A 72,089-nucleotide genomic window follows, 5' to 3' on the forward strand; every position below is an offset into this window, starting at 1 on the left:
CTGAAATCAATATATAATGGGGTGAGATAAAATATCTCAGTGAGTTCCCTATCCTATGGATCCTCTCGGCTTTACAAGGTTCTAATCTATAAGTCTCAAGTCATAAAAGAAACTAGACCTTGAGTTCTCACACTAACATTATATGGAATCATACTTAGAGTTCAACAACTCAAACACAAGATTACTAATCGGAAACCAATACCAAGGGATCCCCATATTCCCGTCCCCTTCTACGTCTAGGAGGTGGCACGAGTCATGGATCCTTTGGAAAATCTTGACATACGAAATGGATTCAGACTCATGAGCCTTTCCCCATGAATCGTCACTTCACATGGCCCGTACAACATCACAAGTCTCTACCCGTAGGTTCCATTCATACACAAAAGCGGGAATCAAACCTGCCAAGATTATTTGTGCCTCTCTGCACAGTGCCTCTCTGCACGAAGAATGCCTGTTAGCATTCAAAAGAAAAAAATAAAGAAATAAAGAAAATACAACGGTTCCGATTAATACATCATACAATGGTGATCGCTTCCGCAAACCACTAGGCCTGTTAGCCTTTCCTCATAAGATTCTAACACGTATGTTCCATATAATGTCTCATCCTAGGTTTCTTTGTTAAGCTATGTAACACCCCATAATTTCAGTTTATTAATTTAATTTGGATTTAAATTAAATAATTGGAATTTTAGTATTTTTATTTGGAATTATTTGGAAAATGATGAATTATTGGCATTGGGCCTAGAGTGGTGGTTAGCAGAAGGGGGGTGTTAACTAAGCAAGCCCATTATAATATTTTATTTTATTTTTCATAAAATAAAGGAATTGGGAAAAGAGGAAGTGGAAGCACTAGTGACAGAGTCTGAGGAAAACAAGAACACGTGAAAGTGAGAAGAGCCAAAGGGGGAGAAGAACTTCGAAGATTCGACTCTAAGGTAAGGGGGGATTCTTCGGGTTAGTATTCCTTATGTGATTGTAGGCGGTAAGATTGATTATGATTATCGTGTAATTCAATCGTACGTGTCGGGTTGGGAATTTTGTTAGGTTTTGATAATCTAGTATGAATTGACATGATTCTGTTGATACTTGTGATATATGATGTTAATACATGTCAATAACTTGTTTGAAATGTGTAATTGTGTGGAAATCAATAATAATTGTGTGTATGTTCGTATGTACCTGAATTGGGAAGAATGGGATAGGGTAAATGCTGTCAAAATGATGAATTTTGCTGTGCAGGTACGTAGGAACCGGTTCCCATGTGGGACGAACCGGTTCCCCCTTGTAAAAACAGAGAAGTATGGATTCTGGGTAGCTGGGAACCGGTTCCCATGTAGGGACAACCCGGTTCCCCATAGTAAAAACCAGAGACGTGACTTTTGAAGCTGCCAGGAACCGGTTCCCACGTAGGGACAACCCGGGTTCTGCAGCATATTTTCTAAAAATGTTTTATCTTTAAAAACCCGTAACTTTTGATCCGTGTATCTGTTTTATGTGTCGTTTTGGGCGTTGCGAAGCTAATGAGATGCTTTATTTGATAAAGTGATGAAATGGGCAGTGGCCAACTTTATTTTAGTTCGATTTAATTGTTGATGAATTGAAATATGGTATGTGTATATGTGCTTATATATATGATTATTGATGCATGTATTTATGTTGGTGATGGGATTATGATATCCAACGAGTAATTTTGTTATATAACATGTCGTAGATGATACATGTTTTGTGATTATGCTGTTGGGTTGTTTGATAATTTATTACATTGTGTGCAATGATGATAAATGTAACGATGTATAATCGTGGTGATGATTGATGATTTATGAATGTTAATATGCTGTTAATATTAACATGTGGATTGTGGTGAATGTATGCGTGTGATATATTTGTATGAATGCTAGACTTATGCATGCTTATCGGTGATGAATTGGTGATGATAATGAAACGATGTGTTACATCGGATTGGTGATGTTGTAAGCATGTTATATGTTGCATTCATTGGCATACATTTTCGGTGATGGATCCCGGTGATGAAATGGATCAAATTGGTGGGCATAATTCCCATTGTGTGGAATTTGTGCTGGTTAAAACTGTATCTCGGTGATGAAATAGATCAGTTGGATGGGTGTATCCCATGTATTGGTACCACATGCATAGTGTCAGTTGAATCATATGCATTGGTTATAACATGATTGGATGAAATCCAGTGTTATGCCTTGGTGTGTTTATGTGATTGATGTATTGAGGAGTTATTGTTAATATAACTTGATCATTGATGAAATTGATGAGTTGTGGGCCGATGGCCAATATTGTTGAATTGATGCTTGCTTGTTGTAATGATTCCGATTATATGTATGATTGAGTGGATGATAATTACTATGAGATTTTATTGCTTATGACTGCATAATGCTTATTAATTCGAATGAAACTCACCCTTACTTTGATGATTTCAGATTAAGGATGTAGCGGCTTCTTGATTGGGTACGGATAGCTCGTAGGCTAGTCCATAGTTCGTGTCGAGTCATGCTCTGATTGTAACACTGGGGAACGCTAGTTTAGAGACGAATTACTCTGTTGGCTTTGTTGTTTTATAATTGTATTGTAGTAACTTGCATGGATGATGAATATGCAATGTTATGAGTTATAATCCGCTGTGTTGAACATGAATTTTGTTTATATTAAATGGTTCCTCATGTGGCATGACAAATGACTATGATATTTTATGTTAAAGAAATTGTGACATCCTTGTATTTCATGTTTACTGTGATTATTATTATATTTTCCGCGGGGGTTTAGAAGGGTGTTACAATAGTGGTATCAGAGCATAGTCGGTCGTTGTGACCAGAGTCTTGTTGTTAATTTTTCCTTTCGGTATGCGACATGTGTGTGAAACACTGTCGGTACTCAGTGTGTTCTAACTGTTTGCTTGCAGAAGTGGGATTGAAACTAGTGGGGGAGAAGTCATGCTTCTCGGATATGTCTCAGATGCAAGATATTAGAGTGATGCGTATGGCAGCAGTACAAGAGTGTGGAGTTATTGTTTTCTGAAGTGAAGGTGACATGGGCTGAAGACTGTGGTTGTTATTCAGTCGGAGTGTCTCGGAGTAGATGGTGGGTATTTCTGAGAAATGGAATTTCGAAGTTGTGATGCTTCAAGTGCTACGGATGGACTGTAATGTTGTTGTGTGAGTAGCCCTATGTGAAAGGTCGCTGTTGAAGCGGTGATTAAAGGAAGTATTGTCGTAGACCATGCAGTAGGATTACTAATACGTAATTGAGGTGCTGGTAGAGGTTATCGATGTTGTTGAGAACGCTTTAAACAGCGAGTAATGCGAAGAGACGAGTACGATCTCAAGGATAAGAAGGTTGATGATGGCGTATATGAATTTGGTTTCAGGATGTTGCAGAAATAGAACTTCAGCGATGAAATGTGTTGTTTAAGTTATAAGAAGTTTGGAAGCGAAGAGATGTGATAAGATGATGTCAATAATGAGATTAATTTGAAAAGGATGAGTTTTGGAGCAGAATTTCCGTAAGCAAATCGCAGGAAAATTGGTGAATCGTTATGAAATTTCGAAAATTCATAATTGGAGTTCTAGACATCCTATTTGAGTTCCGTTTGAAGCATCGGAAAGCTAACGAGATGAAATTTTTTATAAAAATGGTTGCAGCAGCTGTAACATATTTAATTGTGTCAGGATGATGTTAGAAAGAGGTGAAGTTATGGTTACACATGTCCTTAGAACTAGACTTGTTCGTTGGTACCGCACGAGACTTCAGCGTCAGAGTGGAACGGATTGAAAGAATAATGAGAAGGCTTGTTGTGAAGCAATTTTAGGAATAGGTGTTCCAATTGAGGAGTTCTGGAGATATCGTATAGAGTGTTGCAGCATGGCGTCGGTGTTGCATTTTTGGATAACAATTAGAAAATTCATGTCTTGAGCCCTGAGTGTCGGATTAATGTACCGTTTGCACCCACGAAGAGGAGAGATTATGTTCTACATTGTGGAAGAGTTATAAATACCATAGACTGGTCCTATGAGGAGATATGATGATGTCGGATAAGAAGCATGAACAAGTGTTGAATAGGAATGCCTATTACCGCGATTGTTCGGAACAAAGTCGAGTAGAATATGTCGTTGATGAATAAGATGATAAAGATGATTTAAGTATTAATGGATTTGAGTGATGAGGGAATCAGTAGAAGAAAAAAAATGACATAGACTTTGGATTGTGGTATATTGTGATGCGTCGTTGATGGGTTTGGATGGTGTATTGATGTAAAACCAGTAAGTAGTAACTTATGCGTCGGGACGATTGAAAGCGCAGGAAAGGAATTATCTGACTCATGATTTAGAATTGGCAGCCATGGTTTTGTTTTGATGTTGCAGTGACATTATTTGTATGGTTCGAGGTTGCCTCTAAAAATGTCGATGCTGATGGTGAAAGAGTTGGATTTAATTGAACAATTCAGAGAATTAAGTTTGGTATGTGAAGGTGCTCCTACTAATGTTGGATTGGGGATGCTGAGACTGACTAATGGTATTCTAGACGAGATTAGAGAAAGCCAGAAAGCTGATGTTGAGTTGATCGATAAGTCGACCTTGAATTACAAAGGTAAAGACAATGATTTCAGAATTGACGAGGATGGTGTAATGAGGTCTAGAAGTCGCGGTTGTGTTCCAGATGTTACCGAGTTGAGAAAGAATATTCTAGAAGAAGGACACCATAGAGAATTATTAGACTATGACAATGTTAATGAGTTGGGTGCAAACTCGGAAAAGACACTATTATGTAGTAACAACGGTTTATGCTTAAATATGATTGTCGGCTACCTATTGACAAATTGAGGACTTGATCACCCTTAATCTCTTGTTGATAATAGGCGGAATCATATAGATGGTATAAGGTTGCTTGTTACCTTAATGGTATAAGATGTGATGAATGCTGAGATGTGAGAATAACCACTCACCATATTGTGGGAACTTATGAGAAAGTGAATATGAAGGGGTGCAAAGCATTGGACGGTGACTTAAGACGAGTAATCGTAGTCGTACAGCGAAAGTATGATGTAGAGTGGTGTTATGAGTACTACTCGTGAGCAGTGAGGAATTAATATGTCGGAATCCTACATAAAGAATATGTGTTTATCTATAGGTTGGATTTGGAATCTCGTAGACATAAGGATGTCGTGCCAAAGGATTAGAACCCTTTTGAATAATTGCCGAGATGATGGATATCCTATTATGGTTGAATGTAGTTAATGAGTATGTGTTCGGAGAAGTTAAGACAACGAGTTGACACTATGTAATGCAATAATAATTTTGTATTGTTGTAAGGTGTTATGTAAATTTATGAATGTAATGAGGGATTATACTCTACGAAGGACGAAGTTGATTTGATTCTTAGTGGAGAGTGGGACTCAGTTGAGCTATCTTGTAAGCAATGGTATATTGAGGATGATGAGCTATGTAATTATAACTACTGATGTGTGCTTGTTCTGATAGTGGGAATGTTTTTAATAGATGAAGTAACTCGGGAATTTGCTCTGAGTAAGTGTAAGTATTACTTTATCACTCAATTGGAAGAGTGTAACTAAGGTTGGTACGTGGGTAAATGGAATCTATTACTACAGTGTTGATCAGTTGCGATCATACCATGGATTGTGTAATTGTATTATTCAATTGTTGAGCGTATTGTATGGATCGCACCTCGAAGTTTCATTGTTGTTAACCGTTGGAGTTATAGCGAGTGGTACACCTGGGGATGGTCAAATGCAACGTAAGAACTGAATTGAATGCATGAGATATGCTTGTGTTGGTTATGTCAGATGAATTTTGAGACTCGACCAAGAAGGTGTTAATGGAGAATGGGAGAGTCAAATGAAGTACTCTTATCTGGGACTTTTACTTGAAGTATGTTTTCGAGGACGAATACTCTTTTAGTGGGGGAGAGTTGTAACACCCCATAATTTCAGTTTATTAATTTAATTTGGATTTAAATTAAATAATTGGAATTTTAGTATTTTTATTTGGAATTATTTGGAAAATGATGAATTATTGGCATTGGGCCTAGAGTGGTGGTTAGCAGAAGGGGGGTGTTAACTAAGCAAGTCCATTATAATATTTTATTTTATTTTTCATAAAATAAAGGAATTGGGAAAAGAGGAAGTGGAAGCACTAGTGACAGAGTCTGAGGAAAACAAGAACACGTGAAAGTGAGAAGAGCCAAAGGGGGAGAAGAACTTCGAAGATTCGACTCTAAGGTAAGGGGGGATTCTTCGGGTTAGTATTCCTTATGTGATTGTAGGCGGTAAGATTGATTATAATTATCGTGTAATTCAATCGTACGTGTCGGGTTGGGAATTTTGTTAGGTTTTGATAATCTAGTATGAATTGACATGATTCTGTTGATACTTGTGATATATGATGTTAATACATGTCAATAACTTGTTTGAAATGTGTAATTGTGTGAAAATCAATGATAATTGTGTGTATGTTCGTATATACCTGAATTGGGAAGAATGGGATAGGGTAAATGCTGTCAAAATGATGAATTTTGCTGTGCAGGTACGTAGGAACCGGTTCCCATGTGGGACGAACCGGTTCCCCCTTGTAAAAACAGAGAAGTATGGATTCTGGGTAGCTGGGAACCGGTTCCCATGTAGGGACAACCCGGTTCCCCATAGTAAAAACCAGAGACGTGACTTTTGAAGCTGCCAGGAACCGGTTCCCACGTAGGGACAACCCGGGTTCTGCAGCATATTTTCTAAAAATGTTTTATCTTTAAAAACCCGTAACTTTTGATCCGTGTATCTGTTTTATGTGCCGTTTTGGGCGTTGCGAAGCTAATGAGATGCTTTATTTGATAAAGTGATGAAATGGGCAGTGGCCAACTTTATTTTAGTTCGATTTAATTGTTGATGAATTGAAATATGGTATGTGTATATGTGCTTATATATATGATTATTGATGCATGTATTTATGTTGGTGATGGGATTATGATATCCAACGAGTAATTTTGTTATATAACATGTCGTAGATGATACATGTTTTGTGATTATGCTGTTGGGTTGTTTGATAATTTATTACATTGTGTGCAATGATGATAAATGTAACGATGTATAATCGTGGTGATGATTGATGATTTATGAATGTTAATATGCTGTTAATATTAACATGTGGATTGTGGTGAATGTATGCGTGTGATATATTTGTATGAATGCTAGACTTATGCATGCTTATCGGTGATGAATTGGTGATGATAATGAAACGATGTGTTACATCGGATTGGTGATGTTGTAAGCATGTTATATGTTGCATTCATTGGCATACATTTTCGGTGATGGATCCCGGTGATGAAATGGATCAAATTGGTGGGCATAATTCCCATTGTGTGGAATTTGTGCTGGTTAAAACTGTATCTCGGTGATGAAATAGATCAGTTGGATGGGTGTATCCCATGTATTGGTACCACATGCATAGTGTCAGTTGAATCATATGCATTGGTTATAACATGATTGGATGAAATCCAGTGTTATGCCTTGGTGTGTTTATGTGATTGATGTATTGAGGAGTTATTGTTAATATAACTTGATCATTGATGAAATTGATGAGTTGTGGGCCGATGGCCAATATTGTTGAATTGATGCTTGCTTGTTGTAATGATTCCGATTATATGTATGATTGAGTGGATGATAATTACTATGAGATTTTATTGCTTATGACTGCATAATGCTTATTAATTCGAATGAAACTCACCCTTACTTTGATGATTTCAGATTAAGGATGTAGCGGCTTCTTGATTGGGTACGGATAGCTCGTAGGCTAGTCCATAGTTCGTGTCGAGTCATGCTCTGATTGTAACACTGGGGAACGCTAGTTTAGAGACGAATTACTCTGTTGGCTTTGTTGTTTTATAATTGTATTGTAGTAACTTGCATGGATGATGAATATGCAATGTTATGAGTTATAATCCGCTGTGTTGAACATGAATTTTGTTTATATTAAATGGTTCCTCATGTGGCATGACAAATGACTATGATATTTTATGTTAAAGAAATTGTGACATCCTTGTATTTCATGTTTACTGTGATTATTATTATATTTTCCGCGGGGGTTTAGAAGGGTGTTACAATAGTGGTATCAGAGCATAGTCGGTCGTTGTGACCAGAGTCTTGTTGTTAATTTTTCCTTTCGGTATGCGACATGTGTGTGAAACACTGTCGGTACTCAGTGTGTTCTAACTGTTTGCTTGCAGAAGTGGGATTGAAACTAGTGGGGGAGAAGTCATGCTTCTCGGATATGTCTCAGATGCAAGATATTAGAGTGATGCGTATGGCAGCAGTACAAGAGTGTGGAGTTATTGTTTTCTGAAGTGAAGGTGACATGGGCTGAAGACTGTGGTTGTTATTCAGTCGGAGTGTCTCGGAGTAGATGGTGGGTATTTCTGAGAAATGGAATTTCGAAGTTGTGATGCTTCAAGTGCTACGGATGGACTGTAATGTTGTTGTGTGAGTAGCCCTATGTGAAAGGTCGCTGTTGAAGCGGTGATTAAAGGAAGTATTGTCGTAGACCATGCAGTAGGATTACTAATACGTAATTGAGGTGCTGGTAGAGGTTATCGATGTTGTTGAGAACGCTTTAAACAGCGAGTAATGCGAAGAGACGAGTACGATCTCAAGGATAAGAAGGTTGATGATGGCGTATATGAATTTGGTTTCAGGATGTTGCAGAAATAGAACTTCAGCGATGAAATGTGTTGTTTAAGTTATAAGAAGTTTGGAAGCGAAGAGATGTGATAAGATGATGTCAATAATGAGATTAATTTGAAAAGGATGAGTTTTGGAGCAGAATTTCCGTAAGCAAATCGCAGGAAAATTGGTGAATCGTTATGAAATTTCGAAAATTCATAATTGGAGTTCTAGACATCCTATTTGAGTTCCGTTTGAAGCATCGGAAAGCTAACGAGATGAAATTTTTTATAAAAATGGTTGCAGCAGCTGTAACATATTTAATTGTGTCAGGATGATGTTAGAAAGAGGTGAAGTTATGGTTACACATGTCCTTAGAACTAGACTTGTTCGTTGGTACCGCACGAGACTTCAGCGTCAGAGTGGAACGGATTGAAAGAATAATGAGAAGGCTTGTTGTGAAGCAATTTTAGGAATAGGTGTTCCAATTGAGGAGTTCTGGAGATATCGTATAGAGTGTTGCAGCATGGCGTCGGTGTTGCATTTTTGGATAACAATTAGAAAATTCATGTCTTGAGCCCTGAGTGTCGGATTAATGTACCGTTTGCACCCACGAAGAGGAGAGATTATGTTCTACATTGTGGAAGAGTTATAAATACCATAGACTGGTCCTATGAGGAGATATGATGATGTCGGATAAAGAAGCATGAACAAGTGTTGAATAGGAATGCCTATTACCGCGATTGTTCGGAACAAAGTCGAGTAGAATATGTCGTTGATGAATAAGATGATAAAGATGATTTAAGTATTAATGGATTTGAGTGATGAGGGAATCAGTAGAAGAAAAAAAATGACATAGACTTTGGATTGTGGTATATTGTGATGCGTCGTTGATGGGTTTGGATGGTGTATTGATGTAAAACCAGTAAGTAGTAACTTATGCGTCGGGACGATTGAAAGCGCAGGAAAGGAATTATCTGACTCATGATTTAGAATTGGCAGCCATGGTTTTGTTTTGATGTTGCAGTGACATTATTTGTATGGTTCGAGGTTGCCTCTAAAAATGTCGATGCTGATGGTGAAAGAGTTGGATTTAATTGAACAATTCAGAGAATTAAGTTTGGTATGTGAAGGTGCTCCTACTAATGTTGGATTGGGGATGCTGAGACTGACTAATGGTATTCTAGACGAGATTAGAGAAAGCCAGAAAGCTGATGTTGAGTTGATCGATAAGTCGACCTTGAATTACAAAGGTAAAGACAATGATTTCAGAATTGACGAGGATGGTGTAATGAGGTCTAGAAGTCGCGGTTGTGTTCCAGATGTTACCGAGTTGAGAAAGAATATTCTAGAAGAAGGACACCATAGAGAATTATTAGACTATGACAATGTTAATGAGTTGGGTGCAAACTCGGAAAAGACACTATTATGTAGTAACAACGGTTTATGCTTAAATATGATTGTCGGCTACCTATTGACAAATTGAGGACTTGATCACCCTTAATCTCTTGTTGATAATAGGCGGAATCATATAGATGGTATAAGGTTGCTTGTTACCTTAATGGTATAAGATGTGATGAATGCTGAGATGTGAGAATAACCACTCACCATATTGTGGGAACTTATGAGAAAGTGAATATGAAGGGGTGCAAAGCATTGGACGGTGACTTAAGACGAGTAATCGTAGTCGTACAGCGAAAGTATGATGTAGAGTGGTGTTATGAGTACTACTCGTGAGCAGTGAGGAATTAATATGTCGGAATCCTACATAAAGAATATGTGTTTATCTATAGGTTGGATTTGGAATCTCGTAGACATAAGGATGTCGTGCCAAAGGATTAGAACCCTTTTGAATAATTGCCGAGATGATGGATATCCTATTATGGTTGAATGTAGTTAATGAGTATGTGTTCGGAGAAGTTAAGACAACGAGTTGACACTATGTAATGCAATAATAATTTTGTATTGTTGTAAGGTGTTATGTAAATTTATGAATGTAATGAGGGATTATACTCTACGAAGGACGAAGTTGATTTGATTCTTAGTGGAGAGTGGGACTCAGTTGAGCTATCTTGTAAGCAATGGTATATTGAGGATGATGAGCTATGTAATTATAACTACTGATGTGTGCTTGTTCTGATAGTGGGAATGTTTTTAATAGATGAAGTAACTCGGGAATTTGCTCTGAGTAAGTGTAAGTATTACTTTATCACTCAATTGGAAGAGTGTAACTAAGGTTGGTACGTGGGTAAATGGAATCTATTACTACAGTGTTGATCAGTTGCGATCATACCATGGATTGTGTAATTGTATTATTCAATTGTTGAGCGTATTGTATGGATCGCACCTCGAAGTTTCATTGTTGTTAACCGTTGGAGTTATAGCGAGTGGTACACCTGGGGATGGTCAAATGCAACGTAAGAACTGAATTGAATGCATGAGATATGCTTGTGTTGGTTATGTCAGATGAATTTTGAGACTCGACCAAGAAGGTGTTAATGGAGAATGGGAGAGTCAAATGAAGTACTCTTATCTGGGACTTTTACTTGAAGTATGTTTTCGAGGACGAATACTCTTTTAGTGGGGGAGAGTTGTAACACCCCATAATTTCAGTTTATTAATTTAATTTGGATTTAAATTAAATAATTGGAATTTTAGTATTTTTATTTGGAATTATTTGGAAAATGATGAATTATTGGCATTGGGCCTAGAGTGGTGGTTAGCAGAAGGGGGGTGTTAACTAAGCAAGTCCATTATAATATTTTATTTTATTTTTCATAAAATAAAGGAATTGGGAAAAGAGGAAGTGGAAGCACTAGTGATAGAGTCTGAGGAAAACAAGAACACGTGAAAGTGAGAAGAGCCAAAGGGGGAGAAGAACTTCGAAGATTCGACTCTAAGGTAAGGGGGGATTCTTCGGGTTAGTATTCCTTATGTGATTGTAGGCGGTAAGATTGATTATAATTATCGTGTAATTCAATCGTACGTGTCGGGTTGGGAATTTTGTTAGGTTTTGATAATCTAGTATGAATTGACATGATTCTGTTGATACTTGTGATATATGATGTTAATACATGTCAATAACTTGTTTGAAATGTGTAATTGTGTGAAAATCAATGATAATTGTGTGTATGTTCGTATGTACCTGAATTGGGAAGAATGGGATAGGGTAAATGCTGTCAAAATGATGAATTTTGCTGTGCAGGTACGTAGGAACCGGTTCCCATGTGGGACGAACCGGTTCCCCCTTGTAAAAACAGAGAAGTATGGATTCTGGGTAGCTGGGAACCGGTTCCCATGTAGGGACAACCCGGTTCCCCATAGTAAAAACCAGAGACGTGATTTTTGAAGCTGCCAGGAACCGGTTCCCACGTAGGGACAACCCGGGTTCTGCAGCATATTTTCTAAAAATGTTTTATCTTTAAAAACCCGTAACTTTTGATCCGTGTATCTGTTTTATGTGCCGTTTTGGGCGTTGCGAAGCTAATGAGATGCTTTATTTGATAAAGTGATGAAATGGGCAGTGGCCAACTTTATTTTAGTTCGATTTAATTGTTGATGAATTGAAATATGGTATGTGTATATGTGCTTATATATATGATTATTGATGCATGTATTTATGTTGGTGATGGGATTATGATATCCAACGAGTAATTTTGTTATATAACATGTCGTAGATGATACATGTTTTGTGATTATGCTGTTGGGTTGTTTGATAATTTATTACATTGTGTGCAATGATGATAAATGTAACGATGTATAATCGTGGTGATGATTGATGATTTATGAATGTTAATATGCTGTTAATATTAACATGTGGATTGTGGTGAATGTATGCGTGTGATATATTTGTATGAATGCTAGACTTATGCATGCTTATTGGTGATGAATTGGTGATGATAATGAAACGATGTGTTACATCGGATTGGTGATGTTGTAAGCATGTTATATGTTGCATTCATTGGCATACATTTTCGGTGATGGATCCCGGTGATGAAATGGATCAAATTGGTGGGCATAATTCCCATTGTGTGAAATTTGTGCTGGTTAAAACTGTATCTCGGTGATGAAATAGATCAGTTGGATGGGTGTATCCCATGTATTGGTACCACATGCATAGTGTCAGTTGAATCATATGCATTGGTTATAACATGATTGGATGAAATCCAGTGTTATGCCTTGTGTGTTTATGTGATTGATGTATTGAGGAGTTGTTGTTAATATAACTTGATCATTGATGAAATTGATAAGTTGTGGGCCGATGGCCAATATTGTTGAATTGATGCTTGCTTGTTGTAATGATTCCGATTATATGTATGATTGAGTGGATGATAATTACTATGAGATTTTATTGCTTATGACTGCATAATGCTTATTAATTCGAATGAAACTCACCCTTACTTTGATGATTTCAGATTAAGGATGTAGTGGCTTCTTGATTGGGTACGGATAGCTCGTAGGCTAGTCCATAGTTCGTGTCGAGTCATGCTCTGATTGTAACACTGGGGAACGCTAGTTTAGAGACGAATTACTCTGTTGGCTTTGTTGTTTTATAATTGTATTGTAGTAACTTGCATGGATGATGAATATGCAATGTTATGAGTTATAATCCGCTGTGTTGAACATGAATTTTGTTTATATTAAATGGTTCCTCGTGTGGCATGACAAATGACTATGATATTTTATGTTAAAGAAATTGTGACATCCTTGTATTTCATGTTTACTCTGATTATTATTATATTTTCCGCGGGGGTTTAGAAGGGTGTTACAAGCTACATAACCTAACAATTCCTAGTTTCCTCACTTAACCTTTATTTCATAACAATGAAGTTATTCAACTTCTCTGATATATATATATATATATATATATATATATATATATAACAAAGGTCTACCAATCCACCTGCAATAGAACTCAATCAACAATTATAGAGTACACAAGCATCATACCAAAAGCATAACGTTCTCATGGTTCCGAACGAAAACCAACCCAAGTAATCAAGCAAATTCCCGACTCTCGATTAAATAATTCTCCTTTTGTTCCCAAAACATACACTACTAGAAAGTACACGCTTCTAGCCTACTACTGCTTCGAACGGCGATTAAAACAGAGTTACGGTTCAAAAGTTACGATCGAAACAATTTCTCTCATTAAACTAATGAATTGGCTAAGATAGGTTCAGTTCGCGCCGCGCAGCAGCTAGGTCGCGCAGCGAACCCTCTGGCAGTAGCCAACCCTCATAATCTTCAACAATGTTCGCGCCGCTAACTGATGTTTGCGCCGCCAACCTCTGGCAGTGGCAAGTCTCTCAAGGATTCCCAATATGTTCGCGCCGCGAACCCCTGTACGCGCCGCGTACTGAAGGCAGAAACAAAACCCCTAAAAACCTGCATAGTTCGCGCCGCGCAGCCTCGTTCGCACCGCGAAGCGCGCGAGAACTGAGTTCTCAGCTCTGCTTCACACACAAAATCCATGGTTCAAAACCATCTAAAACCATCCTAACCTGTTCCAGATCATATTAAAGCATAGATACAACCTATATATGATATATTTATGGATTATAAGCACTTATTCATGAACATTGATGAATTTTGTTCAAAACCTAGATTTCTCTATGAAATCCCTAATATCCAAACTTATGATTTCTCATCCACAATCAAATCTATAAGTTTCTAACTAGAACCCACCTCGATTACGAGTCGCTGATGTCGAAGATGAGTTGAATCGGCCGCAGACAGATGGTCAGACGGAGAGAACGATTCAATCGTTAGAGGATTTGCTACGAGCTTGTGTATTAGAGAAAGGTGGTGCTTGGGATAGTTATTTACCTTTGGTTGAGTTTACCTACAACAATAGTTATCATTCGAGTATTGGTATGGCTCCGTTTGAAGCATTGTATGGTAGGAGATGTAGAACGCCGTTGTGTTGGTACGAATCTGGAGAAAATACGGTGGTTGGACTGGAGATTGTGCAACAAACTACAGAAAAGATCAAGATGATTCAGGAAAAGATGAGAGCTTCTCAGAGTCGTCAGAAGAGTTACCATGACAAAAGAAGGAAGGATATTGAATTTAAGGAAGGAGATCATGTATTCATGCGAGGTACTCCGATGACTGGTATTGGGAGAGCCTTGAAGTCGAAGAAGTTAACTCCGCGTTTCATTGGTCCATTTCAGATTACTAAGAAGATTGGGAAGGTTGCTTATAAGGTTGCTTTACCGCCTGCACTCGCTAATTTGCATGATGTGTTCCATGTATCCCAGTTGAGGAAATACATTGCGGATCCGTCTCATGAGATTCAAGTAGATGATATACAAGTGCGAGATAATCTGACTGTAGAAACGTTACCTATGAGGATTGAAGATCGTAAAGTGAAGCAGTTGCGAGGTAAAGATATAGCAACGGTGAAAGTGGTTTGGGGAGGACCAGCCGGTGGAAATGTCACATGGGAGTTAGAGAGCCAGATGAAGGACTCTTACCCGGAACTTTTCGTCTAAGGTATGTTTTCGAGGACGAAAACTCTTTTAGTGGGGGAGAGTTGTAACACCCATAATTTCAGTTTATTAATTTAATTTGGATTTAAATTAAAATAATTGGAATTTGAGAATTTAAATTGGATTTAATTGGAAAATGAGGGAGTGAGAGCTATTGGGCTTATGGTGTGGTGATAGTAAAAGAGGGGTGCTAATTAGTTAGGCCTTTTACTAAGTTGTGATATTTCATTTTATTTTATTTTTCATAAAATAAGAAAAAGGAACTATTTGGGGAGAAAAGAAGAACACGTGAAAAGAGCAAGAGAAGAGAAAGAGGCAAGAACGTGGAACCGGAAGGAGAGCATTCAAGAAATTCATCGAGGTAAGGGGGGACTCTTCCTTTTAGTATCTCTTATGTGATCTTAGGTAATAGGTAGATTGATGTATGGTTTGGTTCAATTAGATATTGGGATTGTTAGGTTAGAGTACTCTCATTTGGATTGAATTGATGATGATGGTGTGAACTATTTGGCTAATAATGATGTTTTATGGTGTATAATTGACTGTGTGATGATTATATGCCTGTATGGGATGTCTGGAATCGTTTTTGGGTAAAAAGGATGTGAAATCGCAGACCCGTAATTCTGCAAAATCGCCAGGTCGCACCGCGAACCTCTGTTTGCGCCGCGAACCGTTGGGCAGAAAACCAGGAAGTTGTGATACGCTCAGGTCGCGCCGCGTCCATGTGTTGGCGCCGCGAAGGCGTAACTTTTTCTCGTTCCGCGCCGCGAACCTGGTTGGCGCCGCGTGCTGTTAGTGACGGAACATTTCTTTAAAAATGCGTAACTTTCAAACTGTAGGTTCGTTTTTAGTGTCGTTTTGGGCGTTGTGCAAGTAATTAAATGTTTTATATGATGAATGATGAATGTAGGCAGTGGCCGACTTTATTTCTATAAAGCTTGATTTAATTACTTGATGAAAATTGACATTGTGTGCATATGAGATAGGTGTAACAATGTAATTGATGTGATGATGAATTGGTTGTAATTATTATTATGATTGTGATGAATGCATGACTATTTGAATGATGTTGAAAACATGTACATACTTATTCGGTGATGTGGTGATGATATGAGTTGTTCATCGTGATTCGGTGTGTTTTAAGTATGTTATATGTGTTTCATTCATTCATATGCATTGATGTTGGATCCCGGTGATGTTTGGATCGTTGGTGGACATATTTCCCATTGTGTGGAAATTGTGTCGGTGGGCCGTATCTCTATGAGGCGTAGATCGGTTAGGTGGATTGATTCCACGGTTTATTGGTACCACATGCATAGTGTCAGTTGTGTCATATGCATTCTGTCATAATATGATTGTATGGATTTCTGTAGTGTGTGTTGTAATCTATTATTGTGTGAATTAATAATGGATGTGAATCTGAATATGTATAATTGGGTGAACGATATATTATGACGCTTGTTGCTTATGAATTGCATAATATTTACTAATTGAGAATGAGACTTACCCTTACATGTTGTCATTTTCAGATTAAGGAGTAGCGGCATTAGTGCTTGGTGAGGATGACTCGTAGAGTTTATCCGTTTATGTTGGGTCGTGTCGGTCATGCTCTGATCTGTAACACTGGGGAACGATAGTTATAGAGTTTTTATGAAACTATCCATTTTATTTGGTGTTGAATTATGATTGCATTTGGTTGTATTTGATGACGTTTAGTATTCCGCTGTGATAAACATGATTATGTTTTGGTGAACCGTTTCCTAATGAAGCATGACTTTGACCTTAGTTGATTTAATTATTTCGAATAATTATGGCACCCTTGTGCATACGTTTTTACTCTGATTAATTATTAAAAATTGCCGCGGGGTTTAGAAGGGTGTTACACAAACAAGTCCTTTAACAAAACCTGCAAGGAAACAAAGGTTAGTAGCAAACACAAACAAGTCACACAAGTGCCCTTATGTTTAAAGGCTTGCGTGAAGTTTGTAGGTAAGTACCCTCCCCCACTGAAGTTAAGTTGGCTTAACCTGTCCTATATAAAGATCGGGTTCTAGGAAGCTCATATCATTGACCTTTCTCGAAGGCGCTTATCTCAGTTCGGCAATCGAATCACCAACCGAGAAGGTCCTGAAAGTCCAGTCCATATGAGTGTAGCTTCGAGTATCAACCAACTTCTGTCGGAACCAAAGCCAGCCATCTCGCTACTTTTTAATAGGCCAAAGTCAAGTTCAACTAAGGTTCTAAGGGCGAATTAGTGCTTAATGACACCACGCAGCAGCCAAGTGTTTCCTCGAGTCGGATCCCAAGGAACACCAGGACAAACCAATGTGTCACACTAACGATGGCCACCATATCAACCACATCAGTATACGCTGTGCAGTCTCCTTGGTCTCATGCCATTAACCTAAGGTACTCGGATCCGGGTTAGGATCTTTCACACAAATAAACCCAAACAGGCCCACAAATATAAAGCAAACAAATCAAACAATTTTAAAGTGAATTCTAAACTTTAAGGTAACCCCTCATTTTAATCGAAAGCATCCCCAGCAGAGTCGCGAGTTCTGTAATACGGTGAACTGACGTTATCGAAATGTCGCGGTTAAGCATGAGTCGCCACCGACTTTTATTTTATCCAAATATCAGAAAGGCTAAAAGAACAGGAAAAACCTTTTTTAAAAGAAACTGAGTACGGGGGGTAATTTATGCAAAGGGAAGGTGTAAGGCACCCTTTGCATCCATGGTTATCCATGGGCTCTTAATTGCTTAGCTCACTTTGTTTGTTCAGAAATGTAGAAGAAGTGAATACGGACTTTAGTTCGTAAATAAGCGTAGCCTTTTTGAAGGTTTATGAGAAATAATATGAAAATGTTTTTAGCCAGAGCAAGGCAATTAGGAGCAATTACCTTAATAATATAGAAAATAGGTTCTTTTAGCCTTTCAGGGTGAAAGGGTCCATCCATGCCATAAGAGGGCAGGAAGCCTTTCATTTGAAGGTTGAAGGGTCGTCGCAATATCGTTCGCCATAAGACTGTCCCTAGCCATAGAGAGACAGGTAGTCTAAGGGAATGATCAGAATAGCCTTTCGTAGGCAGCCAGAGGATACCTCAGCCTTTCGTAGGCAACTTCCGAGGGTCGAGATCATGTTTAGTGTATCGAAGGCAGCATCATTAGGGACCCATGATCTTAATCAAGGCAACATGGCTGAGGTATCCTCGTATTCGAGGGACATGGCTATTCTGCAAAAAAAAAGGCAACAAGGCAACAGGCAACAGGCAACAAGAGGGGTTACCAAAAAGGTGTGTGTGTGGCACAATCACGTGGTTAACTTCAATGACATTTATCTTGTAAAGTTTAGTGATTCTATGTTCAATTCATAAGTTATCATTCCCTAGAATTACTAACCACGCAGTTTTAAGTGCCTTTAAAAGGCCAACCAATACAAGCCAGGAACAGATACATAATAATAGGGGAGGGGAATAAGAAACCAGCGGGTTTGGCATAAGTAATAATTAGGCAGAAAAATAAGAGAGATAAGAGTTTTAGGGTTACTGTTTATTTGAGCTTTGGCGGTTGGCAAACCCTGAAAAGGTGGGAAAAATAGAAACCGAGAAAGGGTGAGTGTATTATCAATTCCTTTGGCAAATATGTTAACCCTAATCAGAAAATAAAAGAATAAAAGAAAAAAGAAAAAAAATATAGAAACTTAGCTTCGATTGAGAAGGTTGACGGTTAGAGGTTTACTCGAAGCATTGACTCTGATCATCTGAGAATTAACAGCAAAATAGTAGGAAGTGAGTGTATGGAAATTCTTTTAAATTAACAAGGCAGAATAAAAGAATGAAGGGAAAAATAATATTGTATTAAATATAAACGAAAAGAAAAAGAAATAATAAAGGAAATTTAATCGGGACTTAGTTTTGTGAAAGGCGTGGCGCGTAGTCGGAGAATTTTTTATGAACCCTGAAAATTAGACACAAACAAACAAGAAAAATGGTTAGTGCATTGACTGATCTAAACCCTAATTGATTAGAAACCCTAAAAGTTTCCAAGCCCTAACCCTGAACCTAAAAGGATTATTTAAGAAAACTTATTGTGACCCAAAAGGTTTATAAGGCTAAAAATGCGTTAATGGATAACACCTACCTAGTTTATAAATGCATCAAGGTTAACAAACCTAAATATTATTAATTCTCATTTAATTAACCAATTAAAAGTATATACAAGATAATAATTTTTATCGTTTAAAAACAATTAATTTTATGAGGAAAAATTGAGTGTTTCGATTAAAAATAAATAGTAAAAAAAATATGATAAAAGTAATTTGTTTAAAAAAATATATAAACTTTAATAAAGAGTAATAAAAAAGGGAATAAAAGAATTCATGTAATAAAATAAATAAATAAAAAAATTGAGAAAACTTAGCTATGATTGGGTGTGATGCGTTGATGAAAGTCCTTGGTGCACACTCGTTTTCTGGGCATCAGATCTGAAGAGCTGATGATCATATGGCTGAGCATGGAGGGTGCGTCGTTGTAATACCCCGTATTAATCAAATGCTCTAATGTATTAACTGACACTGAGGTTTTATCAATTGATACGATAGAGATACTTTTGGACATTAAGTTAGTAGTGTTAACTTAAAGATATTTTCTTATATCCTTTCCTTTTGTTTTCTTCTTCATTCTACACCAAAAAGAGAAAGATAGAGAGAAGAAGTAGAGAGAAGGAAGAGCAAGAGGAGAAAGAGGAAAAAGCTTGGATCTTCACCATTTCTCCGCCGAATCAACTCATCTTCGACATCAACGACTCTTAATCGAGGTGGGTTCTAGTTAGAAACTTATAGCTTTGATTGTGGATGAGAAATCATAAGTTTTGATTTAGGGATTTTGTATAGAGGAAATCTAGGTTTTTGGACAAGTTCATCAATGTTCATGAGCAAGGTGATTATAATCCATAAATAGATCATCTATAGTTTGTATCTATGCTTTAATCTGATCTGGAACAGGTTTAGATGGTTTAGATGGTTTTGAACCATGGACAGTTGTGAGTGAAGCAGAACTGAGAACTGAGTTCTCGCGCGCTTCGCGGCGCGAACGGGGCTGCGCGGCGCGAACTATGCAGGTTTTTAGGGGTTTTGCTTCTGCCTTCAGTACGCGGCGCGTACTGGGTGTCGCGGCGCGAACAGTTTGGAAATCTTTAGAGTTTTGCTACTGCCAAAGGTTGGCGGCGCGTAGATCAGTTAGCGGCGCGAACATTGTTGGAACTTATGATGGTTTGCTTCTGCCAGAGGGTTCGCGGCGCGACCTAGTTGTTGCGCGGCGCGAACTGAAGCTTCCTTAACCAAATTTTCTTAACTTAATGAAAATTGTTTCAAGCATAACTTTTGAACCGTAACTCTGTTTTAACCACCGTTCGAAGCAGTAATAGACTAGGAGTGTGTACTTGTAGTAGTGTAGATTTTGGAACCATGAGGACGTTATGCTCTTGGTATGATGCTTATGTACTCTATAATTGTTGTTTGAGTTCTATTGCAGGTGGATTTGGTAATACCTTGTTATATGTGTTTATATCGAGAGGGTTAAATAACTACATTGTTATGTGAATAAAGAATAAGTGAGGAACACTAGGAATTGTTAGGTTGTGTAGCTTAACAAAGAAACCTAGGATGAGACATTATATGGAACATACGTGTTGGAATCTTATGAGGAAAGGCTAACAGGCCTAGTGGTTTGCGGAAGCGATCACCATTGTTGATGTATTAATCGGAACCGTTGTATTTTTCTTTATTTCTTTATTTTTCCTTTGAATGCTAACAGGCATTCACCGTGCAGAGAGGCACAATAATCTTGGCAGGTTTGATTCCCGCTGTTGTGTACGAATGGAACCTACGGGTAGAGACTTGTGATGGTGTACGGGCCATGTGAAGTGACGATTCATGGGGAAAGGCTCATGAGTCCGAATCCATGTCGTATGTCAAGATTTTTCCAAAGGATCCATGACTCGTGCCACCTCCTAGACGTAGAAGGGGACGGGAATATGGGGATGCCTTGGTATTGGTTTCCGATTAGTAATCTTGTGTTGAGTTGTTGAACTCTAAGTATGATTCCATATAATGTTAGTGTGAGAACTCAAGGTCTAGTTCTTCATGACTTGAGACTTATAGGTTAGAACCTTGTAAAGCCGAGAGGATCCATAGGATAGGGAACTCACTGGGATTTTATATCTCACCCCATTATATATTGATTTCAGGTACTACAGGTTCCGCGAAGGGTAAGGAGAAAGAAGTTTGATTTCCTTATTCCTTGTGCTTATTTTGGATATGGCGAAGCTTCCGTTGTGGAGTTCTTTTGAGATCATTGTTTGATCTAGTTCTTAGTATTTTATTTTGAACATCTTGTATGTATTATGCCATTGTGTAGAACTTTTGTATTTGGGCATTAATATGTATAATGTGTTGTCTAGGAACTTATTGGTATTTCAGTACCAAATACTTGGATTCATGTATACTTATATGATTTGATGCATGTATTTATATATGGGTGTTACAGTTGGTATCAGAGCAGGTCGTATCCTCGACCTAGCCATGAGATATTATAAGTGTTTCTTTCTGTCCAAGATGTGTTGTGTTCCCATGAGTTTTGTTGTGTTATGACTATGGTATTGAGCTTGATCAACTTAATCCCATTTTGATGACCTCCAGGAACATGGCGGACGGACGCAGGACTCGTGGTCGACCCCCCACACGACCTCCACAGGAGAATCCACCGGATGGCGGTGCGAATGTTCCATGGCCCTAGTTCATGCAACAGATGCAATAGCAGCAGAATCAGTTCATGCTGCAGATGATGCAACAGATGAATGGCGGTCATAATGCTCCAATGGTTGTGCCCGAAGCTGTAGGTTGGACTTATAGGGATTTCATTCGCATGAATCCTCCGGAATTTCATGGTGGATTAGATCCTATAAAGGCGCATGAGTGGGTGGCCAATGTAGAAGGAATCTTTGAGATCGTGCATTGCAGTGAAGAGGACAAGGTAGTGTTTGCTTCTCATTCGCTGAAAGGTCCAGCTATGAGGTGGTGGAAGGGTGCTTCTGCTTTGATGACTACTCAGGGAGTACCTAAGGAATGGGAGAATTTCAAGACCACTTTTATGGAGAAATACTTTCCTAGTTCACTGAGGACTAAGAAGGAATTGGAGTTCCAGCAGTTAAGGCAGGACAATATGTCAGTAGCTACTTATGCTGAGAAGTTTGAAATTTTGGCTGCTTACTCTAGGCAGGCCGCGTATGCTCCTGATGAGGGTTGGAAGGTGGACCAGTTTCTGTTTGGTTTAAGGGCTGATATCTCACATAGTGTGTCCCAGAGGGAGTTCACTACTTATACGGAGTTGTTGCGACAATGTTATGTGGCTGAGACTAGTTTGAAGAAAGTTCAAGCCGAGGAAGATTTGAAGAAGAAGAAGAATCAACATGAAAGAGGAAGGCCAAGCCAACAATTTCGACCTAGGCCACAAGCTTTCAAAGGAAAGCAAGTGCAAGGTCCTCGGTCTAGTGCACCTCCGGTGTGTCGTAGTTGTGGTAAGAATCACCTTGGAAGATGTGCCTTTGAAGGGGTGAAATGTTTTCATTGTCATCAAGAAGGGAATATGGCTAGGAATTGTCCTCAGAATAGGAATCAAGTTCAAGGAAGGGGTACTGGTAGAGTTTATACCTTGGATGCTAAGAAGACCAAGGGTGATAACTCTTTGATTGCGGGTACGTGTTTCATTAATGGGCATTCTTGTTTTGTTCTATTTGATTGTGGAGCAACACACTCTTTTGTGTCATTACAATGTATGAAGCGACTTGGGTTGCAAGCTACTCCTTTATTTCCTCCTATGGCGGTTACTACTGCTATGGATGAGATGGTAGAGACACCGTTGGTGTGTGAAAATTGTGTGTTATCTGTGGGTGGTAGGAATTTCCAGATTGATCTTGTTTGCTTACCACTTAAGAAGGTAGACGTTGTATTGGGAATGGATTGGCTTTCTGCTAATTCGGTGTTCATTGGGTGTGAGGAGAAGTTAATCATTATTCCAACTGAAGAAGCTACTCCGAGGGAGGTGTTGACTACTATACTAGAAGGTACGGTAGGTATGATTAATTTCTTGTTTGAGAAAGAGAAGTCTGTTCTGTTGGTTCTCACTGAGGAGACGGGTGACAAGTTAGAGGTTTCACAAATTGCTGTCGTTAGAGAATTTCCCGATGTTTTTCCCGAGGATGTCATTTCTCTTCCTCCGGAAAGGGAAGTGGAATTCTCTATTGACCTGGTACCGGGAACGGCTCCTATATCCGTTTCTCCGTATCGGATGGCACCACTTGAATTAAGAGAATTAAAGGGGCAATTGGAAGAACTAATGGCTAAACATTTTGTGCGACCTAGTGTCTCACCGTGGGGAGCTCCAGTGTTGTTAGTAAAGAAGAAGGATGGTGGGATGAGACTATGTATTGATTACTGTCGGTTGAATAAGGCCACCATCAAGAACAAATACCCTTTGCCTAGGATAAACGACTTGTTAGATCAATTGAAAGGAGCCTGTGTGTTCTCGAAGATTGATTTGCGGTCAGGTTATCACCAAATCCGTGTGAAGAGCTCAGATGTGCCAAAGACTGCATTTAGAACCCGTTATGGTCATTACGAATTCTTGGTGATGCCTTTCGGTGTTACGAATGCTCCAGCTGTTTTCATGGATTATATGAATCGGTTATTTCAGCCTTACTTAGATCAATTTGTGGTAGTCTTTATCGATGACATTCTTATTTATTCTCGTACTCCACAAGAGCACGAAGAACACCTGAGGATTGTCCTGTCGGTACTGCAAGAAAATCAATTGTTTGCTAAGTTAAGTAAGTGTGAGTTTTGGATGACAGAGGTAAGATTTCTTGGTCATGTTATATCTCAAGGAGGTGTGGCAGTGGACCCGACAAAAATCGAAGCGGTAATTAATTGGGAGAGACCGAGCAATGTCTCAGAAGTCCGAAGTTTCTTGGGCTTAGCCGGCTACTACAGAAGATTTATAAAAGGGTTTTCTCAATTGGCTTTACCAATGACTAGACTTACTCGGAAGGAGTGTCCTTATGATTGGGATTCGGGGTGTGAACAGAGTTTCATGGGCTTGAAGGAAAGATTGACGACTGCTCCTGTTTTAATCGTTCCTGACCCAAGTAAATCCTATGAAGTATTTTGCGATGCTTCCAAGAAAGGATTAGGAGGGGTATTGATGCAGGATGGTCAGGTGGTAGCATACACATCTCGACAGTTAAAGGTTCACGAAGAGAATTATCCAACTCATGATTTAGAATTGGCTGCGGTTGTTTTTACCCTGAAGGTGTGGCGTCATTACTTGTATGGAGTCCATTTCGAAATGTTCAGCGACCACAAGAGCTTAAAGTACCTATTCGACCAGAAGGAGTTGAATATGCGTCAGAGGCGGTGGATGGAATACTTAAAGGATTATGATTTTGACTTGAAGTATCATCCAGGCAAAGCAAATAAAGTGGCGGATGCTTTGAGTCGGAAGGTGTTAAAGAGGGCCGAATTAATGATGTCAGAGTATGCATTATTGGAGAAATTTCGAGATCTCAACCTTCAATTTGTTTGGACCCAAAATGGAGTATTGATGGGAAACTTGAATGTTAATTCTACTTTGAGAAACGACATCCAACAAGCACAAGCGTCTGATACTAAGTTACAAGAGGTGTTGGTTCAACCAGGTTTTACTCGAGCTACAGATGGGGTGATTATGTTTAATCAGAGGATCTGTGTTCCGGATGATGCGTTATTGAAAAGAAGAATTTTGGATGAAGCTCACAAGGGTGCTTTCACTATACATCCGGGTTCTTCAAAAATGTACCAAGATTTAAAAGGGGATTATTGGTGGTCCGGAATGAAAAGAGATGTCGCAGTGTACGTATCAGAGTGTGCGGTGTGCCAACAAGTAAAGATTGAACATCAAAGGCCGGGTGGATTGTTACAACCACTAGAGATTCCAATATGGAAGTGGGATAGTATTTCAATGGATTTTGCGGTTAGTTTACCTCGTACTCAAGGTGGATATGATTCTATTTGGGTGATTGTAGATCGGTTGACGAAATCTGCACATTTCTTAGCCGTGAAGACTACTTACAAGGCAAGTCATCTTGCACGGGTGTTTGTCGCAGAGATTGTGAAGTTGCACGGTGTACCCTCTAGTATTGTGTCGGATAGAGATCCAAAGTTTACTTCAAGGTTTTGGAGAGCTTTTCAACAAGCGATGGGATCTAAATTATGTTTCAGCACGTCGAACCACCCTCAAACGGATGGTCAAACGGAACGAACGATACAAACCTTGGAAGATATGTTAAGAGCTTGTGTGCTTGAAAGTAGAGGAAATTGGAAGGAGCTTTTACCATTGATTGAATTTGCATACAATAACAGTTATCATGCGAGTATCGGTATGGCACCTTATGAGGCATTGTATGGGAGAAAATGTAGAACACCGTTGTGTTGGTCAGAAGTTGGTGATGATAGAATTTTGGGACCCGAAATTATTCAAGAGACCACGGACAAGATTAGAATGATTCGTGAGAAGGCTAAACAAGCACAGGATCGTCAGAAGAATTATGCGGATAACCGTAGGAGGCCTTTGGAGTTTATGGAAGGTGACCATGTATTTTTGAAAGTTACTCCGAGGTTGAGGTTGAAAGGACCGTTTAAGTCAAGGAAGTTAAGTCCGAGATACGTGGGACCGTATGAGGTTCTAGAGAGGATTGGTGAAGTAGCTTACCGTTTAGCCTTACCACCTTCTCTATCAGAAATGCATGATGTTTTCCACGTGTCTCAACTGAGGAAGTTTATTCCCGATCCTCTCCAGCCGGTGTTACCAGATGCAATTGAGATAGAATCAGATTTGACTTTTGAACCCTTGCCGAGCCGTATCGTAGGAAGAGAGACTAAAGTGTTACGCAACAAGGAGATTCCTCTTGTCAAGGTTCAGTGGGATGTGACACATCCGGGTGATGCTACATGGGAACTTGAATCGGAAATGCGGGATGCTTACCCTCACCTTTTCAGGTAATTCTTAAATTCGAGGACGAATTTCTATTTAAGTGGGGGAGGATGTAATACCCCGTATTAATCAAATGCTCTAATGTATTAACTGACACTGAGGTTTTATCAATTGATACGATAGAGATACTTTTGGACATTAAGTTAGTAGTGTTAACTTAAAGATATTTTCTTATATCCTTTCCTTTTGTTTTCTTCTTCATTCTACACCAAAAAGAGAAAGATAGAGAGAAGAAGTAGAGAGAAGGAAGAGCAAGAGGAGAAAGAGGAAAAAGCTTGGATCTTCACCATTTCTCCGCCGAATCAACTCATCTTCGACATCAACGACTCTTAATCGAGGTGGGTTCTAGTTAGAAACTTATAGCTTTGATTGTGGATGAGAAATCATAAGTTTTGATTTAGGGATTTTGTATAGAGGAAATCTAGGTTTTTGGACAAGTTCATCAATGTTCATGAGCAAGGTGATTATAATCCATAAATAGATCATCTATAGTTTGTATCTATGCTTTAATCTGATCTGGAACAGGTTTAGATGGTTTAGATGGTTTTGAACCATGGACAGTTGTGAGTGAAGCAGAACTGAGAACTGAGTTCTCGCGCGCTTCGCGGCGCGAACGGGGCTGCGCGGCGCAAACTATGCAGGTTTTTAGGGGTTTTGCTTCTGCCTTCAGTACGCGGCGCGTACTGGGTGTCGCGGCGCGAACAGTTTGGAAATCTTTAGAGTTTTGCTACTGCCAGAGGTTGGCGGCGCGTAGATCAGTTAGCGGCGCGAACATTGTTGGAACTTATGATGGTTTGCTTCTGCCAGAGGGTTCGCGGCGCGACCTAGTTGTTGCGCGGCGCGAACTGAAGCTTCCTTAACCAAATTTTCTTAACTTAATGAAAATTGTTTCAAGCATAACTTTTGAACCGTAACTCTGTTTTAACCACCGTTCGAAGCAGTAATAGACTAGGAGTGTGTACTTGTAGTAGTGTAGATTTTGGAACCATGAGGACGTTATGCTCTTGGTATGATGCTTATGTACTCTATAATTGTTGTTTGAGTTCTATTGCAGGTGGATTTGGTAATACCTTGTTATATGTGTTTATATCGAGAGGGTTAAATAACTACATTGTTATGTGAATAAAGAATAAGTGAGGAACACTAGGAATTGTTAGGTTGTGTAGCTTAACAAAGAAACCTAGGATGAGACATTATATGGAACATACGTGTTGGAATCTTATGAGGAAAGGCTAACAGACCTAGTGGTTTGCGGAAGCGATCACCATTGTTGATGTATTAATCGGAACCGTTGTATTTTTCTTTATTTCTTTATTTTTCCTTTGAATGCTAACAGGCATTCACCGTGCAGAGAGGCACAATAATCTTGGCAGGTTTGATTCCCGCTGTTGTGTACGAATGGAACCTACGGGTAGAGACTTGTGATGGTGTACGGGCCATGTGAAGTGACGATTCATGGGGAAAGGCTCATGAGTCCGAATCCATGTCGTATGTCAAGATTTTTCCAAAGGATCCATGACTCGTGCCACCTCCTAGACGTAGAAGGGGACGGGAATATGGGGATGCCTTGGTATTGGTTTCCGATTAGTAATCTTGTGTTGAGTTGTTGAACTCTAAGTATGATTCCATATAATGTTAGTGTGAGAACTCAAGGTCTAGTTCTTCATGACTTGAGACTTATAGGTTAGAACCTTGTAAAGCCGAGAGGATCCATAGGATAGGGAACTCACTGGGATTTTATATCTCACCCCATTATATATTGATTTCAGGTACTACAGGTTCCGCGAAGGGTAAGGAGAAAGAAGTTTGATTTCCTTATTCCTTGTGCTTATTTTGGATATGGCGAAGCTTCCGTTGTGGAGTTCTTTTGAGATCATTGTTTGATCTAGTTCTTAGTATTTTATTTTGAACATCTTGTATGTATTATGCCATTGTGTAGAACTTTTGTATTTGGGCATTAATATGTATAATGTGTTGTCTAGGAACTTATTGGTATTTCAGTACCAAATACTTGGATTCATGTATACTTATATGATTTGATGCATGTATTTATATATGGGTGTTACAGTCGTATAGCGCCATAGGTGAGGTACACTGGATCGGGGGCATGCATGTAGTAAATAAATAACCAAAATTATGTCCTGGGTGAGAATCGAACCCAAGCCATGCTATTGATAGGACCTCACACCTTACCAATTGATCTACAAATACGCACTGTTAGTAACATACAAACAAAATATAATATATGTAAACACGATTAATGGTGAAAGTCAAAGGGACACAGTCAGACTGGACCCCACATGCGTGGACCAGCGAATCACTGCCGGGGAGAGAGAATTGATCGGTCACCATTTCTAGTAAGTTTTCGCACCTTTTTCCGACAAAAATTCATGGTCTTGGTAACACTAAGTGGCATTTGCATGTGTTTTAAAGTAAGTTTTCGTATTTTCGTTTGTGTGACTTTGTTGCATTTTAATACGTTTTGAGTATTACAAAAAGTGCCTTTTTATGCGCTGGTTGTTAGTTTTGTTGGTCAGGTTGATGCACGGGAAAGATAGGAACTTGTGGCGCGCATGAGCGGATAAAAGAAGCCGGAAAAAGCTAAGTTTAGAGGTCAACACGGGCACCCGTGTGGAGCAACACGGCCCGTGTTGAAATGTGGCTGGAAAACTGATTTTGGGAGCTGAAACAGAGTATCTACACGGGCACCCGTGTTCACAGACACGGACCGTGTGGAATTGTGGCCAGAAACAAGTTTTGACTCAAAGGGAAGACGAGCAACACGGGCGCCCGTGTGCAGCAACACGGCCCGTGATGATGATGCGTGCTGATTTTATTTTCTTTGTGTTCCTCACTTGAAGGGGACCAGTAAGGGTATTTTTGGTACTTCAGTTTCAACCTGAATGGAAGAGAGTTATAAAAACAACCTTAGGGCAAAGGAAGGAGGGACTTTTTGGAGATCATAAGACAGAATTGCAGAGAAGAAAAGAGACGGAAGCGAGATTTTGGAAGACGAAGAGATTCAACGGTGGACACCATTGAAGATCCTAGTTCTCCCAATTAATTGTAATGTCTAAACTTTCCCACTTGTGTTTCTTGAATATTATGAGAGGCTAAACCCCCCAATGCTAGGGGGTGTCCCTGATTCGATCTGTAATAACTCTGGATTTGGTATTTCGTTGATTTAAAGTTCGTATTATTCAATTCGATTGTATAATGTTTATAATGCTTTCTTTATCGGACCAATAAGGATTGTTATGTGGTTAACAATTCGTAGGACTACAATTGTTAGGGTTTGTATACAATTGAACCTTATAATTATCACCTAGGACTAGGGATATAGTAAGGTTATTCAGAAATTCTTGATAAATTAACGATTTGGTTTTGTCTTATTTCTCTAAGGACTTAGGAAAATCATTCTTGAGAATGAATAATTGAACCCTATGAACGTGTTAAAGAAATCTTCATCCAGAGGAGTTAGAAAGTGAATCACACACCCTACCTTAGCATTATCTTCTCATTGTCAAAAGCTCAGTTTTAATTTCCCTTATTTCTTAGAATTTTAATCTCTTTCGTTAATCATTTGAAACAACACCCTTATGATCTTTTGTTTAATTGACTTAGTACAATCACTTGTATTTCCTACGCAATCCTCGTGATCGATACTTTGGGTAAAACCCATTATTACTACATCGGTGAAAATAGTACACTTGCTATTTTTCCGATCAAGTTTTTGGCGCCGTTGCCAGGGATTGCCAAAATATAAGTCTGTTAGAACAAGATTTGTTCTTATCAATTATCTTAGTTTTGATGATAACAATAATATGAATTTTGCTTAAGATAATATGGGACTCTAATCCAATGCAATTTCCCTTTCAGGAAATATATATAAAGAGTACGCATAATTCAGCGCTCAGAAGATGTGTCTCAAATGGTTCAGCATGCAACATCAGAACATGGTCTGGCAAGACATCAGAAGATGGTCGAAGCAGAATCAGAACATGGGTCTATGGAAGCATCAGAAGAACATGAGATCAGAAGCACTGAAAATCAGAAGATGGTATCACGCTCAGAAGCACTTCAAGGTCAGAAGATCAGAAGATGCTGTGCACCAAGCTGTTTGACTCTGATGATATTCAAACGTCGTATTCACAAACATCAGATCAGAAGGAAGTACACGTGGCAGACTACGCTGACTGACAAAAGGAACGTTAAAGCTACTAAAGGCTACGTCAGTAGACACAGCGTGAACAAGGCTCGAGGTAGTTGACAAAAGCGTATAACATTAAATGCAAAGCTGTACGGAACACGCAAAGCATTAAATGCATTCAACGGTCATCTTCTCAACGCCTATAAATATGAAGTTCTGATGAGAAGCAAGGTTAACGATTCTACACAAAATCAACTTATATCAAACTTGCTGAAACGCTGTTCAAATCAAAACTCAGAATCTTCATCTTCATCAAAGCTCACTACATTGCTGTTGTAATATCTTAGTGAGATTAAGCTTAAATTGTAAGAGAAATATCACAGTTGTGATTATCGCTTTTAAGAAGCATTTGTAAACTCTTGAATAGATTACATTAAGTTGTAAGGAACTAGAGTGATCAGTTGATCAGTATACTCTAGGAAGTCTTGGCAGTTGGCTGAGCAGGAAGTCTTGGCAGTTGGCTGAGCAGAAAGTCTTAGGAGTGAACTAAGCCTAGAGTGATCGTGTTGATCAGTAGACTCTAGAAAAAGTCTTAGGAGTGAACTAAGCAGTTGTTCCTGGAGTGATCAGGTTGTGATCAGAAGACTCTGGAAGACTTAGTTGCGGCTAAGTGGAAAACCATTGTAATCCGTGCGATTAGTGGATTAAATCCTCAGTTGAGGTAAATCATCTCTGCGGGGGTGGACTGGAGTAGCTTCGTTAACAGCGAACCAGGATAAAAATATTTGTGCATTTATTTTTATCGTCCAAGATTTAAAGTCACACTTATTCAATCCCCCCCTTTCTAAGTGTTTTTCTATCCTTCAATTGGCATCAGAGCGCCGGTTCTAAGGTGCAAGCACTTAACCGTGTTTAGAAAAGATTCAGGAAGAGAAAAACGCTTCATTTAAAAGATGGTTGATGAAAGTGAAAGGACTATACCTACACCTGCATCTACATCTGGCTCTGCTGAGCAATACAACGGTAACAATGGTTATACTAGACCGCCGGTATTTGATGGTGAAAACTTTGAATACTGGAAAGATAAACTGGAAAGTTACTTTCTGGGTCTAGATGGTGATCTATGGGATCTTCTGATGGATGGTTACAAACATCCTGTAAATGCCAGAGGCGTAAAGCTGTCAAGGCAAGAAATGAATGATGATCAAAAGAAGCTTTTCAGGAATCATCATAAATGTAGAACTGTTTTGCTGAATGCTATCTCTCATGCTGAGTATGAGAAGATATCTAACAGGGAAACGGCCTATGACATATATGAGTCCTTGAAAATGACTCATGAAGGAAATGCTCAAGTCAAGGAGACAAAAGCTCTTGCCTTAATCCAGAAGTATGAAGCCTTCAAGATGGAGGATGATGAAGACATTGAAAAGATGTTTTCGAGATTTCAAACTCTGACTGCTGGATTGAGAGTTCTTGACAAAGGATACACCAAGGCTGATCATGTAAAGAAGATCATCAGAAGCTTACCCAGAAGATGGGGTCCGATGGTGACTGCATTCAAGATTGCGAAGAATCTGAATGAAGTTTCTCTAGAAGAGCTTATCAGCGCCTTGAGAAGTCATGAAATAGAGCTGGACGCAAATGAGCCTCAAAAGAAAGGTAAGTCTATTGCATTAAAATCAAATATCAAGAAATGCACTAACGCTTTTCAGGCCAGAGAAGAAGATCCTGAAGAATCAGAATCTGAAGAAGAAGATGAACTGTCCATGATTTCCAGAAGGCTAAATCAACTCTGGAAGACCAAGCAAAGGAAGTTCAGAGGCTTCAGAAGTTCAAGGAAATTTGAACGTGGAGAATCTTCTGATGAAAGAAGATTTGACAAGAAGAAGGTCATGTGCTATGAATGCAATGAGCCTGGACACTACAAGAATGAATGTCCAAATCTTCAAAAGGAAAGTCCCAAGAAAAAGTTTCACAAGAAGAAAGGTCTTATGGCAACCTGGGATGAGTCAGAAGATGATTCAGAAGATGAGCAGGCCAACTGTGCGCTGATGGCGACAGAAGATGACGGATCAGAATCTACATCAGAATCAGATTCTGAAGAGGTATTTTCGAAACTTACTAGAGATGAGTTAGTTTCCGGTCTAACTGAACTTCTGGAACTCAAGTCTCAGATTAGTCTCAAATACAAAAAGCTGAAAAAGCAATTTGAATTTGAAACAAAGAAGCTTGAGTTGGAGAATTCTGAATTAAAAGAAAAACTTTTAAAATTATCCAATAATGTTGGATCTCCTTCTGATTCAGAAAAATCCACTCCTAGTCTGAACCATATTCTGAAAGAATATGATTTAAGTTTCAGAAAGTTCTTATCTAGAAGTATTGGCAGAAGTCAGCTAGCTTCTATGATATATGCTGTGTCTGGAAACAAAAGAGTTGGCATTGGTTATGAGGGTGAAACCCCATACAAACTTGAACCTGTTGATGAAATGAAAATTACATACAAGCCATTGTATGATCAGTTCAAGTATGGCCACTCTCATGATATTAGGCACACCTCACATGTACAAAGTTTTCACATAACACACACTAAGAAGCATGTGACACAACCTAGGAAATATCATGAAACTCACATTAAGAATTATCATGCTGTTCCTCCTATTGCTTACAATGTTAAACCCAAGTTCAATCAGAACTTGAGAAAATCTAACAAGAAAGGACCCAAAAAGATGTGGGTACCTAAGGATAAGATTATTCCTATTGCAGATATCCTTGGCTGCAAGAAGGACAAAGCACAACATGTCATGGTACCTGGACTCTGGATGCTCGCGACACATGACAGGAAGAAGGTCTATGTTCCAAGACCTGGTGCTTAAGTCTGGAGGAGAAGTCAAGTTCGGAGGAGATCAGAAGGGCAAGATAATTGGCTCTGGAACTATAAAGTCTGGTAACTCTCCTTCCATTTCTAATGTACTTCTTGTAGAAGGATTAACTCATAACCTCTTATCTATCAGTCAATTAAGTGACAATGGTTATGATATAATCTTCAATCAAAAGTCTTGCAAGGCTGTAAATCAGAAGGATGGCTCAATCCTATTTACAGGCAAGAGGAAGAACAACATTTATAAGACAGATCTGCAAGATCTTATGAGTCAGAAGGTGACTTGTCTTATGTCTGTTTCTGAAGAGCAGTGGGTCTGGCACAGAAGATTAGGTCATGCTAGTTTGAGAAAGATCTCTCAGATTAACAAACTGAATCTTGTCAGAGGACTCCCTAATTTGAAATTCCAATCAGATGCTCTTTGTGAAGCATGTCAGAAGGGCAAGTTCTCCAAACCTGCATTCAAGTCTAAGAATGTTGTTTCTACCTCAAGGCCATTAGAACTCTTGCACATTGATCTGTTTGGCCCAGTCAAAACAGCATCTGTCAGAGGAAAGAAATATGGATTAGTCATCGTAGATGATTATAGCCGCTGGACATGGGTAAAATTTTTGAAACACAAGGATGAGACTCATTCAGTGTTCTTTGATTTCTGCATTCAGATTCAATCTGAAAAAGAGTGTAAAATCATAAAGGTCAGAAGTGATCATGGTGGTGAATTTGAGAACAGACCCTTTGAAGAATTCTTCAAAGAAAATGGTATTGCCCATGATTTCTCTTGTCCTAGAACTCCACAGCAAAATGGGGTTGTAGAACGAAAGAATAGGACTCTTCAAGAAATGGCCAGAACCATGATCAATGAAACCAATATGGCTAAGCATTTCTGGGCAGAAGCAATAAACACTGCATGTTATATTCAGAATAGAATCTCTATCAGACCTATTCTTAATAAGACTCCCTATGAATTGTGGAAGAATAAAAAGCCCAACATTTCATATTTCCATCCTTTTGGATGTGTGTGCTTTATTCTGAACACTAAAGATCATCTTGGTAAGTTTGATTCCAAAGCTCAAAAGTGTTTCCTTCTTGGATATTCTGAACGCTCAAAAGGCTACAGAGTATACAATACTGAAACATTGGTTGTAGAAGAATCAATCAATATCAGGTTTGATGATAAGCTTGGTTCTGAAAAACCAAAGCAAGTTGATAATTTTGCAGGTTGTGATATTGACATATCAGAAGTTGTTGAGCCAAGAAGCAACGCATCAGAAGCAGAGCTTCTCAGAAGCAAAGAATCTGAAGATCAAGTATCAGCTTCTCTGGAGGATCTAAGTATTTCTGAAGAACCATCTGTCAGAAGATCATCCAGACTCATCTCTGGTCATTCAGAAGATGTCATTCTTGGAAAGAAGGATGATCCAATCAGAACAAGAGCATTCCTTAGAAACAATGCAGACTGTCAATTAGGTCTTGTATCTTTAATCGAGCCAACTTCTGTTGATCATGCTCTAGAAGATCCAGACTGGATAATTGCTATGCAAGAAGAACTAAATCAGTTTACAAGGAATGATGTTTGGGATCTTGTTCCTAGACCAGATGGATTCAATATAATCGGTACAAAATGGGTCTTCAGAAACAAGCTCAGTGAGAAAGGCGAAGTGGTAAGGAACAAAGCCAGACTGGTGGCTCAGGGTTATAGTCAGCAAGAAGGGATTGACTACACAGAAACCTTTGCACCAGTGGCCAGGTTAGAATCTATTCGTCTATTAATTTCTTTTGCCACTCAACATAACATCACTCTCTATCAGATGGATGTTAAGAGTGCCTTCTTAAATGGTTATATAGATGAAGAAATTTATGTCCATCAACCTCCTGGTTTTGAAGACTCTATGTCTCCTAATCATGTTTTTAAACTTAAGAAATCATTGTATGGATTGAAACAGGCTCCCAGAGCTTGGTACGAACGCTTAAGTTCTTTCCTTCTGGATAATGGTTTCACTAGAGGAAAAGTGGACACTACTCTCTTTTGTAAAACCTTTGAAAAGGATATTTTAATTTGTCAAATATATGTAGATGATATTATTTTTGGAACATCTAATGCTACACTTGGAAAGGAGTTTGCTAAGTCTATGCAGGCTGAGTTTGAAATGAGCATGATGGGAGAACTCAAGTATTTCCTTGGAATACAAATAAATCAAACATCAGAAGGAACGTATGTTCACCAAACCAAGTATGTGAAGGAACTTCTGAAGAAGTTTAATCTTCTAGACTGCAAAGAAGCCAAAACTCCTATGCATCCAACATGCATCCTAGGTAAGGATGAGGTAAGTAGGAAGGTAGATCAGAAGCTATACAGAGGTATGATTGGATCTCTTCTATATCTGACTGCTTCTAGACCTGACATTCTGTTCAGTGTTTGTTTGTGTGCTAGATTCCAATCAGATCCTAGAGAATCTCATTTAACTGCTGTTAAGAGGATTCTAAGGTATCTGAAAGGTACTACTAATGTTGGTTTAGTTTACAGAAAATCTAAAGAATACAACTTAGTAGGATTCTGCGATGCTGACTATGCTGGAGACAGAATTGAAAGAAAAAGTACTTCAGGAAGTTGCCAATTTCTTGGAAGTCATTTGATCTCCTGGTACAGCAAGAAGCAAGCAACTATTGCTCTATCAACAACAGAAGCAGAATATGTCGCTGCTGCTGGTTGTAGCACACAGATGCTCTGGATGAAGAGTCAGTTAGAAGATTATCAGATATTTGAGAGTAACATTCCTATATTCTGTGATAATACTTCTGCTATATGTTTATCTAAGAATCCTATTCTTCATTCAAAAGCTAAACATATTGAGATAAAAACATTATTTCATAAGGGACTATGTTCAGAAGGGTGTTATTTCTTTAAACTTTGTTGATACAGACCATCAATGGGCTGATATCTTTACAAAACCCCTGGCTGAAGATAGGTTTAAGTTCATTCTGAAGAACATCAGTATGGATTTATGCCCAGAATGAGAAGATGAGAAGTTCTCATGTATGAGTATCTTCTGAAATGAATGTGGAACATTTTTTTCAGAAGTTCTGATTGAATTCTTTTAGAAATTATGATTCGGTTATTACTAACGTTTCATTGTCTAAGTTGATTCAGAACCTCTTTTAAAGCAAAACAGCTGTTACGCTTTATCTCGGGATGGTAAACCTGTCGTTACTATTCATGGATAAGCGCGCGTGCAGTTGAAGGGACGCCGACCATAGGTAACTGTGCCAGTCACTTCATTTGTCTTTATTATCTCTCCTCACGTCACGTAACATTAAATGCTTTTCATCATTCGTTTCACTTTATTTTCTTTTAAATACTCTTCAAAATGGTTTTTGGTTTCCTATCTTTTTGTTTTCCTCTTAAAAGTTTTTTCTCTCTCTCTCTCTCTCGGTTTTCATTTCTTCTCTCAAAACCTAGCGTTCACCCTAAGCCTGTTGAAGCTCCATGACTCAAAGGCGACAGTTCTCTGTGCATCTCGGGATGGCTCTTCTAATACCTCTCAAGTCAGATCCTTCTTTGATGTTGTTATCAACTTTCATCCAAAGACAGAAGACTTTCTTGAGTTGTGGGAAGATATACTCAACTTCTATGTTGAGTTTCTTGACCGAATGTTGTTTTTTTTTATTTTTGTAGTCATTTCCTCTTTGGAAATTCTACTTTGTAGTTTTCTTTTCCTTGCTGCTTCTGCTTGTTTTGTATTTACTAGGAATGTTTCTCATCTTGTTAAACATAGGAACCTTTTGTAATATCTTTTGATGATCAATGAAAAAGTTTCTTTGTGTTTTACATTCCAGTAAATGTTTTCTTTTGTCGTTTTATTCATCTGAATTTTTTTTTTATATTCTTTTTGATGTTATGACAAAAAGGGGGAGAAAGATAAATGATAAATGATTTGATTAAATCTATCAGTTGCTGGGTAAAGGCTCCCACACATTCACTAACAAGAACTGCAAGTTCTATATGGTTTAAGTGTTTTGCAGGTACAGAGAAGTGAAGTGAATCTTCAAAGCAAACACTAGAAGCAAAACCATGGAAACTGAAGCAAGCTGAGTGCTGTCAAGCTTCAGAGATCAGAAGCAAGAAAGAAGAATGAATCAGAAGCACTGATAATAGAATTTGAATATCATTGTCTATCCTGTTATGACAAAATTCTATTTGCCCTGATACATATAATGTTATGGCTCTGATACATTATTTGCTCTGATACATGTTTTTAGCCTAAAATGCTCTGATACATTTGGCTCTGATACATATCATGTATTTGAATATACATTTTATGTTCTAACTCGTTCATGCTGACTTTTGTCGTTTAGTTTTTGTTCTGTAACATTTCAGGATGTAGAGATGCTCAGATGATGCTCTGGTACATTCAACAATGTTCTGATACAAATCTAGCATGAAGTGATGTTGGTAGACATTCAAAGTTCTGAAGCTATCCGAGGGAAGCAGAAATCAGAAGATGTGAATGTTCTAAAAGATCCAGAAAATTCAAGTTCTGAAGCTGTCCTGAATGGAAGCAGAAGTCAGAAGCTGTGAATGTTCTGAAGATCAAAGAAATTCAAGTTCTGAAGCTGTCCTGAATGGAAGCAGAAGTCAGAAGCTGTGAATGTTCTGAAGATCAAAGAAATTCAAGTTCTGAAGCTGTCCTGAATGGAAGCAGAAGTCAGAAGCTGTGAATGTTCTGAAGATCAAAGAAATTCAAGTTCTGAAGCTGTCCAATGGAAGCAGAAGTCAGAAGCTATGAATTCTCTGAAGGCAGAAGCTTATATGATCGTCTCTACCGAAATAATCAGGGAAGTCTTTTATCAAAGTTCTTCGTGTATTTATTTCAGGGGGAGATTATTTATCTCAGGGGGAGATTGTTAATCTCAGGGGGAGACATATTCATATGCTTATGCTATAGCTGTGTAATTTGTCTTTTGCCGTCTACTCTTTCTGATCGCAAATTCATATCATTTATATATGTTTTTGTCATCATCAAAAAGGGGGAGATTGTTAGAACAAGATTTGTTCTTATCAATTATCTTAGTTTTGATGATAACAATAATATGAATTTTGCTTAAGATAATATGGTACTCTAATCCAATGCAATTTCCCTTTCAGGAAATATATATAAAGAGTACGCATAATTCAGCGCTCAGAAGATGTGTCTCAAATGGTTCAGCATGCAACATCAGAACATGGTCTGGCAAGACATCAGAAGATGGTCGAAGCAGAATCAGAACATGGGTCTATGGAAGCATCAGAAGAACATGAGATCAGAAGCACTGAAAATCAGAAGATGGTATCACGCTCAGAAGCACTTCAAGGTCAGAAGATCAGAAGATGCTGTGCACCAAGCTGTTTGACTCTGATGATATTCAAACGTCGTATTCACAAACATCAGATCAGAAGGAAGTACACGTGGCAGACTACGCTGACTGACAAAAGGAACGTTAAAGCTACTAAAGGCTACGTCAGTAGACACAGCGTGAACAAGGCTCGAGGTAGTTGACAAAAGCGTATAACATTAAATGCAAAGCTGTACGGAACACGCAAAGCATTAAATGCATTCAACGGTCATCTTCTCAACGCCTATAAATATGAAGTTCTGATGAGAAGCAAGGTTAACGATTCTACACAAAATCAACTTATATCAAACTTGCTGAAACGCTGTTCAAATCAAAACTCAGAATCTTCATCTTCATCAAAGCTCACTACATTGCTGTTGTAATATCTTAGTGAGATTAAGCTTAAATTGTAAGAGAAATATCACAGTTGTGATTATCGCTTTTAAGAAGCATTTGTAAACTCTTGAATAGATTACATTAAGTTGTAAGGAACTAGAGTGATCAGTTGATCAGTATACTCTAGGAAGTCTTGGCAGTTGGCTGAGCAGGAAGTCTTGGCAGTTGGCTGAGCAGAAAGTCTTAGGAGTGAACTAAGCCTAGAGTGATCGTGTTGATCAGTAGACTCTAGAAAAAGTCTTAGGAGTGAACTAAGCAGTTGTTCCTGGAGTGATCAGGTTGTGATCAGAAGACTCTGGAAGACTTAGTTGCGGCTAAGTGGAAAACCATTGTAATCCGTGCGATTAGTGGATTAAATCCTCAGTTGAGGTAAATCATCTCTGCGGGGGTGGACTGGAGTAGCTTCGTTAACAGCGAACCAGGATAAAAATATTTGTGCATTTATTTTTATCGTCCAAGATTTAAAGTCACACTTATTCAATCCCCCCCCTTTCTAAGTGTTTTTCTATCCTTCAAAGTCGTTAACTAGTCAATTAAAATTTTATTGCTCTGCAATTAAAATTTATTTTTGCTGAATTTATATTTGTTTAGTTTTATTTTTTTATTTACTTCAAATTAATCGACTTCTAATCTTGTATGCGAGGTAAGGCCTCAGCTGAACTTCTTTTTGACGCAGAACGAGAAAGATTATTGCGAGCACGACTCTGAGAAGTTAAGCAGAAAAGACTGGCATCGAAATAAGAATCACCTGTAGTTTCAGAATCGGAAGACGAAGAAGTTCTATCTATTCAGTCCCAGCAGTCAGATTCTGAGCCTGAAACGATGGCAGCTGACCCACCTCCTCCAGAGAGGCTTTTAGGAGATTATGGAAGAGCTAATGCACCGCTTGGAAGAATGGCCATCGTAAATCAACCGGTCAACGTGGCACACTTCCAACTACATCCTTCAACTATCCGACAGTTAGAGAGCAAGCCGTTTGCGGGAAGAATCAATGAAGATGCAAATAAGCATCTACAGAGATTCCTCACCAGAACAACATCATTAAAGATCGAAGGCCATTCTGAAGAAGCCAAGAGACTCGTGATGTTCCCATTCACTTTATCCGAAGACGCGGAAGAGTGGTTTTACTCACTTCCAGCTGGAAGCATCACAACATGGCAACAGATGGAAACCGCCTTCTTGAATGAGTATTTCCCTGCTTCAGTCTTCATTCGAAAAAGATATGATATTGTAAATTTCAAGCAGAAAGAAGGGGAATCGCTGGGAGATGCATACAAAAGGTTCAAGAGGTGTTTGATGGCTTGTCCCACTCATAACATGGACCCAACCGAGCAAATGCAGACTTTTGTTAATGGTCTCCGACTTAAGACAAAACAGCTTATCGATACTGCTGCCGGTGGCTCAACTAATTTTTCAACAGCCACTGGTATCAAGAGAATCATAGAAGCTATTGCCGCTAATGAGCACATTGAGTTATATGACCGTGCAATGAGCCAACTGGAAGGTAAAATTGATTTGAAGCTTGCTGATCAGGTAGTCAAAATGGAAGAACAGATTGCGGCTAAAGTGGAAAGAAGATTGAAGAAGATGAATATTGGTAAACAGAAAGTAGCACAAGTTGAGCGAGGCACCTCAGTTGTTTGTGAAATATGTAGTGGACCACATTTTGCTATGCATTGTGTGGCAACGCAAGAACAGGTGGAACAAATTCATATGTTGAGGCAAAATAATCCATATGCCAATACATATAATCCAGGATGGAAAAATCATCCTAACTTCGCATGGAAGGATCAACAAGGAAACTTTCAAAAGCAAGGATCAACTCAATTTCAAGTTCCAGCTCAGACACAACAATACAGACCTCCTCAACAACAAACTCCATATTAGCAACAATTCCAACACCATCCACAACAGTTCCAAACTCAAGGTCAACAACGGGTACCGAAGAAAGCAGATTGGGAAATCGCTATTGAAAAGATGGCAGCTCAAAATTCTCAATTCCAAAAGGAAACAAGGAGCAATCTGAGGAACACAGGAGCTTCAATCAAAAATCTGGAAATTCAAATGAGTCAGATTGAAAAACAAATGACCAACACTCAACCATATGGTGCTCTACCAAGTGCTACGGTTACTAATCCCAGAGACAATAATCATGTGAACGCTGTGACAACAAGGAGCAATAAATCAAAAGAAACGCATGAGAAGAACTCTGATGAAGAGGATATGTTGATTGAATTGGATGTGGAGATTAAAGAAAATGAGGTAGTAAGGAAAGAGGTCATAGGTGAAGAAGGTGTAGTCAAAGAAAAAGTTGCTACACCTAAACCAGCGGTTAAACTTCCTTTCCCTACAAGGAATAAGAAGAAAGAACAACATGAGAAAAACTTCGAGAAGTTCTTAGAAATGTTCAAGAAACTTGAGCTAAATATTCCATTCTTAGAGGCACTGGAGCAAATGCCTACCTATGCGACGTTCATGAAAGATATCATCTCAAAGAAGCGAACAATCGACAGTGACCCGATTATTCTAACTGAAACTTGTAGTGCTATTTTGCAGGGAATGAAGATCCCTGTTAAAAAGAGAGATCGAGGTTCTGTAACGATTCCATGCACAATTGGTGATAGGTCTTTCAAGAAAGCTCTGATCGATTTGGGAGTAAGTGTGAGTCTTATGCCATTATCCATTTACAAAAGATTGAGAATAGGTAAAGTATAGGATACACGAATGACACTTCAGTTTGCTGACCAATCAGTTAAAAGACCCTACAGAGTGGTAGAAGACGTGTTGGTGAAAATCAACAAGTTCGTATTTCCGGTAGATTTTGTTATTCTAGAGATGCCCGAAGATGAGGAGATACCAATCATTTTGGGGAGACCATTTCTAGAGACCGGGAGATGCTTGATCGACATAGAAGAAGGTACAATGACTTTGAAAGTTTATGATGAAGAATTGAAGATTGATGTGTGAAACACTATGAAGTACAAGGATGATGTTGCCACGAGTCAACACATTGAGGTAATTGAACAAATTTGTGATGAAGAAAACTCTTTGACAACACAGAAGTTACCCTTAGAGAGAGTTTTGAGTCTATCAATCTTCGAAGAGGAGGAGGTAATTGATAAAAAAGACAGTGAAGTTTTAGCCATGATGGAGACATCATTTGTCAAAAATTCTCGCCACAACCGATGGGAGGACCTAAGGCAACCGTTAGTGGAGGGAAGTAAAGATGAACCAAAGAAGGGGGCTGAATTAAAGCAATTACCGGAGAATCTCAAATACGTCTTTTTAGACACTGAAAGTAAGTGCCCGGCTATCATAAGTTCTCACCTTGAATTCCTTCAAGAAGATAAGCTTGTCAAAGTTCTTAAAAAGCATAAAAGTGCTCTTGGATGGTCAATTGAAGACTTGAAAGGAATAAGTCCAACACTTTGCATGCACAAAATCTTAATGGAAGATGATCACAAACCGGTTGTCCAACCTCAACGACGACTAAATCCAGCGATGAAGGAGGTGGTTAGAAAGGAGGTGGTAAAACTTTTGGACGCAGGGATGATCTATCCAATATCTGACAGTTCATGGGTGATTCCAGTTCATGTGGTGCCTAAGAAAGGTGGAACTACGGTAATTAAGAATGAAAAGAATGAGTTGATTCCCACAAGAACAGTTACAGGGTGGAGAGTCTCTATAGATTACCGAAGATTAAATCTGGCAACCAGAAAAGATCACTTCCCGTTGCCTTTCATCGACCAGATGTTAGAAAGGTTAGCGGGTCATGACTATTACTGTTTCCTCAATGGATACTCGGGGTATAATCAGATAGCTGTTGCACCAGAAGACCAAGAGAAGACCGCATTTACATGCCCTTTTGGTATTTTTGCCTACAGAAGAATGCCATTCGGGTTATGTAATGCGTCGGCCACATTTCAGAGATGCATGCAATCTATTTTTGCAGATATGCTTGAGAAACATATGGAAGTATTCATGGATGATTTCTCGGTTTTTGGTAAGTCTTTTGATAATTGTTTAACTAACCTTGCTCTTGTTTTAGAAAGATGTCAACAGACCAACTTAATCCTCCACTAGGAGAAGTGCCATTTCATGGTACGTGAAGGTATAGTTTTGGGTCACAAAATTTCTCATAAAGGAATAGAAGTTGACCAAGCGAAAATAGAAGTCATAGCAAAATTGCCTCCTCCCATGAATGAAAAAGGTATTCGAAGTTTCTTAGGGCATGCGGGTTTTTACCGTAGATTCATAAGAGACTTCTCTAAAATTGCAAAACCGTTAACTACACTGTTAGTTAAGGACAAAGCCTTTGTTTTCGATAAAGAGTGTGGCATAGCATTTGATACTATAAAGCAAAAATTAGTGTCGGCACCAATTGTTGTAGCCCCGGATTGGTCTCTACCTTTTGAGATCATGTGTGATGCCAGTGACATTGCAGTAGGGGCGGTTCTAGGACAGCGTAGAGAAAAGTTATTACATGTTATTTACTACGCAAGTCATGTGCTGAACCCTGCACAAATGAACTATGCAACTACTGAGAAGGAGTTGCTAGCGGTTGTTTATGCCTTTGATAAGTTTAGGCAATATCTGTTGGGTTCTAGAGTCATTGTTTATACTGACCATGCTGCCTTGAAGTATCTTTTTGCTAAACAGGACTCTAAACCAAGGTTGCTAAGATGGATCTTGCTCCTTCAGGAGTTTGATGTGGAGATTCGTGACAAGAAAGGGTCTAAGAACACTGTGGATGACCACTTGTCTCGAATGTCACCTATTGAAGAAACAGAAGATACGCGCCCAATAAAGGACGAGTTCGCTGATGAACATATCCTCGCTGTTATTGGTGTGCCTTGGTTCGCCGACTATGTGAACTATTTGGTAGGTGGTATTATACTTGACGATTTTGACTATAACCGAAAGAAAAAGTTTTTACATGATTGCAGGTTCTACTTATGGGATGATCCATTCCTATACAAGAAGGGACTCGATGGCTTGATCAGAAGATGTGTACCCGAGGAGGAACAAAGGGATGTGCTAAAAGCATGCCATGACAAAGTTGTTGATAGGGCTGCTATTAAGATCTTCCTTAGCAAGAATCTTGTCCCCACTCTACTTGGTGATTTATTGCATTCTATCCACGCTCGAGCATCAAAAAGACAAGGTTGTGTTCTTGGATGTATTCCTCTTTTGCCTAAGTGGTTTATTTCGCACTTACCCCGATCAGTGATAAGAAATGAAGAAGGTTTGACTTGGATTCAGAGAATTATGAAGCTTTCTTATGATGACATCATTTGGTATCAAAAAGAGTTTGAGGGGACCCAGTTATTTGATCGTTGCGGAGAATTACCTAATGTGCCTCTTCTTGGTACCCGAGGGGGAATCACTTACAACCTTGTCCTTGCTCGACACCAATTTGGTTTTGCTTTGAAAGATAAGCCACGCTCCATATATCTTTGTGCGGAAAATTTCGACTACGATTCCGATACAACCGGAAAGAAGGGTTGTTTCATTAAAGCTTGGTACGAGGTAAAAAAAGGTGGGTATAAGAGATTTGGGATTATGAAACTATATTCCTTCGAACCTCTATTTTAGATGGATTTATGACCGAGTTGTTGAGTTTGGAATACCATATCCATCTGACACACATATAGTTCCAAGGATTACTCCTCCAGTCATCCCTGTGGAAGGGGAGCCTTATGTACCCGCTCCAGACGAAGACCTTGCTGCCATTGTTGCTTGCTTAAGACAAGAAAAAGCTGATCTTGAAAAGCGTTTACATGAGGTTGAGGCTGAAAAAGCAGTGTTAGTAGCTGATGCTAAAGAGAGAGACGGTATGCTTGACTATTTCTCCCGTAAGTGGAAGATTGAGGATTTTATCTCTCCAGATCAAATACATTCATGGGAACAAGAGATTGACAGACTTGTTCAGGAAAGGAATGAAATGATCAAAGCTCATAAGGAAGAGATCAGGGGTATGAAAAGGAAGCGCCGGCTTGAAGATTGATTTCTACTTACTTTTGTTTTATTTATTTTTATTTTCAGCACCTTTTGGTATAGCTATAAAAACTTATGATGTACTGGTTTTTCAGCCGAGTTACTAATTTATTTCGTTTCTTCCTATTCTTTAAATATGTGTTAAAAATCCTTTAAATCCTTGAAAACATAACTTACGCATACACATGGCATTCATAAACATAGCATCACAGGTTTTTTTAAAGCGGGTCTCTCATCTTTCCGCTATTTATTTCAATGAGAAAATGGATCTCGAACAATCTATCAAAAATCTTCAGGCTCAGAACAACCAGTTCCAAGAGATGATCCTTAACTTGGCCAAGGGGCAAGAAGAATTAAAGACACTTCTGATCAAGAAGGAGAAGAGTCAACATAAGCAGCAAGGTAGTTCAGATAATCGGAGATCCAAATCTAAGTGATCGTTTACTCTGTTACACATGCCGCTGTCTCAAGTTCTGCAACAACTGCTCAATCAGAACTTGATAACTCTATTACCTCCGTATTCATTTCCTACCAATCCCACTCCTAGGTACAAGTATTATGCGAGATGTGCTTATCATTCGAATAGTCCTGGTCATGATACAGAGGATTGTTGGCAATTGAAGCACAAGATTCAAGACTTCATTAATGACAAGATCATTGACTTCAACTCACCTGAGGAACCTCATATGGCTAATGCTGTGTACAATCGAAAACATCGTAATAAAGACAACCAATCTGTTGGGGGAGTACTGATCTCCACACCATCATCATAACAACAACGTAAACATAGAGCGCCTAAAAGACAACTCACAAAGGTCAACACGGCTTTGGCTAAAGTGTTACAACAGTTGCTGAAAAAAGGGCTAATTACCTTGAGGGGTCCTCCTCGGAAGCCTAACACTTTGTCTCATCAGTATAATCCTAATGCGAGATGTGCTTACAACTCCGACAACATTGGACATGACACTAATGATTGCTGGCCATTGAAGAATAAAATCCAAGACATGATCGACGCTAGTGAAATCGAGTTCAACCCTCCCAAGACTCCTGTGGTGATCACCGCTCCCATGGCTAATCACGACAAGACTGATTAATGTCTAGAAGGATGAACTTTTAATCATTAGACTTATTTTCATGTGCAATTTCTGTTCTGTTTGTTTAAACATTCGACTCATGATATACATTATCTGTTTTAATAATCATCATCAGTGCATTGCATATGTTTGTCTTGAATAAATTATTTCGCTATCGCTCTTTTCAGTTTGTGGCTTTATTATACTTATGTTTTGTGATATTCAACTCCTGCTAAGCTGTAAGCCTTTCAAGGGAGGATGACGAAAATGATACCACAACCTCATACAGTGATGCTTTTGAACAGACTATGCTGATGATGTACAGTCATTGTTTCAATTCCTAAACAGTGAAGATATAAGGAGGTGAATCCCTCGTAAACCCTTTTGAGCCTAAGGCGTAGGAGTTCCTTTCTTGTACAATTTAAAACCCTTAATCATAACCTGGGGCAGGGTAGGTACTCAGTTAATTCAGTTATGCCAATATGCATTTTGTACAAGTAATGATGGGTACCCGTAACCATTAAGTTAGGAAGTCAATATCTATCAAAAAGAAAAAGAAAAATTAAGTCAAAACCTATGAAGGAGACTCATCGAAAATCAAACATCCCGCTGACTGTAATCTCAAAATAAACAGTTCAGGCAAAAGTTAGGGATAACAAAGTCAAAAAGGAGGTTGCTAAAAAGTCTCGACAAAAGAAAACATTTCAAAAGAGGTCACTACAAATCCTCGACAAAAAGAAAGTATTACAAAAAAGGATGACTGCCTGTCCAAATTAAACCTCTGATACTTTAACCATCATCAAATATCAATGTTACAACTTCAAGCTTTGCTAAGGCTTAAACACAGAATTAACTGAGCATAGGATCGAAGAACATCACGAAGATTGGGATGGGTACAAATAAATTTTGAGCTGTTATCCTTTGTTTCTTAAACCGTGAACCAAACCACGTTACAAACCTTGAAAGTCCTAACTGAAGCATGGTTAGTTCGAAAGCATACTGTCACCAAAAAAGGTATCCTGGCTCCTTAAGGTTACCACAAATGCTGAGTTGATACTTCGTTTTTTACAAACATTACGTTTTTATAAACATCACGCTTTTACATCTCCAGTTTTAATGCTTTTCAACAAACTCAAGACAGACATATGCATTGCATCTCATGAATCCATTATTAAACATATTCTGCTACATAATTTCAAATGTTAGCATCAGAAAGAATCTGCACAGGGTACGACTAATGACTAAAAGTCATCTCGACAGACGAAACTATTTCAGCAGCAACATCCCTTATAACTGACTCAGTTGACTAGAAGTCAATGAATACAAGGGGCATGACATGCTTTATCTAGTCAATACTGGGGCAATCAGGTCAAGATTCAAAGAATCTCTCAGGAGCGCCAAACAATCAGGGGCATGCACCTAAGTGGGTCTGAAGCTACTTTCGAATCGACATGGGGCATCATACTAAGTTTATGGGTACTAGGGGCATGTCACCCATAGTAAACATCTCATAAGGTCCTCGCAAGGCGAATCTCTTCAAATTCCCTAAATAGCTGGGGCAAAGCTATGCAAGGCATGTTGAACACTTCGATCAATACTCATTAGTGTGTTCCAATTAATACGAGTCCAGGAATGACAGCTACTATAACCACTGGGGGCGATGTTCAAGTCATCCATGCCTTCCTACAGAGTCGGTTTCACAAGATCATATCCCCACAGAGTAATCCTTAAGAAGATATCTTAAATTTTTCTCGTCCCAACAGAGACTTAGTTCCTCAACAAAGTTTACATCTTCAACACTACCGGTTCCCCGACACTTTTCTCTTTCAAACAGGGTTATTCATCTCTCTTATCCCCAGTCAGGGTACATCAAGATCAATCATTCAAATGGTTCTCATCCCCAAGCAGAAATCATAAAACCCCCAGTTGTATATCTTCAAAACAAGAAGAGGCATCAGGGTCCCAATCAAGATACTTCATATAACATAAATCATACATACATATCCATACATAGCATAAACATATTCATACATTACATCCATTACTTCATAATAAACATACAAGTTTCTCATTTATTTTGAGAGACACGTCATTTAATACATGCATCATGACATTGCATAAAGACTAACTTTACCTTTTTCAGAATACAGGTACAAGCAGATAAAAAAAATCTCCAATTCAAGATCTAATTCTATCATCACGAACGGTGTAGACACAATCATCTTTCCGAGTCTAATTCAGTTACTACGAACGGTGCTGACTCGACCAACATTCAAAGATCTAATTATATCATCACGAACGGTGTAGACACGATCATCTTCCAAGATCTAATTCAGTTACTACAAACGGTACTGACACAGTCAACTCTCAAAGATCTAATTCCAGCATCACGAACGGTGTGGACACGATCAACCTTCCAAGATCTAATTCAGCTACTACGAACGGTGCTGACACGATCGACCTTCAAAGATCTAATTCTATCATCACGAACGGTGTAGAGACGATCATCTTCCCAAGATCTAATTCAGTTACTACGAACGGTGCTAACACGATCGACCTTCAAAGATCTAATTCTATCATCACGAACGGTGTAGACACGATCATTTTTCCAAGATCTAATTCAGTTACTACGAACGGTGCTGACACGATCGGCCTTCAAAGATCTAATTCTATCATCACGAACGGTGTAGACACGATCATTTTTCCAAGATCTAATTCAGTTACTACAAACGGTGCTGACACGATCAACCTTCAAAGATCTAATTCTATCATCACGAACGGTGTAGACACGATCGACTTTTCCAAAGTCTAATTCAGTTACTACGAACGGTGCTGAAACGATCAACCTCCAACAAACACTTCTCAATACATCTAAGGATCCAGTCTAACGTACGACTCATCCTAGGATACAACCTGACGTATGGTGTATTTTAAACAAACTATCAACACAGGGGATCTGGTCTAACGCACGACCCATCCTTCATCCTAACGCACGGCTTTCCAGACATTTATCAAATGCAAATTGGATTCGGTCTAACGTACGACCCATCCTTCAGCCTAACGCACGGTTTTCCAGACACTTAACAATGCAAACTGGACCCAGTCTATCGTATGACTCGTCCTAAAGAGTATAGCCTAACGTACGACTTACTTTGACACTTATAAATACAGTGGATTCAGTCTAACGTAAGACTCATCCTAAGTATATCCCTCAGATACGATCTAACGTACGACGTATTTTGACTCTCAAGTCTATCAAGCTGGGTGGCATCTTTAAGCCCATCTCAATCAAGTCTCTCAACATCGGGATGGCATCTTTAAGCCCATCTCCGACAATACTCTTCCTGGATGGCATCTCTAAGCCCATCTCCGAAAAAGTCCCTGCATCATCAAGGGCAAATTTCCTGGTATTCTAGTGTTCAATCCTCTTCCACCTTCATATTCCGAGAGGCACACAAGCCAATCTACATCTTCAGGTTTAAGAAAATTGAACAGGGGCAGCTATCATACCCCAAAATTTTCCCATCTTATTTCTCCTTTCAAGCGCATACCAAAGTTCAAGACTCAAAGATGCACTTTCCTAAACAATGGATCAATGAACCAGGGTTTTTGAATTCTCTAAAGAAAATCAATGAATCAAAGTTTCCAATGGATTTCATATGGCTTATGATGTTTCAAACTATCTCTATGGCAAAGTACAAACTTCAATTCCAAGGATGGCTCAGTCAATTGCTCAGAAAGTCAACAGTCGACTAGTTTGACCTAAAAGTCAACTGTGGTCAAAGTACAGTCAAAATTCTTGATTTTTTTGCCAACAACCTTATTTTGAAGTATCATTCATCATTTGATCAAGTATTGATCATGATTCATCAAGGAAAGTTCAGAAATCAACAAAACCTAAAGTTTCTAAATTAGGGTTTTTTTACCTAAAGTCAACTGAACTTTGACCAGCCATAACTTTCACATGGAACATCAGAAATTTCCCATACAAAGCTCATTTTGAAGGAAATTGAATTCGCTACAACTTTGTCTCTGACATGACAAGTTTAAAAATGCTTCATTTGAGAGATATGGATCAAAACATTACATGTCCTTTTTAAAAGTCAACCAAAAGCAGTTTTTTTTCAAAGCCCATATCACCAAGATAAAATCCTCAAATGGAAAAAAGCTTCCAAAGTGGCTTAGAGAGCACATCTTGAGGTTTCCAAAAAGTCCTAGAAATTCTTCAAACCTTAAAAACTGAGGGAGATATGCCTTGTCAAAGTTGGATCGTTTTAAGAGAAAAAATGTGAAATAAAAGGCTTCCAAATGATTTTTTTTTTTGCAAATAGGCCCATGACTTTAAGATCCAATCTTGCTATACAAGTTATCTAAAAGCTCCAATCTGAAAGCCACGAAAATATGATGGATATTTGATTTTATTCGAATTTTTATTCATTAAAATCATAAGATTCAAGTCAAATATTTTGGAAAAATTGAAAAGATTTGATTTGTTTCTAATATCAATCATATTCAATATTCACTATCAAATTCGTGCTAAAGAGATTGGATTGAGAAAGATTGAAATTGATCAAAATTAGAAAGATTTGAAGCCATGATCAATCAAATGCCAATCTCTCTGATTCACCAAGATTTGTTGTATTTTGTTAACCTAATATGTCCAATATATAAACACAAACATTTGCAGACCTAAACCACACGTGAAATTGCATCCAAGAACCCTGATCAATCCTTAAAAAGTTCAAAGGAAGTCAAAATTTGGTTTCTGAGGAAGAGCTCGATTCAAGGCATTTAGAGGTTCCAGAAACATTCCTGAGACATCACCGAAGGATTCTCCATCATTCCCCAAGGTTGCAGCCCCGAGAATTGTTCCCAACCACTCACGGTTTGTGCTTACTTTCTCATGCTCGATCCCAATAATTATTGCATATTTAGCATGATTCAAATACATATTTATGTTCATAATGATAATTGCAATCTTTCTGGATAGTTTGGTTGAGTTTGAACGTAGGTATACGGTTTCGCCATTAACGAGCTTCAAAGCTCCAAATTAGGGTTTCTTGATTTAGTTGCAATTAGGGCTTGAAACAGGTACCAACAGATTCGTATGGATGAGACAAATCGTTCCATGGCTTTATCTTTCATTATTGTTGCATATAGATCAACACATATTCTCCATGTAGGCTTCCGACATATTAATTCCCGCGAGTAGTACTCATGACACTACTCCACATCACACTTTCGCTGCGCGACTCTGATTACCCGTCTTAAGTCATTTGTCCATCAAGTTGCACTCTTTCATATTCCCCTCTTCATAGGTTCACAAAACGTAGTGAGTGATTATTCCCACGGCTCAGCATTCATCACATCTTAAACCATTAAGGTAACAAAACAAGCTCATCTCTTCTATATGATTCCATCTACTACCAACAAGAGATTTAGGGTGATCAAGTCCTAAATTTGTCAATATTAGTTGAAAATCATATTTAAGCATACACCGTCGTTACTACATAATAGTGTCCCTTTCCGAGTTTGCACCCAAACTCATTAACATCGTCATAGTTCAATAATTCACTACGGTGTCCTTCTTCTAGAATATTCTTCCGAAGCTCAAAACATCCGGAACACAAATCCAATCATTCAACCTCATTATACCATTCTCGTAGATTCTGAATTCACCGCCTCTACCTTGGTAATTCAAAGTCAACCTATCGATCAACTCAACATCATCTTTCTGACCTTCTCTAATCTCGTCAAGAATACCACTAGTCATCTTTAGCATACCCAATCTAACACTATTAGGAGTTCCTTCACATACCAACTCAAGTCTCTAAATTGTCCAATTAAATCCAACTGCTTCACCATTAGCACCGACATTTTTAAAGACTTCCTACGCAACATAATAGCACAACATTTTCCTTATTAGGATGGTAATTCAAACCAAAATCATAATCCTAAAAAAAATATACTCTAATCATCTATGCTCCCTCATATTAAGCCCTTTCTGATCAAAGAGGTACTTCAACTCTTATGATCACTAAACACTTCGAATCTTGAACCATACAATTAACCTGCAAGACTAAGACAACATTCATAACTCGTGGTTTTACTCCAAATTCTATGACATCTTTCGTGCCCAAATATCATCCCACTCGACATCTCAACAAAGTCTTCCTCACATTCAATAGGTGTCAGAAATCCTCTAAAATTCTTCTTTTATACTTATCGTTACTTTATCATCACAAATACGATTCCAAGAGTTATAAAGTTTATTCCATCTTTACTACTAATTCACTTCTCACTAAAATCCATCGGCACTCAAATCGTCTTTATTACCGAACATCTCATCAACTTATTCATCAACAACATGTTCTACTCAATTTTGTTTCAAACAATCACGGTAGCAGGCATCCCTATTCAACAAGTTTCACGCTTCCTTAACCGACTTCACAATATCTCCTTATAGGATTAATCTACTGTATTTATAACTCTCCCATAAGGTAGAAAATAATCTCTCCCCTTCGTAGGTTCAAACGGCACATTAATCCGACACTCGGAACTCAAGATATGAATTTTCCAATCATTGCTCGAAAAATGCAACACCGACATCATGCAGCAACACTCTATATGATATATCCAAAACTCCTCAATTGGTACATTCAATTCTTAAAATTACTTCTCAACAAACCTTCTAATTATTCCTTCAATCCGTTCAACACTGACACTGACATCCCGTGAAGTACCAATAAACAAGTCTAGTTATAAGAATAAGAGTAACCGCAACTTCACCTCTTTCCAACGTCATACTGTCACAATTAATTATGTTACAGCTACTGCAACCATTTTTATAACAAATTTCATCTCGTTAGCTTTCCGACGCTTCAAATGGAACTCAAATCGGATGCGCAGAACTCCAGTTATGAATTTTCGAAGTTCTGCAGCTATTCAGCAATTTTCCTGCGTTTTGCTTACGAAAATCTCACTCCAAAACTCATTCTCTTCAACTCGATCACATTCCAAACAGCCCCTTATCATATCTCTTCACTTCCAAACATTCTTATAACTTGAGCAACACATCCCATCGCCGAAGTGGGATTTCTGGAACATTACCACAACAATCCTCTTTGCAACTTGCAGTTGAACCTCTTCCGAGACGTAATGCTACTCAACTGACAACTTCGCAGCACACCAGCAGAGCTGACACATTGCAACTTTCTAATTTCCTCTCCTACAAATAATCATCAATTAGCTCTAATCATCTTCCTTCAAGATGTTTCAACTCAATTACCAGTCAAATCTTAATTCCAAGTCGCCTTCAATTCAGGAAAACAATAATTCCAACAACGCTTGCACTGTTGCCAACAACAGCCTACTGAATCAATCATCTCACAACTGAAACATAACCGAGAAGCGAAGCTTCTCCCCCACTTGTTTCAAACCAACTTCCGCAACAAGCAACCAAGTACCGACAGTGATTCACTCACATGTCGTGTACCAAGGGATAATATGCCGACAGTATTCAACTGTCGTGCAACTCAACTGACTCGACAATTGGTCGGACGGACCGACCTGCTCTGATACCACTATTGTAACACCCTTCTAAACCCCGCGAAAATTAATAAAATAATTCAGAGTAAAACATGAAAACAAGGGTGCCACAATTCATATTTAAACCAATTTATCATAAATCCATTGTCATGCTTTCACTAAGGAACAATTCATCGTAACTCATAAACATCTCATGTTAACACAGCGGAAAATTCATCATACGGATAAGCATAACATCATCTATGCAATATCCCACAGAATTTAATACAATAACAACACGATAGATTATCGTCATAAACTCTAAGCTAACGTTACCCCAGTATTACAATATCAGAGCATGACACCTGACGCTACACTAATACACTGACTTATGAGCTAATCCTCACCATGTCGAAAGCAGCTACCCTCAATCTGAAAATGTCAACAGTAAGGGTGAGTCTCATCACAGTTAACAAATGTTATTGCATCTTAAACAACAATACATCATAGTTATATCATTCACCCAATTTCATCATATTCAGATTATCAGGAACATCCATCATTTACACAAACGTCAACAGAACACATCTTTCACACAGACAAACATACTCAACATTAATTCAACAAAACACGCAATCAACACATCATCAATATTTATAACACTGGAATACTTCCAATCATGTTATAAAAGTATGCATATGTATGAACTGACACTATGCATGTGGTACCAACCTCATCAAATGGGAATAACCCATGACCGATCCAACATCATCAAGATACGGCCCTGCCAGCATAGATTCCACACAATGGGAATCATGCCCTTCACTGATCCAACACATCATCATGGATACAGCATCATCAATGAATATGAATGAATGCAAACATACATGAACATACTTATACCATCGTCAAGTCTAATGAGTAACATCATCAAATACCCATTTCATCATCATCATCGTCATCATCATCATCATCAAAGTATGTTTATATACATTAGCATCATTCAAATACAATCAATCATCATCATCATCATTAAAGAACATACATGTGTCCACATCAATCATCATCATCAATAAGAAGAACACTCATGTATCCACATCATTCCAAAACAAATCAAACAACATCATATAATTCTCAACAAATCATCACATCATAATGTTTTTCAAAACAACATCTTATATTGTCACATTTCATCATATATGTCAACAATACATCATCCAATTAAACAAATCGTCACATGATTAATATTTCAACTTAGCATGTATTTAACACATCTCATCACATATATGTACAATACATCATTCACCAAGAAATAAAACCATATTTAAAAAATAATTGGATTCACATCTCATTCCATCATTTAAACACGTAGGCTATCTCGTAAGATTCATCGTGCTCGAAACGGCACTAAAAACAGACCTACGGTTCGAAAGTTACACATCATTTAATTTTTCCAAGAAAACAACTAACGCTATAGCACGCGGCGCAACCAAGGTTCGCGGCGCGACCTGAACTACACAAACGCGTTCGCGGCGCAACATATGCACGCGGCGCGAAGTGAGAAAACAAGTTCGCCTTTGCGGCGCCAACACTGTGATGCGGCGCGAACTGGCGATTTCACAGACTTTTAGGTCTGGGTCAGACCCTGCGATCTCACCAAATCTAAGTCCAAAACTAACCCCAAACATCATATACAGGCAGATAATCATCAATTGCATCATTATTCATCATCACACATCAAAATAACACATAATCAATCAGTATTCCATGCAATTTTCATCAATTTATAACCTCCCTAAACCCAACATATAATCCAATTGACTCAACAACATCCCTAATCAATATCATTATCTAAGAACGCGATAATAGATGATAACCGGAGAGTCTCCCCTTACCTTAGCCAAGAGTTCTTGATTGGTCTCTCCCTCCATTGCTCCTCTTTCACGTTCTTCGTGTTCCAAACTCTTTTCACGTTCCTTTCTCTTATTCTCAATTCCTTATTATTTTATAAAATAAGCTTTAATTAGAATAGGACCTTTACTAACATAACACCCCTCATTCCTTAACATCACACATGGCCCAACACCATAAACCATCTTTTTTTACAATTAAATCCCGCAAACCACCAATAATTCTAATTATTAATTAAATTTCCATTTAAATTAAAAATTAAAATATACGGGTGTTACAATTAGTACTATCAGTAGTATATTATTTATTTAATTAAATGGTTAGGAAATTAATTAAGGTGATTAAGTGGACTAAAGAGTGAATGATCTACACGGGCCAGAACGCGCTAAGTAAGGTTAGGCCCAATGGGGCGTTGGATTTGGAAGCTGGGCTAAGGTGGACTGGGTCAGATCGACCCGTCCACTGTTCCTCCTTCGTTCTCCTCTGCGCAGCCGCTGCCAAACTCAAACCCTAGATCTAACTTCTAATGAACCAAAGCCCAAATCCAGAAAATCTGAATACAATCTGCATTCAATCTTATCAAATCCAGAATCAACACAATCTTCAACAAAATAACGCAAATCAAATCAGATAAAAACTTTATTTAATCAAACAATGATTTACAATTTACAACAGAATCAAATCCAAAATCAACTAAAACCTAAATCGGATTGAATCTAATTTTTCCTAACTAAAATCCTAACCTAACTATAAAAGAAAATTTAATCAGAAGGGAAGGGGGACGAATGGCTGGAGAACGAAAACCCTTGCGCAGTTAAGAACACCGAACCCTCACTTAAAGCTCCTTGAACGTAAGAATTTAGGGTTCATCATTAGAACCCTAAATCTCTTGAGCGCTAGCCTTCACGTCACCTGCACAACAAGAGAAGGAGAGAGATCAGGAATCAAATCGGAGCACACACGTTCCAACAACTCAAGAACACAAGAGGTAAACACAAAGGATCACTTAGCTTAGGGTTTAAATTTGTGATTTGTATGTTTGATTGGTTTTCGATTGCATTTCTGGAAACAATTAGGTTAGGGTTCGTGCAATTGAAGGTTAGGGTTCATCTAAAGAAGGGTTAGGGTTGGGGTTTAGGTATGTTCTGGGTTGCTTGGGTTGAATAGGTTTGAATGGTGGAGTTTACCGGTTGAGTGTTCAACCGGAAACTGGGGTTTGTGGTGGTTGGAAGGGTGGGTCACGGTGGTGTGAAGGTGGTTTCTGGGTTAGGTTTGAAGGGTTGAGAGAGAGAGAGAGATCGGAGAGAAGGAGTGAGGAAAGAGAAAGGAAAAAATGAAATGAAATGGGAAGAATGGGATTTGGGGTTAATCGCTCCCCTTAGCCGCTGGATCGTTGCCACGTGGCCTCCTGATGGCCACCTAGTTAACACAATGACCTTGATCATGTGTGCGACCCTCAGCGTGTTCCCTCCACCAGCAACACATGCAGGCCCTTTGATCTGCTTAGATCTAGATCCAACGCTCCAAACCTGAACGCCCTCACTCAAACCAGCGGATCAAACCTTTAGTGGGCCTAACCTAATCACTATTGACACCCCCAAATTACTTGCCAAACATAAAATACACCCCCTGCCTTTAAAATAAAATTTAATTAATTATTTTTGCAAAACATTAATTATTTAAATGATTGTTTTTTTATATAACTTAATTTTCTCCTCGAACCGACTAAATCTATTAGTCGCATTAGACGAGAAATAATTTTTATCAGTTAGTTTATTTATTAATAATATAATTTATTCTAGCTTAAATTCTCTCCTCGACCCGACTAAATCTATTAGTCGCATTAGACGAGAGATAAAAAAAATATATAATTTAAAACACATTTAATTTGCTGCCCGCGACGATCGAATCTATCGATCAGAGTAACCAGCAATGCCCCATTAATGTGTTAGCTATACTGATCAAATCTATTGATCATCGCATCTAACGGTGACAAATCAAATCAGGGTTGTATGCCAAACCTCAAAACTTTTTCATCTTCAAATCAAATTCAAAACTGCGATAGGCCACTCAAAAAGCCTTTAAACAATTTCAAACCACAAATTCTAATTCTAAGGCGTACAACCCTGTGCCCAAACTACGTTGACTCTGATTCTCCCTAAGGAGATACATAGGCACTTGGATAACCAAGGTGAGTCCCCTTCCCCCTAAATCTCATTTTTCCCTATTCACTTCCTTAGCTATTAAACCTTGATGTTTAGCCATAAACCTTCACTTTGAACATAAAACCTTAGGAAAGGGTTGAGGGTGCCTAACACCTTCCCTCGACCTGATTATAATAATCTTACCCCAAATCTCATATCTGCGTAGGGTTTCCTATTCGCCCTTCAGAATAGGTGGCGACTCTAAATCTTAATTTTTAGGGCATGTTGCTACACACTAATCAACCAACCTCCTCTATTCCTAAACCAATCTCACCCATTGCTGATCCTTCATCACCAGCCACTTTTTCTGACCCTCTTGTTGCTATCATTGACTCTAAAAATGAAGCAGAATCTTCACCCCCTCCATCCTCTTCAAACACTTCTTTGTTTGATAGAGTTTCTGAACCATATTCTGTTTCTAACACCTTTGACCCAATAACCATTCTCAGATATAACCCTTCTAAACCCTATGTTGATATACGTTTTGAATTATTAAAGTATAAAGTCAGAACAGGTTTAGACTATCTGAAGGTTACTCATGACTCCAAGCTGGATCATGTAGCTGCTGGAAAGATGTGGAGAGCTTTTGCTGAAGAAGTGCAGGCATAATTTTTGGATCTCCAGAAGGATTGCCTAGTTGCTGCTCCTGGTCCTGCTGGACTATGCTGGGAGTACATTGCTGGCATATACTCTCATCCAATCACTGACTGGAAGCCTCTGGAAGAGAAGCCTTTCATTAATGAAATGGAAGTGGATAATTCCTTGGCCATGGTTCAGGGAGAATCCTTTGGAAGTGAATCCTGACATGGTGTATCCAGTGATTGAGTATCCTGCAGAAGAAGAAGAAGAAGAAGAAGAAGAAGAAGAAGAATCTGAAAAAGAGCATTAAGCTCAACAACATCATGCTGAAGAGATTCAAGTTCCTGTTGAAGAGGAACCAGTTGCTGAAAATCAGATGATTCAAGCTTCTGATATTCCTACCTCTTTTGCTGGTCCTTCTACTTCTGTGCTGATGAACACTCTGAAGGATCTTCAAGTGAACCAAGCTTCAGTGTTCAGTCGCCTATACAAGCAAGATGAGACTAATTAAGAATTCCGAACATGGATGCATAGACAAGAAGAAACCTCCAAGAAGCATGCTGAAGACACTACTGAGATTAAGAACCTTCTGGCAGCTTTGGCCTCCAAGCTAACCCAGTCATAGTCTGTGTCTTTGTGTCTTAGTTAGCTTTCTTTATTTTTGCATGTGTTTGTTTTGCATCTGCTTGTACTCTCCTTCTGATTAATCAATGAAAATCATTTCTTTCTTCACTCTATATGTCTTTTCATCTGAATCTTTTATGCTTTCTGATGTTATGACAAAAAGGGGGAGAAGCGTGCTAATTGAATTGATTTATAATATCAGTTGTTGGGCTTAAGTCTCAACATTCCTAACTATTATTTTGCAAGCTTTTTGTTTCTGATAGTTTTGCAGGAATGTGATACTCTGAACAAGCTCAATATAGAAAGAAGCAAATATGGGGAGAAGCGAATATGAGGAGAAGCATATCTAAAGAAAATCTCTTAAAGAGTTGAAGCAATCGAGATTAATGTTCTAATGCATAAAGTTTCAAAGATCTGATACAAGCTATTCCTCAAAGTGCTCTGATACAGATCTTGCTCTGATTACTCATATAGAAGAAGTTTCAAGATCATAAAGAAGCTATGTTCTTATTCAAGTTATGCTCTGATTCAAGAAGTAATGAAGCTCTGATTCAAAGCAAGCCTTCTTAAAAGCTCTGATAAAGCAAAGTGATCTTAAAGAGAAATTCGAAGCTCTGAAGCTGTCCAATGGAAGCGCTGAAGAGAAGCTCTGAATTATTTGAAGTTCAAAGTTCAACGTGAAAGTCTCAACTGAAATGGAAAAATACTCAGAGAAGTCTTTTATTTATAAAATCTTCCAGTATTAATTTCAGGGGGAGATTGTTAATCTCAGGGGGAGACATATTCACACACTCTGATTAATATGCTTAATGCTAAATCTGTGTATTGTCTTTTTCATCTGATATTCTGGATACAAATTCATATCAATTCTGTATGTTTTTGTCATCATCAAAAAGGGGGAGATTGTTAGAACAAGAAATGTTCTGATCAATATTCTTAGTTTTGATGATAACATTATATATGAATTCTGTATAAGAGAATGTGGTACTCTAATTATTCACGTTTTCCATTTCAGGAAAAGTATAAAAGAGTATGCACAAATCAGCGTTCAGAAGCACTGACCCATAAGTTCTGGATGGCTTCATCAGAACATGGTCTGGCAAGACATCAGAAGATGGTCCTGCAGAATCAGAACATGAATTGGAAAAAATTAGAAGATGGCAGTCAGAAGGAAAGCTCTGAAGCTCTAATGGTATCACGCTCAAAGCACTTCTGAAGTCTGAAGACAGAAGTTGCAATCTGCACCAAAGCTGAAGACTCTGATATTCAAACGATTATTCTACATATTCTGATTCCAGAAGAAAGTACAAGTACAAAAGGCTATAACGTCAAATCTCTGACTGACAAAAGGAACGTAAGAAGCTACAAAAGGCAAAGTCAGTAAAAGCAGTGAAAGCATGGCTCGAGGTAGTTGACAAAAGTGTGAAACATTAAATGCAGCAGTGTACTATTCATGCAATGAATTAAATGCTCCCAACGGTTACATTTCCTCCAACGCCTATAAATAGAAGTTCTGATTCAGAAACAGCTAGAACTCTCTTGCGCAAACATACCAAAAGGTTGTCAAACTGAAATCAAAGAAAAGCAAAGAAGAACTTCATCTTCAACCTTACAACTTTGTAATATTTTAATGAGTGTTACGAACTAGAACTTAAGAGAAATATCACTTGGTGATTACAGCTTTATTAGAAGCAAATTAAACTCTTGTAATATTTATTTTACATTGATTGTAAAAGGATTTCCTAGAGTGATCAAGTTGTGATTTGTAGACTCTAGAAGACTTAGAGGGTATCTAAGTGGAGAACCATTTTAATCAGTTTGATTAGTGGATTAAATCCTCAGTTGAGGTAAATCACCTTGTCAGGGGTGGACTGGAGTAGTATGGTTAACAACGAACCAGGATAAAAATAATTGTGTTCTTTATTTTTATCTACTATTTTTGAGAAGTTACACTTATTCAATCCCCCCTTTCTAAGTGTTTTTCACTCCTTCACAAAGGTGTACTTTTTATACAAAGGAGTAAACGACTTAATGAATTTAGTCAGATCAACAACAAAAGTATTTTATGTTGTAGAGCCTTGTCAAATTTTGCCTTAAGACTTTTTACTTCTTTTTGCCAAATGTGCTAAGTCTCACAACCAAACTAAGATGATTGTCTATCCTTATTCTCATCCATTTGCATATCTAGCATGGATTGTTTTAAAGCTTTCACATTCTTTTCTGTTTGTTCAACCTTAGATTCAAGATATGAAAATATTTTCTTATATGAAGCTAATATTTTAAACTCTTCAACAACATCTCTATGTAGATCATCAAATGCTAATTTTAATTGAGAATGAGATACTCTATCTACAAGTTTGGGTTTCAAGTGACTTACATGTTATTTTTCTTGTGTTGAAGAGCCACGAGACAAATATTTTCCTTTTCTTTCTCATCGCTTGAGCTTTCATCATTTGAGGATTCATCGTTACCCTAGCTATATAGGCTCTACGAGGCTTGTTGTACCTTTTGCCTTAACTAATGCTTTTGTCCTTCTTGAGTGCTGGACAATCCGGTTTATAGTGGCTGGACTTTCCAAAATTAAAACATAGTCCTTGGCTTTTCCCTTTATTGTTGTCATCTTGTTGAGCTTGTTTGGATTGATTTAGATAGTTTTTTAGGTTGTTGTCCGAGTGATTGACACCATTCTTCCTTATGTACCTATTGTACCTCCTAACAAACAATCTCATTTCTTCATCATCATATTTCTCATCATCGCTTAAGTCACTCTCATATTGCTCTTTGTTTGAGGTCTTGGAGCTTGAAGCCTTTAGAGAAATGGACTTTTTCTCTACCTCTTTGTCCATGTTTATCTCCTTCTTTACTCTTTTCTCATGCTCTTCTAAGCTTAAGAGATGTTGTTCACGCTCTTCTAGCTTTCCAAATAATGTTGTGATGCCTAAAATAGAAAGGTTGTTAGCTTCCTTAATTGTCGTGACTTTAGGTTGCCGTTCCCTGTTCAAACATCTCAAAATTTTGTTATTTGCCATCTCGTTTGGAACGGGCTTTTCAAGTGCATTCAAACAACTTAATAGATGTGAGAATCTCTTTTTCATATTGGAAATAGTTTCACCATTTTCCATATGAAGGAGTTCAAAGTCTTGATTTAAAGTATTGACTATAGCTAGTTTGACGTCATTTGTGGCCTCATAGGCAACTGTAATGCATCCCACATAGCTTTATCCGTCGTACAATTAGAAACTCAGTAATATTCATCAACCCCCAAAGAGGCTGCTAGAATATTTCTCTCTTTCCAATCGTACGAGTACTTTTTCTCATCTTCTGTATCCCAAGTTTATTTGAGTTTAGGAATAGTAACACCATCCTTGTTGGTCAATGTTATTTGGCACGGAATGTCTTGGATGGCTTTCCATAATTTTCTATCAACAAAGTTAATATGAATGCGCATATAATCCTTTCAATAGCCGTTGTTTTCACCATTGAAAAATGGATCACTATTATGCGCCCATGTAGGTTAGGAAGCCATTGTTCTAATAAGTGTATTTCTTAGTAAGGATAAACTAGAGCTCTTGATACCATTTGTTAGACGATAGGCTAATGATCTAGAGGGGGGGTGGTGAATAGATTAATAGAATTTTTTATGGTGTTTTAAAAACTTTTGGTTAACGGAAGCGTCTTGGAATTGACTTTCGTCTATTCTGAACCACTATTGGCAGGATCAGATATGATATGAAAACATGAAGAAGTATGACGTGCTAAAGGGCTTGAAAAGGAATCAATTATGTTTTTAAAAAGCTTATTCGTTTGAATACATACACCTGATTACCTACTTCTAATGAGAATGGAATTGATAAATTGGCTAAGGCAATTTATCAAGCAAGTAATGTGTAAACAATTTCCTACACTGAAAAAACAACAAACACTTGGCGTGCAGTAGTTAACTTGTCAATGCAATTTAAGTGTGGTTGATTGTGATATCCAATTGCAATTACCAATTACAATTCTCTTATACAAAATGGTTTAGTATCACAATTTAACACTTAGACTACTTTCCAAATTAACAATTGTGAACCAAGATTAATAGCAAATAATGGATAAGTAAGGAAAGAAGAACACAAGGATTTAATTAGGCAGTTCGTCGCTCGTCCTCTCTACGACTACTTCTGCCCTAAATTCCAAACAGGAATTGAGATAATGTTTATTTCTTTGCAAATTGTTATTACAAGAGAAGTTAAAGTAATGAACAAACAAACTCAGTTTAATGTTGATTCTTTATCTTCTCTCCCCTTGATCCTAAGCAAGATCAAGTCGACCCAAGAGCTTTCTTTGATCCTCCATCTACTGTAACTCTCTTGAACGAACCTTTGTTCTTCAATACCTTCACTCGGTTGAATCTTCACCAAGCCTCTTGTTAAAAAACCCTAAATCTCCTTGATCTTGGAGGAAAAAACCCTAAAGATTTTATTCAATGGAACCATCATAATCTTCACCCAAAGGAATACTCAATCCCTATCCATGCACTTTATTAAACTTGATCATGTACCCACAATAAAAAAATGTTTATGTGTAGTTGAGTTATGAGTAGGAAGAAGAATGAAGATGAGAAGACCTGTGTATCTTTTAGGTTCCAATGTTGCTTCATGATAGTATGCATAGGAGTATATATGTGTATGTGTGTTGGTGAGCTGAAACAATACTCTGATGCCCAAAATTTCAATTTTTGCCAACGACGCGTTGACCTTCTAGTCTTCATGCGTCTACCAAAATTGTGCATGAAGTTGCAGTTTGGAAACTGGTTCAGGATAGGTCGACCTAAATTGGATAAATTTTCCAGTTTTGACATTTCTGCAATGACCTAAAGTTACAAGTCAAAATAATTCTAAGTAAAAAATGACCTATAATGTTATCCAACTTTTCATGGCCTTTCATGCATAATTGGCTCTTGATTTTTGAAGCAAACTAGTAGATAACATCAAGTAGAGTTCATGGCCAAAATAATCATCCAAAAATGTTGAACGTTGAGAGAGTTATGGTCTTTGAAAGTCATAATTGATGGTCCTCCAAGCATAATTGACTCTTGACATGAGAAAAAAATTGTAGGGGACTTCAGGAAGAATCATATACTCAAATAGGCACTAAAAAATATTGAAAATTGAAAGAGTTACAATATTTTGAATTTTGACTTAAAATGTTGACTTTTTAGGTCAAACCCCTTGAATCAACTTGCTTTCTTTGGACCTTTCCTTGCAATTCAAACCATATTGAAGGAAGAATCATTTATTTAAGCGAGAACACTTGGTTATTATGAGAAATGAAAACAATGAATCACGATCATTAAATTTTGATTTGTTTATTTTAATGGATTGGATTGGTTTCTCTTTCTATGATCCTTAATATTTATTTTAAATCAATATAGAAAAAGAAAGCAATCCAGTTCATTAAAATCAACAAATCAAAATTTCTCATAATAACCAAGTGTTCTCACTTGATTCGTCCCATATATATATATATATATATATATATATATATATATATATATATATAAAAGATAGAAATACTAGTTTATGTGATTGTAACCCTTGTGAGTGTTGTCCATCATATTAAAGCTTGATATATGATGTATCGTCTTGGATACCCTCGTACTCTCATAATTAATTTTGTTTGTTTTAAATTCGAAAGAAAAAAAATTGATTGTAAATCAATATTTATTTTAAAGGTCAATATTATCATATCTTAAACTAGTATGACTACATTGTTATCCCAAGTACAACCTCAAAGGGTGATTTATAATTAGATTGATATTCAAAAGATAAGAATCAATTCAATAAAGTGATTATGTTATCTACGCGTCTATTGGGTCGAAGAAGTTGAAGTGGTGAAAATGAAGGCCGTAAATTGGATGAAATTGGAGACTAATTCCTATCATATATTTGGAAGTTAAATTTAATTTTCAATGGATGCCAATTGGATTTAAAACACATAAGTAATAGAAAATGTAAATTTAGATGTGAATGATTTTGTTTGCATGAGTTTTTCTTGTTGTCCCACAATATTTTTTCTTCTGTTGTTTTTTATTAATGTTTAGGGTGAGCGATGTTGCCCTAGTGGAATGCATAGAATATCGTAGGGCTTATTTGGTGATATATTAATTATTTTTGGTTATATAAAAAATAATAAAGAAATGGTAATTTACTCTCTTTCTAGATTTGTAATGTATAGTACAGTATATGATCTATCTATTTATGCCAACCGGCACCATCAATTTATAAGATCAGGTGAGTCGAAACCAATTAAACAAGTTACTGTTAACGAGAATTGCAGCAGGTACTTCCTCAAGCTTCATGAGTGTGACCATGAGTCAAAGCAACAGCCATGATGCCATTAACAATGACAACAACAAGCCAGATGATCATGCTCACGACATTGTGATGCCTGGGTTTCGTTTCCACCCAACTGAAGAAGAACTCGTGGAGTTCTACCTTCGCCGTAAGGTGGAGGGCAAGCCTTTCAATGTCGAGCTTATTACTTTCCTTGATCTTTATCGCTATGACCCTTGGGAGCTTCCTGGTATATATTATATTATATATATATTTAATCATAAAGTTATAGTTTCCCTTTTCTATAAGGAATTCTTCAACAAGTAAACCTTACTTGACCTTTTACTTATAATATCAATTTGTTTGTTTAGTAAACCTCTATATTAGTATATCAATAAAATTCAAACACATAGATCCCTGTGAAATCTTTCACTCTATAAATAAAATATATATGATGAATTGAGCAGGGTTGGCAGCAATTGGTGAAAAGGAGTGGTACTTTTATGTGCCCCGAGATAGGAAGTATCGTAACGGTGATCGTCCAAATCGTGTTACACCTTCTGGGTATTGGAAAGCAACAGGAGCTGATAGGATGATTCGAACAGAGAACTTCCGTTCAATCGGGCTTAAGAAAACCCTAGTTTTCTATTCTGGGAAAGCTCCAAAAGGCATCCGAACAAGTTGGATAATGAACGAGCATCGTTTGCCTCAACATGAAACTCAAAGATTAATTCATAAGGTAGGCACCATGCAAACCTTCTTGTACTTTCAGATCTAAATATCACGAGGAATTGGTAACATCAATATACATAAATTTAGTTACTTTGTTATTCTATAATATTTTCATAACTGCTTATGCATGCATCATCTATCTAGACATTAATTACAGTGTCCGACCATAAAGGAGAAGATTTAATTCTACAAATTTTTCTCGTGACTATAATTTAATTTATCATAGAGCTAGCTAGGTTTACATTTCTTTATTACTTTCTTCCTTATAATTTACTTACTCATGCATTCATCATGAATCAATCATTCACCAAGTTCATATATAGCTAGATCTCTACTATATATATATATATATATATTTATATATTATATATTCTAATTCATTATTTGGTAGGCTGAAATATCACTTTGCCGTGTTTACAAGAGAGCGGGTGTGGAAGACCATCCTCTTCCTCCCTCCATATCCTTCCCTCGTTGTCTCCCATCAAGCTCATCGTCAACAAGTTCATATTTGGACAAGAAACAACACCTGAACATGGCGTTTATGGGAATTAGTCATCTACAGCCACAGCCACAGGTAATTGATGATCATATAGTTTATAAAATGAATGAAAGCGACCCAACTGTTATTCCAGGGCTAGTAGCTCCCATAGATCAGCAAGTACAACCTGCAGATCCTTCTGTGTGTGGTACTTTCATCCCAACCAGCAGTGTTATGGCAGATGATGATCTAAACATACTAACAAGTTATCAACAACAAAGCTATCCAAATAAGTTTTCTACTTTGCTCATGCAATCACCTACTCTGCCTCTAAACTTGCTACCGAATTCGCTCACAACCATCTTCTCTGAGCGACAGTGGAAATGGAATAACTATAACCCTATCCCTGAGGCTGCAAACAGAGAGCACAGTACGTAACATATCCTAGCCTTCAAGTAATATTTAATAATCAATTAATGATCCTTTTATATTTATGATCTGTGTGTGTTTTTTTCATATCAAGATATTGGTACGTTGTATTTTCATGTATCAACATTAAACAGACCCTTTTCCTTGCTCTAATTTATATGATTTTGGATTCCAATTATATAACTATGTTGTACGAGTACGACTCAGGTATGTTGGCTGCTGTACTATATCAGTGTACAACGAAATAAAAATTTATTTGAACACAGTAACTAACCTTTATAAGTTTTTTCGATATTGTTTTTTTAATGAGTTAAAAGGTACTGACGATGCAAAATAGTTTTACACTGTCATCCAATAGAGAATCATCAATATGCTATGTCATTAAAGTTTTTCACATGATGGTGATTGATAGACAGTGTAAAAATATTTTACACTATCAATGCATGATCTCATTTCTCTTTTTTAATATAATATATATCCTAGAGTTTGGTTATATATATATTCGAACTTGAGAGGAGCACACTCTCAAGACTTAAAGACCTAAGCCTTCATTACTAAATCACACACGATTATGTAACTTAAATTGGGATGACAGTTGTACCCCTAATGGACACCTGTAAAAATTATTTATAGTAGGTTGGATAAAAATCTGCTAAAACTGGTATAGACGCGGACACAAATAATTACCTATTAAAATATGCGAGTACGAGTGCGCGCATGAATACCTTAGTACCCACACCGTCCCATACCCGCATAATAGTATATTTTAATTGAAATTCTTATAAAAAATATATTTATATATTTAAATACGACACAATTGAACTATTACACATTTTAATATAAGTGTTTTTTTATTTCACAAATCAATAATAAAAATTTTGAATTTTTTTGTTAAAAAATTAAAATGATATGATATTTTTCAATTCATAGATTTTTTAACTAGAAATACGGTTAATAGGACCGAGTAAGGGTATTTAGTACCCACAGGGTACGAGTATAAAGTTTGATGCTCACGTAAATATGGAATCGAATACAGAGATTTTTTTGAACTACGGGTACGGGGACGAGTAATATAGTACCTTAGCTACTGTCATCCCTAAACTTAAAAAAATATCATATTGATTTCTCACCTTTTCAAAACATATCATTAGTTTTTTTTTTCTTCTAATTAATGACGAAAAACACAAAAGGAGTCAAAATGAATTTTGATGTCAAGTTAAAGGACTAAAAAGTTATTAAGTAAAAAATAAATTTACAAATTCATAAATTTGCAAATTCATAAATTTAATGGTAAATTTACAAATTCATAAATTTGCAAAATATTGAACTACAAAATGTTAAACTTTCAAAAATTTAAAGGATTATATAATCAAAAGGAGGATTTTAAAAGTTTAACAATTAAATTCTTAATAGAATTTTTTATTAGAAAAAAATATAACTATATATAAATAACGAGGCATTAAAGGGCCGATCGACGACATAAGATATACTAATACTACTATATAAAGGTGATACCACAATAGTTAGAAAAGGGATACCATAACATTTGACCAACCATTATGAGATAATGGGGTGATTGTATGTATGATGCTTTCCACCACGACGGCGCGACCGTGATGATATGCTAGCTAGCGCACTACCTATCACAACCGTTATACTACACAACCATTGTGAAATATATTTAGGTCATGGATTGGAAACCAAGCAATAGCAATTTATTTTGAATATAATTAACATTTCACCACAGTTCCAGAAGATAACCGTCGTGGAAAGTACCATGAGTTTATTATATAATATGTAGATTGTTTATTTTTCCCCACACTTTACTAAACATATAGAACCATTAAAATTGATGTAGAAGATAATAATTTGAAAAATTAAATTATTTTTGAAAAACAACTTAAATGAACCATATTTTTCAAATTGCATGCATATTGTAATTCATATCTTGCTATTTAACATATAGAATTTGGTTCAATGCCTCAAGTTCTTCAAAGAGACGATTTCATTCTCTCCTAGTTTATTTTGCAAAGCATCAATATGTTAACTACTTCAGAATCATCAACATCGTTATCATCATCATTATTTCAATCAATGAAGATGATTATTATGATGACAACAATGAAAATGATTCAGAATCTCTCAACAAATTTGATGTTTTGCAATATTAACAAAAAGGGAATGAACTGTTGCTTTGAAGAACTTGGGGCATTGAACTAAGTTCTACGTGTTAAAAAGCGATAGATGAATTACAAGATGAATGCAGTTTGAAAAACATTGATTAATCTAAGTTGATTTTCAAATATAACTTAATTTTTAAATTATTATTTTCTAAATCACTTTAAATGAATGCATTTGCAATTAAGGATTAGTGAAACAAGCCAACTACATACATTATAATAAATTCAACAATAACACACATCAACAACAACAACATTTATCAACAAAACGACAACAACACACCTCAATATTTATTAACATAACGACAACAACATACCTTTTATTGAAAAAATTCGTGGAATAATCTAAAGTTGATCTACATAATCTATTTAGCTAACCTATATAGCATTTTTTAATAGCCTAAGCCTGACCTATTTAATAAAATAGGCTATTAAGAAAGCCTAAGCCTCACCTCTTTATTAAATAGGCCTGACCTAGCCTGGACTTAAGTAGGCTATGCTATAGGCCCCTGTAGGCCGGCCAGGCCTATTCTCACCCTTACCCGTAAGCTCTACTTTTCAAAAGTTTTGTAGCTTGCTATTTATAACACACATTTGGTCTGGACTTGGGCTTCAGAATGCAGTAAGGAGACTGCAAGATATTCTCCAAGAAAATAGTGTTCAATCATTACTTTCCTAAATATTCTCCAAATTTAGAAACCAATCAAATCTCTTTAAACAGATTAAATCTTGTATCCTTAGGTTAAGCGTTATATTGGATTGCATAATATTCTCCAAATACTCTGCATCTGTAACAACCTAACCAGAATCCAAAAGATCAATTTAACACTTAGTCACGATGTCGGATGATCTTTGCATATGACATCTTGTTCGACATGTTATATCAGATGCAATAAATAGAACATCACGTCGTTGTCTAATTTGTTTTACTAAAATTAATGCCAGCCATACAAACAGAGAATCTACAATATCCCCTTTCGGAAAATTTTCGATAAAACAAATTTAAATATTACATTCAGATTTCACCAACATAAACAATAAAAGCTTAGCAATAATGTAGTAGTCTTCATGCACTCCTAAAGTATAGACTTTCTGTTTCTCTTTAATCCAACTATCAAAGAGTTAGTCTTCTTCTTATTCATATGCAGGTTGTCAAGACATCATGCTTGATATCTTTGCACAACATTTTGAATGAGCTCCACTTTACACACACCACATAACAGCAACATCGGGAAAGGAGTACAAAGTCTTGAAGTCATTTGGTGTACATGAGGAAGAAGATAGATGACACTCCCCTTCAATGTGGAAACTAATGCTTGCCACTGATGGAAGTATCCAATTTTCCCTATTGATGGATAACTCTTCCAAAGGGCATAAGCGACCCATTAAGTGGCATAAGAGACCCCTAAAGGAGCATAAGAGGAAACTTAATCAGCAGCCACCAGTCGACCTATGTAACTCAAAACACAAGACACAACTGTGTTCATAACTCATATCACAAGACACAAAACAAACAAGAATCTTGCTGAAACATCTCATTTGACATCTTTGTAACCCTATAAGTTCTGACAGAAGAATGAAGGAAGTCACACAACCCGACCCATAACCATATTTTCTCTCCCCTGTTTTTCCAAAAATTAACAAAGAAGGCCATCACAGACCCAAACCCAGACTGTACTCATCCATACCCGAAAAAATTCCATAGGCACAAATAGGGAACAAAAACAATATGCAATGAAGAAAAGAAGGAGTGACCTCTTTAAATATTTGGACAGTTACTTAGGAATTAACGATCCTGGAAATTAACGATGGTCTTGGTAAAAAACACGTTATTTAAGAGAGATTCCTTAGAAAAAAGTGCACCATCCAGGCCAGTTTGTATGGCTTTATTGACTTTGGATAGGTTCTTTTAAAACGCTGGTTCCAATTAATGTGCATGCAAAGACACGTTTTACACACTTCTGACGTGTTCTTGATTGCATCGTCCACAATATTCCCTTGCTGATATTGAGGGATACAAGTCCTGAACAATGTCCTGACATCATTTCACACATTTTCTGCCTTCTCTAGTATTCTCAAGACTCCTTCAGTCAAGTAGTGGATAGCTTAAGAAGCCATCACGTGACCTGAAGTACACCATTATGCCTTCCACTGGATACAGTTCTTAACTCACACAGAATTAGTAACATAGTCCACGAAGATAAGAGATCATGTGTGACATCTTCCCTCCTTAAATGTTGGCCTTTATACATCCACTCCTTAAACAGAAGATAAAAATAAATTCTCTTATGCTCAATGCTGACCCTTTGGGTATTTCAAAGTGACACGTGCCCACATGATTTGATCAACCAGTATCTTATGACTAGAATCATATATGTCCTCCTAAGATCACCACAACACTTGGCATTTCTTATGTTAGGACATGTTATCTAACATCATCATCCCCACAAGCTTAACCAACATATAAAACCTCAAGGCAGTAATATTAAGGCAATAATCCATGTACAAGACTTAACTCCCCGTGTCTTGGACAACTAAAGCTTCTACTGATGATGAACCCTAGAACACCTGTTAAAGACTCATGAAGCAGACTATACACAATCCTCATACATATGCTTAGCTCGCGTCAAAGTATTTGCACTCAGTCATATGCATCCCTTTATTAGAGGAACACTTTATCAAGTTCATATCATCAAAACTTCTCTTATATCCTCACACATGGTATACCTCAAGATCTGGAAAATTCCTTCAATACACCACTAGTACAGTAGGATTCTTCATCATGATTAGCATTCACAATATTATGCCAGATTAGCCCAGTGACTTGTCTTCATACTCCACTATGAGATTTTAGAACAACCCCTTGAGAAGATGTTTTAACATTAATCCAGACATCAATCTTGAACACATGGATTTCATTATTTACTATGGCTTTTGGAAATAACACCCATAGAAATTCAAGCACATCTCTTGA

General features: G+C 37.7%; 2 protein-coding genes across 2 annotated transcripts; both read left to right on the forward strand.

Annotated features, from left to right (window-relative positions):
- The first annotated feature begins 41,041 nt into the window (after positions 1-41,041).
- On the forward strand, positions 41,042-41,779 carry LOC131659979 (uncharacterized). Its single transcript, XM_058929085.1, has one exon. The coding sequence runs from the start codon at positions 41,042-41,044 to the stop codon at positions 41,777-41,779; it is 738 nt and encodes a 245-aa protein (XP_058785068.1).
- A 20,636-nt stretch (positions 41,780-62,415) lies between these two features.
- On the forward strand, positions 62,416-67,190 carry LOC131659981 (NAC domain-containing protein 35-like). The gene is made up of 4 exons (XM_058929086.1): positions 62,416-62,488; positions 65,250-65,546; positions 65,764-66,035; positions 66,420-67,190. The coding sequence occupies exons 1-4, from the start codon at positions 62,416-62,418 to the stop codon at positions 66,942-66,944; spliced, it is 1,167 nt and encodes a 388-aa protein (XP_058785069.1). The 3' UTR covers positions 66,945-67,190.
- Positions 67,191-72,089: the final 4,899 nt, after the last annotated feature.

Source organism: Vicia villosa, linkage group LG3 (genome assembly GCF_029867415.1).
Source record: "Vicia villosa cultivar HV-30 ecotype Madison, WI linkage group LG3, Vvil1.0, whole genome shotgun sequence".
Classification (NCBI taxonomy): Eukaryota; Viridiplantae; Streptophyta; class Magnoliopsida; order Fabales; family Fabaceae; genus Vicia; species Vicia villosa.

Coding starts and splice junctions, on each gene's coding strand:
- LOC131659981 (XM_058929086.1), top strand. CDS start 62,416: ATGAATGCGCATATAATCCTTTCAATAGCCGTTGTTTTCACCATTGAA. Junction 65,547..65,763: donor TGACCCTTGGGAGCTTCCTG/GTATATATTATA, acceptor TGAATTGAGCAG/GGTTGGCAGCAATTGGTGAA. Junction 66,036..66,419: donor CTCAAAGATTAATTCATAAG/GTAGGCACCATG, acceptor ATTATTTGGTAG/GCTGAAATATCACTTTGCCG.
- LOC131659979 (XM_058929085.1), top strand. CDS start 41,042: ATGGCAGCTCAAAATTCTCAATTCCAAAAGGAAACAAGGAGCAATCTG.